Consider the following 61,140-nt stretch of genomic DNA (forward strand, 5'->3'; position numbering starts at 1 on the left):
ACAGTTCAAAATTCAAAATAAAATTTGACGGGCGATTGGCGCAGTGGGCAGTGACTGTGCTTTTTGAGTTCAAGGCCGTGGGTTCGATTCCAACGAATGGAAAATGACATCAACGACGAACATGTCTGGGTGTTTATCTGTATATTATAAGTAATAATGTACATTATTCAAAAAAATATTTATCAGTCATCTTAGAACTCATAACACAAGCTACGCTCACTTTGAGGATATTTATTTATTATTGTTCATTTATCATATTAGTAAAATTATGTATTTTTTTAATAAATAATAAATAATTAATGCAGTGGACTGCATTAATTATTTATTTATTAAATTTAAAATTTATTTATTAATTTAGTTGATGTCACGTCTTTGTCTATCCGATGACACTTATTTACAAAAACGTGAAAAGATAAAATTAAGTCACACTTTATATTTACAGCTCTGCAAAGTGTAACCAACACTTAATTTTCGCGCGCAACGGTCTCGTCGACCGAGAAAATAATTTGAGGATGTTTTTTCAAAAGTCCTTTATTACGCCGTGAGGGACGCCCCGGCCGCTCGTAAATCAGGACCCGCACAAAAAGTAACTAAAAGTTTTCCACACGAAAATGATGAAAAGACGCCGAGTTTTATTCAGTTAGACTTGGAGATGGCCGGGTAATTGGTAAACGGCGAGTTTGACGCTCCATTTTTAACCGGGGAAAAATGACAAACCATTTTTCACCCTGTGCACTTTTTGTGTTTTCGTAGCAAAGGAAATATGAATGTGCTACGTTTTCGTAGCAATTTCGTAGACGCCTAAGTACGCAGACGGAGAAATCCATAGAAAAGTGAGTAGTTACTCATTTAGACTTTAAATAAGTCTTTACAGTAAATGCTAAGAATCAGTCTAGTATCTTCCATTCAAACTATTTAAATGCGGCCTTTGGTGGAACCCAAACCGTGTTTCTGAATACGCTGCGTAATATAAATAAACTAAATATTATACACGTTTATCCAATTTTCTGGAGTAATACTTATATTATATGAGTACATAAGAAAGCAATTTGAGATTCATTCATTTAAACGAAACACAAGCCAGTGCGATAGTTTTAATGTTTTATTTTTTTATATTTACGACAAAATGTAAGGTGAAAAAGCTTAGCACAGGGGCTTATCAAACGTTTTATTGACCTCCTTGGCGCAGTTATGAGCTCTGTGGTCTTATAAGTGGAAGGTTCTAGGTTCGATCCCAGTAGAAGAAATTTATAATTACTGAATTTCTCCAAAGCCTAGCCACCCTTCCGACAGTGACTTGACACAAAGCGTTTAGTTCTCCGGTATGATACAGTGTAAAATAAAAATGATTCGTAACGGAAGTGACATACCCCTGACAGGTAAGCCATCTTACTATCAGGTCAGAATTGTAGTGAAGCAAGAAACAGCAACAAATTCTCGGTCATCTCTTGTTCTTACTTTAATATTACTCAAACGTTAACTCTGTCCTTTTTTGTCATTATGTTAATTAAATTCTTTATTTACTTAATATATTACCATAAAAATAAACATCTTGGCATGTATAGTCACTGGTGCATATTCAAAGCTGATAATAAAAATAAAGTTATTATGTAGTCTATGTGAGAAATGCCACGGAGATTCTGTTCATAAGCTTAACGGGATCATTATGCTTTGTGTAAACTGATCTATTCAAATGTAAGCCTAGATCATTTGTCTATGCTGATAGCATAAATAATAATATAAATAAAGTGCAAACACGTTGTTATAATTCTATAAACATGTTGTATATTAAAAATAGTCCATGCTTTAATTTATTATAAACTAGATGTATTGCGCAACTTCGTCTGCACTAGAGGTTTTAATATCTTAAAAAATCCTAGAAACGAATTGCAGCACTACCTACCAGGTCCAGTTTATATTCGAAAACTATGATATTCACGGCCGGGCGGTCCGCTGCATTTTACTTGCTTTTTGCGTTTCTATACCCGTCGCAACTTCTAAGCTAAAGGTTCAATTTAAATAATTTAAAAAGGAATCTGCAGGTATATAATCAATGTTAATATTAATAAAACTATTTATTTGGATAAGGATTAACATCATGATAGGAATGGAATTTATATCTTACGATTATACCCGTGTTTTTAAAGAAAAATTATAAACAAAGCAGTTTTTGTGACCTTATAGCCTCTGGATTATTTTGTAGATAAACACGATTACTCTAAACATGTAGAACATTATTTTTATGTATCATCAATCATTTTCGAGGCGTACGCCTGTAAAACTCTAAGTCGGTATGACAGCTTTAGAAAACATCGTTATTTTTCAGTCAATTTACAGAAAACCATAGTAAAATATACTCTAAAACCATCCACCCATACTAACATCCATCCATCTATACATTCACCCTCACAAACTTTCACATTTATAATATCAGGAGGATGGTACGCATGAATTCGATCGTTGTACTAAAGCCTTGCGACTTACTAATATCTGTGAAGAGTTATGTCCTTTATCTCCGACAATATTTATCAGATCTTTATTAAAATTAGACAATACACATTTATTATTTTAAATAAAAAAAGAATTATTAAAATCGGTTCAAATTTAACGAAGCTTTGAAATAAAATTGATAAATTTTTCATCCCGTTTCTCGGAGCAAACCTATTGTTTATCGGGATAAAAAGTATCTTATATGTTGACCCGAAATACCAGCTACCAATATACCAAATTTTATTTAAATCCGTTCAGTAGTCTTCATGTGATGCCCGGACAGATAGACAGACAGACAAAGATTAAATTAAAATCTTTTTTGGACTCAGTATCGATTATAAAGCATGCCCAGTTCAAAATTTTCAAAATATATTAAATCTACAGAAATCTTCCAGTTACAGTTTTATTATAAGTATAGATATAGATATAGATATTCAAACGTATCTTTTTTCCCATTTTCTCATATTTAATGAATGAAAAGCCCAAAGCTCTTTAAACATCTATATGTGCGAGTTAAAATGAAATCACGTGATTTATATTACACATTATATTGAAATTTCAAGTGCGCATACATTTCAATGGTGTCTGCGGGAATAAAAGCGCAGTAAAAATATATTTACATAAAATCCCTTTGAATGCACACAAGTGGTCGAGCCCGCGACTTTCCCTCACTATAACTGTCGTACAGTTGAGAGCTGAGAAATAGGGTGACGTTAAGTAGACTGAGGGTACACTTTTCTTATTGTTTTGGAGTTATCGAGTTTTATTAAGTTGATTATGATTTCGAGAGATATGGTTTTAATTCTATTAGAATTTATTGTATTTTATGCGTGTTCTGTCTAATATAGAATTTTAAATTGCTGAAGTATATCGTATATAGTGTTTAAATGTAAATATTTGTGATTTTGACAAGTGGTATCACCACTTTGAACAGAAAGATTAATTAAAAAATAGATAAAGTTATTTTAAATGCAGCATTAATATGGAGTTGGTGCAAAAGATGAGCCAAATATAGTTAACAAACAAACAAACATGTTAACATACAAACAATAATTAGCATCGTAATATTAGTATGGATGGATCATTGCATAAGAACATTGTGTATTATGAAAATTAAGCTTAATTTGTTATATTGCACGAAAAGCAGGAGAGTCGGTATGGTGTAATTTGTAATTTCTATAATCCTTATACTCCACACCAAACAGATCTTCGGCAATGTACCTTCTTTCACAGTGGCGTTCCTAGGGTTTTGAATTTGAGCAAGCCCAGTTACCTAAAGGACAAATTTAACTCGTCATGATCTCTAAGTAACCATCTTGTTGTGCTAAATGACAAACAATATCAAGAAATCTTTGAAAAACACTACGATTAAGGTCAGCACGCGAATCATGATAAAGAAGTTTCTATGCAATGTTTGCCAAAATTAAAAGACGCAGAGTAGCGTAGTAGTAACGCGTAGACACAGAGTATACATTATTGAGCAAAAGTTAAAACGTTGTATTTATATCCTCATTGCTATCGAGTTTTAATTATTTTGTTAATTTCATTTCGGAATAGTCGAGAAAAATTTAAAAGAGATATTTAATGTAACGCAAGCCCGGCTTTTCGGCTTGTATGGTAGTACCGCCACTGCTTCTTTGCACTCTGTTAAGTCACTTGACAATTATTCTTTGTAAAGTCAACATCTCCTGAGGATGTTCCGGTTTCGGAGTGAAACGTGCGTAGAGGGTACATTCTGAATACAAATCTGTTTGGTGCCAACATACAGATTCTCCTGCTTTTCGCAAAGTATAGCAAATTAAGCTTAATTTTCATAATATATCATTGATTTCCGCAAATTAACGCCTGATTCTATCCAATATTTAAGAACTGTATGATTTCTAACTGACGGTTTTAAATTTTGCCTGTAAAATAGTTTTACGTGAGCTTATATCTTGTTATTTGCGATTATATATTTGCGCTGTGTAACCCGACTGTTCGTCAGAATAATTAGGTTGGGCTGTGGATGCTTTAAATTATGGAGGCGGTTGCTCTTGGATTAAAATCTCCTTTTACTTAATACTTTAAGTAAGCGATTCTTGTAAATGTAATTAGGAGCGGCTTAAACGATATGAATGTAATGTTGTATTTAGATTATATTTTATTTTACAAGATTATGTATGTAAGATACCTGATGGTAACCGGAAAAAAATCGGCGGCATTTCATAGAAAGACCTGATTAGGGTTTGATTACCAGCGGGGTAATTTGGGATGTCACAATTGCCTGAATTTTCTCTTGTCTGGTCTGGTAAGAGGCTTTGGTCAAGACTAGCTACACTATCGACGCAGACGTGCCGCTAAGCGATTTAGCGTTCCGGTTCAACATCGCATAGAAACTGATTAGGGTTATGGGTTAGACGGCAGATTGGCGCAGTGGACAGCGACCCTGCTTTCTTAGTCAAGGCCGTGGGTTCGATTCCCACAACTGGATAATGTTTGTGTGATGAACATGAATGTTTTTCAGTGTCTGGGTGTTTATTGAAATATTCATCAGTCATCTCAGTGCCCATAACTCACGCTAGTTTGAAGCTAGATGGCGATGTGTGTTTATATTTATTTGAAAGAAATACAAACGTATAACTGCCATACTTCCTAACAGAGCCCGCTATCATTTCCTTCAGGTAAGATTGCAGTGAAAGGCGAACTTGTAGAGGAAAATAAGTAAAAAAGGATGTGCACCTTGCAATGAGTTGCTTAGTTAATCTTAGTATCGGCTGGGCTGTATGCTTGATCCGTTAATTATTACCTTAAAAAAACCTAGTAGGTATGTTTAATTGCAGAATTCAACCGTACCTATATATATTTTATATTTATACATTCTATCTGTCCACTACAAAAATATAAGCACATTGACAGGTAAAAACTAGAAATAAAACTTAAAAACTAGATTACAAAACGCAGCCTTATCGCCTGTTAGCAATCTTGATAGACCTACATCACTGTCTACTAGATCTAGCTTGGTTCAAGCAGGCGTTACTTTGTAGAAATCCATGATATATTATGACAATTAAGCTTAATTTGCTATACTCAGCTAAAAGTATGGTGTAATTTATAATTTAGCACACGTTTCGCTCCGAAACCGGAGCATCCTCAGTGGCTGTATACTTTACAATGATTTAAAAAGTGTTTAGAGGGTACATTGCCGAAGACCTGTATGGTGTGGAGTATGAAGATTGAAGAAATTATAAATTACACCGTACAGATACTCCTGCTTTTCGCGGAGTATAGCAAATTAAGCTAATTTTAATAATAGATCTAGTTTATTATATATGTTATGCAGCAAAAAATAAAAATGTTGCAACTGACTCGTTAGTGTAGTTGTTAGCATGATCCACTACAGATGACCAGGTCCTGAGTTCGGTCAGCAAAAGATGATATTGGGTTTTTGAAAATTCTAATATACCGGATTTAGTAAATTGGCATTGACACAACCATTCCACGGAGAGCATGTTGATCTATGAGTCCTGCGCTGGATCTCTTTCCGGTCGTGTTGGATCTGCAAGTCCATCGGACCGGGAATAGAATGTGTGTTTGCACACAAACTATAATATGTCCCGAGAAGTTGGAAAATCTCAATGAAGAGATCGGTCAGGGGAAACTTTATAATACATCCGTCTACAAAATGTCAGCTTTCTACAAAACATGATCACGATTTATTTTGTTGTTAAGGCATTTTTTAAACCCCACTTTTCATATTTTATTTTTATATGGCCGCCACAATAAAGTGGGGATCAGTTGAGTATCGGCAGCGGTAGAAGCAACACGTATTGTATAAATTAGCTTTGTGTGTTTAAGTATCTAATCACTGTTTACAATAAATAGCGTTCTACGTACTACTAAAGCAAAGACGCTTGCGCTGGATAGGACATGTAGAGCGGATGGAACCTTCTCGTTTGCCTCGCTTGGAGCTTGGATTGGTGTTCTTGCTCAAAAAAGGATACCACGGGATCTTCAGATTGTGTTGGAGGTTCAACTGCCATATTTGCGACCGTTAATGTCACTCGCGCATCGGCTTATTTAGCCATACAAAAAAGTGTCGCTCAGACAGTGTTTGAACCGTCTCTCAAGATGTACAGGCCATTTATTGGAGAGTGGGAACACTATATCAGGGAAACTGTTTTGTTTTAAAATAAATAAGATAAGAGTCTTATATGAACGGGGCCCAATACCAATCCAAGTAAAGCAAGTTTTAAGAAGTATCGGCTATCGACAAAAAACACACCCGTATATTATATTTCTGATCACGACTTAATCGTAAATATGAAGGGTTGGGTACCGCACCTTCTGGAGGCTATTGCAAAAAGAGTGCGCTCTCTCCATAAAATATGTCTAGGGGGTTACAAGCGAGGGCCTATTCTGGAATACTGAGGTGAAGTTTGTATATATTTTTAAAGTGAAACTTCTAAAGAACAGTTGTGATTTTGAACTGGATGAAACGACGATGCATCACATCACATCACATGATAAAGTAACAAACCAATAACTGTATGGTATTAAGTCGGCGAGGGAATACGATACAATATGGTACGCATTTCGTTTTAGTTACCATGGAAACTGAATATTAACATTTTACATTCAAAATGAAGCTAACCTGTTGGAAGCAATGGTAGTTATGTTAAACGTACACTTACTGATCCGTGTCTACGCGTCATTTTACGGGAATCCTTGGTACTAAACCAGGGCCAAAGCCAAAAAATTAACAAAAAAAAACCGACTTCAGTTAATAAATTTAATACCAAAACAAGAAATACATGTTTTGCACAACTTAAAAGCTTTTTTGTAATAAGTTAAGTTTATATAGCCGAATGGCATTTTTATCATCACACTAAAAAAATATTTATTTTCTAGATTTTAGGGACTTTTTTTTAACTGCTGGTGCTGTGCACAAGCTGCTGGAGTGAGTGGTTCACGTGACGTATAACGTATTTAGTAATTTTTTTATCGTCGAACATTGACAGTCCCTTTAATGAATCTGATCGTTTGATTTGCGGCTTATTGACGAGGTGGACAACGACCTTGTTTTCGGAGTCCAAGGCTGTGGGTTCGATTCCCAAAGCTGGAAAAAAAGGTATCCCTCATGTGCCTGTACTACTTTCAAACTAAATTATTTAAACGGCTTAATGTGTTCAATTTTTATGACATGAAAGAATTTGTTGAATTAATATTTAATAATTACGTAAAATTCGGTAATAATGACATTAAAATTGAATTATTAAATTATGACTATGTATATTCCTAGACTATAACATGTAATAAATTTGACAAAAAATCTTGTTTACTGTGGTAGAATTTAATGTAAACCATTGCATGCCATCATTGTGTGGCTGATTGTAAATTGCACAATCCAAATTGACTATACTATATTTAGTATACTTACAATCTGGCAATAAAGATATTATTATTCTACTGGCAACCACGCCCTTCAGACAGGGACACAGTATAGCATCAATGCTGTTTAGCAGCACAAATAACCATGGTGGCAGAAATTCCCCCGATGCCGGCGAAGTTTGTTGTGGGCTTCTTCTTAGACCAGGACGCGTTTGGAACCCTAGTAGCTTTAGTTTTACGTTCACGAATGTGGTTATTGCCATTACCTCACTACCGTGTAATTCTTATGTACGCATCAAAAGTGCCACCTATGGGCCTACTTGAATAAAGATATTTTTGACTTTGACTTTGACTTTGATGAATAGAGCTTTATATGACTCTTGTCTTATAAAGCTCTTCTACTGCCACAATGTTGACAGGAATCGCTTTTGACAAGTCCGTCAGATATGAGTACACATCCGCAATAAGGCCGCATGTATTATTTATTTATATATGTGAAAGCCTGTTCTACGCATATGGTTCTAGCTGTTTTATTCGCGTGAATAAAGTACGCTTGGGGGGATATTTTTTTCTGTTCTCCGCGACTTTTCGCGGGATAATTAGGGTGTGTACACACAATATGGCCACAATATATACCTTCGCGTACTATAGAACAAAACATTTATTAGATTTAAAGTTGGAAGACGGATAGGACTAGTGTGCGCATGCCTTTTTATGGAAAAACTGTAATCAGCTTTCCATCAAAAGGCCTGCGCAGTCTACAAATGGACTGTAACAATATTAATATTAGAAGCAAAAATAAACTTGTTGTGCAGTTTACTAGGCTACATAAAATTACTAATTCATTCAAGGACAATTGTATATTATCTTTTAATTACCGAATGAAATCTTTGAGATGTCTGATTTTGAATTTGAATTTGAAATTTATGTTATTTCCATGATGTTATTATTCTTAGTAATATGATAAATGCAATAGTTTGTTTGTTGGTTCGTCCTTAAATTATGGTAATCGGAAAACCCAGTTAATATTTTATTTATGTTTTATTTTTTTAACGGATGCATTTTAATTTTTTAGACTCCTATTATTTGCAATTCATAGCTTAGTTTTTTAAGTGAAATTACAGGTTATGCAATATTACGTTTACCAACAAATAATAGGTCAATAACGCTAAGCGATGCGGTGTGTTGAGGTATATTATGTAGAATAGCCGAAGAAAGTTTTTGTGGGAATTGTACGCGGCGAAGTCCCAGGTTACTGCTATTTCATAATAAACTTAAAAAACTTTTCAGTATCAAGGCTATTTGACATCACGAAGTGTATTGCAAATATTTTAAATAACTCTATTTTTAACCCCTGACAATAAAACGTCCGGGTCCTGTAGGTTTGCCGCGTCCGTTTCCCGTCTGGTACATCATATTTCTCGAATGGATGGACAGATTTTCATTTAGTTGTTTTTGTTTGAAAGATGAAATACCCAGGAGTGTTCTTCTGAAAATCGGTTCAAGGTCACCGCCGCCACAAAATGGCGGATTAAATAATTTTCCCAACTCTCTCAATATGGGTATCAAATGAAAGGGCTTGACTAGTAGAATAATATACACAATATTGAAAGACAAGGGTTTTTAAATTTTAAATTTATTTATTGTTATTACCATGAATTATATAAGGTACACTTTAATTATAGTGAGACTTTTATACAGTGATATTTCAATAAAAGTACACTGCCGCAAAAGCGCAAACGTCTGACAATCACCCTCCAATTAAGACGGCTTGTTGTAAGGAAATAATCACGGGGCTCGTCAACGCGCGATAAATCCCCGACCAGACACAATGGTGACTTTCCTTAACTTTTCGCCCGCGAATAACGAGTTTTTAACTTTGTGGCAAAGCGAAAAATGTCTCTATCTCAGTTACGCATCCGTACAAGTCATAAGCGGAAGCGATATAAAGAGGTTTTTTTCTGTTTGATAGCATGGTTATTGAGGGAAGATATAGTCTCCTTTTTGAATGAGAAGGGTTAAGGCAGTAGTCCACCATCCTGGCCATGTGCGGATTGGCAAACGCTACACGCCTTAGAAAAAGAAATGGAGAACCCTCGGGCACGCATGTTTCCTCACCATGTTTTCCTTCACCGTAAAATAATAATAATAAATAAATATACTACGACAATACACATGCACAATATTTTTATGAATAATATACAAAAATACTTAGAATATACATATAAACATTCATGCTCATCACATAAACGTTTTCAAGTAATCGAACTCACGGCCTTGGACTCAGAAAGCAGGGTCGCTGAAAACTGCGCCAATCGGCAGTCGTAAGAGTTCTAATATTTCACTGAGCGATTCGCGTAAATTTAGTGTATACAGTGATTGTACAGCTCTTTTTTGTAATAAATTTATATTTCGGTATCAGCATCTTTGCCCCATAACAAGATGGCGTCGGACATCACACTTTGAACAAAATAGTCAAGCTTAATACAGCTAGTTTCAACATACTTGAACTGTTTTTTTTTACTGCTTATTATAATAATTATATTCTGTAATCATTCTTGTAGAAAAGTTTCCCTGGTAAAGAGCCTGAAGACTTGAAATACAGGTTTTAAGGAGAATAACTGTGGAACAAAATAGCCGGCAAATAACATTTACACAGTAGTTATATAAATAAATATACTACGACAATACACACATCGCCACCTAGCCCCAAAGTAAGCGTAGCTTGTGTTATGGGTACTAAGATGACTGATGAATATTTTTATGAATTATATATACATAAATACTTAGAAAATACATATAAACACCCAGACACTGAAAAACACTTAATGCTCATCACACAAACATTTTCCAGTTGTGGGAATCGAACCCACGGCCTTGGACTCAGAAAGCAGGGTCGCTGCCCACTGCGCCAGTCGGCCGTCTATATATATATTATGTGGAGAAAATAAATATATCATTAATTAATTCATTCAATCATGTAAATTAAGCTCTCCACTTGGGCCACACCCGAAGGGTGGCCCGAGGAAATTACAGAAGGAAAACGGCCCTACTTTCAATAAAACTGTCGTCTTTATTTAACAGGGTAAAAGTTATCTTGCCCCATTCCTCCGCTAGTTCGACAATGCGCGTCGTCTCCTGCAAACACCGGTATTTAAACGTAGATTTTTTAAGTTAAAGTATTATCATCGTCACGTCACAGTAATGCATAAATATTTTTAAATCCGTTTCTATAGTTTAAACTAACTTAACTATAAGTTTTCTTAAGCTTAAGGTATAACTGCCTCGTTGATGTAGTGTTGAGCATGTTAATCGGTTCACGAGGTCGTTGGTTCGATGCCCGGGTCAGGCCAGAAAATAAAGGTTTTTCTATTAAGAAATCCTTAGCACCAACAAATTAAAAGTTTGGAAATTTGTGGTGATTCACCCACGTGCCTCGCAAAGCACGCTAGGCTTTCGGACCTAATCTCTTTCCGGTCATGTCCGAGCTGCCATCCGTAGGCTGTATGACAATAGTCATACAGCTTATACACCTTATAATTCTATCATAGTGTACATATGACAGTCTTATAATTACAATTTTTATTATTTTTAATATATTTGCAATGCGACTAAACATGTATAATATTTTGTCATGTTTTAAGCAAATAAATGAATTTGAATTTGAATTTGAACAGTCACCAAACACACAGTTATTAGACTATTGTTATAGTTTTAAATGACAATGTGAGATGGTGATAAAAAAAATACAACCAGCTAAGTTTGTTTTGGGCTTCTTCTTAGACCAGAGAGAGAATTTAGTTACCACCTGATGGCGGTAACTAAATTCACTTCTATGTCATATTTTATAATAAGCTACCAGCGTCATTGGCGGATAGAAACCGGAATGTTGTATCATTTAAGCGCAAAATTAAAGAGTTCTTACTTAAAAAGCGATATTATCATATTAAAGAATATTTATGTGACATTTTATACAACTTTGGCATATTACATTTATTAATAGATTATATAAATTTGTTGTATATTATATTTTTTATTATATTTGTTGTAGATTGTATAAATTTATTATTATTATTTGATTTAAATACTTGATAAGAATTTATTGAATGAATATTATAACGACATAGTTTTTAAGAAATATAATTTGCATGCCAATCGATGGCAATTGTAGCACTATTATAATATTGTACCTACCAACTACGTAACTCAATCCGCAAATAAAGAAATTGAATTTGAATTGAAAAATTTTATATGTAATGTACGAATCAAAAGTGCCATGTATGTGACTATACTTTGCCTTTGACTTTATTGACCTCTCCCAAGGGGAGGGTTTGACAATAGTAACCACCCTGGACAGACAGATTGGTGATCATAAATGATGGCAGTAGTCTAGAGGACACTGCTGATGCCATATATGTTCATGTGAAAATTATTTTTTTTGTCGTTCGGTTTGTCTGTTTGTTCGCATTTCAAGCTGAATGGGCACGTGCCTCCTCACTTGCTTACGAGAGAGCTGGCCTTTGCCCAGTAGTGGGCACTAATATGGCTAAAGAAGGTGATAATGATGGTAATAGGTACACATTTTTAATAAAGTAATACTTTTAGTAGCTGTTGAGCTAACAAACTTTGCAAATGAAGGAGGTGAAAAGTCTGGGAAGTTTTTAATGTTTAGAATTTATCTCCCCCAGATGCTTGGAACTTTTGAACCGTGTTTTTTTTTCATTAAGTCTATTTTTCATAAAATAATATTATTGTGGCTGTGTTTACATTGTTGTTTATTTGATTATGTACAGCCCTTGTTTCATGTCTTAAATATAGTTCAACCGGTACATACCACGATAACATTTTAGGATTTGTCGATATTTAAGAAATGTTGATTAACCACGAAATCTTAGTTTAAAATCCTTGTTTCATTGAATATTTTTTAGAACATTGAAATATATATTTCCAACTGTACTGTAATTAGATCACAAATTCAGCGTAAATAATACAGGTATTTTGAAAAAATGTTAATGTTGACATATTCCTTTTACTTAATATTATAAAATGTCACTTTTAGCAATGGGGTCGTCTGCTATCGCTAATTATTGATCAAATTAGCTACTCAGTCAATATACCAAATTAATAATTTACAATTTGCAATTAACTGTCTCATTTATTTGATTTTCTCCAATAAACCAATTATCAAGATAGGCTAAAAATGGTCATCCCTTTGTTTTTTATTTACCACAAGTTAGCCCTTGACTGAAATCTCACCTGGTGGTAAGTGATGATGCAGTCTAAGATGGTAGCGGGCTAACCTGTTAGGGAGTATGGTAGTCAAACCCCCAATCGGTTTCTACGCGACATCGCACCGGAACACTAAATTAGCTTAGCGGCACGTCTTTGTCGGTAGGGTGGTAACTAGCCACAGCCAAAACCTCGCGACCAGGCCAGAGAAAATTCAGAAATTATAAATTTCCAAACCAGGAATCGAACCAAATCATGAACCAAGTCTAAAGATGGAGGAAGAATGTTAGTTTATCAAAATTTCAAATGTAAATAGTTGATGGAGGAAAAGAGCAACTGCTGAGTCTCTTGCCGGCTTCTTCTCCATAGAATCTGCCTTCTGAACCGGTGGTAAAGTCACTACAAACTGACAGACTTGACGTTTCAAAGGTGCTTATATTAGGCCTACTTGAAATATATTTTTTTTTTGGACGTGCGAATATAAATGTATGTGAAAGGTAAATTAATTGCTTGATAAAATATTCAGTATGTGAATATATCGTGGTATAAGTCTTGAAGGGGCACTTATATTAATTACCCAATAAAACCTATGAGAATATTTATGCTCTGATCTGAACTTACCTTACTTCAAATATTAGTAAAATTTAAAAATTCGCGCATTAAATACCCATTTATATAAATTTTCGTTGGTTTTGTCTAAAAAAATATTTTTCGTCACCACCTAACGTAGTTTTAAACGTCTGACAAAGGAGCTTGAAGGAGGCCCTAGAAACTTCTGATCTTAACCAAATGACCTGGACGTGGTTGGGCTTTTCCGAGTTACCTTGAATTAAATATTCAAAGTCATCTCGGGTTCTATAAAAAGCTTTAAATTTAAAAAATAAAAAATATTAACGTTAAACTTTACAAGTGACCTATTTAAAAAATACCCCATTCAACTTAAAAAATAGTTAATCATTTTCACGTAATTTTAAACACTCGGTTCGGCATTAAGGTAAGTGGCAAAATTCTCACGAGTGTATGTGTGATAATTTTTAAAGCAAGGGTCGTGTTGACCTCGTTATTCGCTCTCAGCGCCCTCTAGTGTTCCCGGCGTTAGCCTTGTGAGCATAATACCGCACCGGTTATTACCGGTAACGTTGCGGAAATGAGTGATGAAAGTAACAAACTGGTAAAAACAGCATTCGCTGAAATATTTTGAAACTATTTCTTATGTATAGTTCAACGGGTACATACCACGATAATATTTTGGATTTGTCGATATTACGATCCAGTTCCATGGATCGTGGTGACGACGGGACTGCGTTGTAGGTACGAGATGTCAGGTTGGATGTCACGGGCAGAATCTGACTACCCGCTTTCGTGTTTTTTTTGTCGGTATTTCACGAACGGTTCGACACACTACACTGACAACGTCACTTTTAAATTGAGAAGCTGTACGATGTTTTCTTGGTTTGCATAGTTCTACCACTGGGTTCCACACAATTGCTAATTTAAACCCGTCCTCACGATTGAAATTTTTGTGCTTCCGAATTTCAATCGCTTCACGAACTAGTCTTGGAATATATCCTTAGCCACTCGGGTCACCGAACATATAAAAGCGGTTAGAGACAATGAAACACAGAAGTCAGCGATTGGGGAGCACATTCTACAAGGCACCCAGCACTGGATAGCGCTACATGACCCTAAAGTTCTCTCCACCGACCGTCATTATATTCCATTCCGATGAATATTTTTATGAATATAATATACATAAATACTAATAATATACAGATAAAGACCCAGACACTGAAAAACATTAATGATTATCACTCACATTTTGCAGCTGTGGGAATCGAACCCACGGCCATTAGGAAAGCAGGGTCATTGCCCAATGCGCCAATCCTATAGCTATCTATGTCCAGCAATAGACATCAATCATCATTTCGACATCGATGATGTTATGATTTGTTTTCGATTCTCATTTTAAATGAGCATAATATATGTCATAATATAAGCATGTGATGCGGAACACCAAAAAATATGAACTTCTTCAGCTTTTCATACAAGGCAGGCAGAAGAAGGCCTGGCTGGAGAAGAATATCATAGAGAGAGATAGCCCTAATGATTGCCAACCTTCGTAGGGAGACGACACCCTAAGAAGAAGATAATATATGGACACAGACTTGACTCAATGATTCAATACGGTACTATTTTAACAAGCTCACTGGTTTGACCATTTAAAAACTCTCAGGTAGTCTGTCATCGTTTTTATCAACCCATTACCGGCTAACTAGAGGGCACGACTCTCGCCTCAAAAAACAGAAGTGTTTAGGACGTAATCAGCCAAGCTGGCTTAGTGCGAATTGGTTAACAGGCCTTAGAGAACTTTGTGGAGATCTCTCAAGCATGTAGTGCGTAACACTATGTTTTCCTTCACAGATAAAGAAAGTTATATTTGAGTTGCTTGAATTAAAAACGCAAATAACTCCGATAGGTTAGAGGTTCGCCGAGAATTGAACTCGGTCCCACTAAAAGGGAGTCGAAGCCCACTCGGCTATCAGCGCTTTTTTATCTATCATGATACCTAAATATTGTAATAACACTGTTAAATGCAAGTTTTTTCTTGGCCGTAAATCTCCCACTCACGGGATTAAGCGTAACATTTAGTTCTGCTCGTATATTTTGAGAGCAAACGACCCATATAAATTCACTTCTGCGAGGTTCCATTGCAGGACTGTATTTTAGTTACACAAATACATAAACGAATTAGTGTCCTGTAGAGCGAGCTTTAAATATTAAATTAGCATAATTCGGTTTCTTTAAATTCTTACTGGAACTGTTTGTTTCCTGGGACAAAAATAATCCGGGACTTACTCTCTATATAAAATTTCACCAATATCTGTTTCGCTTTGAATTCGTTCATAGGTATGTAACAAAGGATTTTTTTAAGATTTTTGAAGTGAAACTTCTTTATCGGGGTTGGAAAAAAATTGAGTGTACCATTTATTCGTTATGCGTGACATTTTTCCGTTACGCGCCATCTTTTTTGTAAACAACTCAAGACTCCTCAAAGAGTTCCTACAAAATATCTTGACAGTTGACTGAAACAAGTTCTATGAATATATAAAAATATAAAAATAAAAATGTAAGGTAAGGCAACCCATTTGTATCAATCAAGGACATTTTATGTAGTTTTTGGTGCACAAAAGTCTCTTGATCCTTGGTAGTACATCCACTATAAACATCATTAGCAGTTGAAATTATTTTTTCTGAATAAGAGTTTAATATTCGATTATTATACTCAGTGACTGCGTAATTTGTATTAAATAATCGAATACCTTGAGGACGCTTAGTTGCAGCTTCTTCTACGTAATAAAAACGAGATTCAATGATAGATATTTCACTTTCATTAAGACGTTCACCGTTCCCGATTTTTGTAAGTATTGACGAGAACTGTTGATTTGCTTGACGTATAACTTGGTCTAGTTCATAAAATTTCAGATTTCGCCATAATATTGTTCCAACAAGTCTGCTTAGGTTGCTTGTAGATAGGAGTAGCGCGAACGGGAGGTAATTGACGTAAGTCTCCGATGAAAATAATATCTAATCCACCAAAGTTCGATTGAAAGTTATAGACAAAAAAAAAAATTATTAAAATGTAATAATTATATTACAATTAATGAAATTCAATAATAATCTTTGTAGTAATAAGCTAAAATGAAATAATTGTAGAATTTATATTTATGTCTATGATAATAAAAGCCTTTTATTAAACTTTATCTAATTTAACTTTATTTAACCAATTTCTGTAAAGTTGCAAATAGTAAATTATTTTTTGAAAAATAACGTCATAAAGAAGTTTCACTTCTTACGAGTGTACGCTAGTACACGCACACATTTTTTTTTAATCCTTACTCTATTACTGTTACCATCTACTGCGATCACCAACCCGTCTGTCCAGTGTAGTGATAAAACCTCCTGTTGGGAGAGGCTTTTAGTCCAGCAGTGGACTGTTATGGTCTTCTAATGAATCATCATTCATTAGGATCTCATAAGGATCGCAGTAGATGCTAGTAGTAGGACAGAGGACGCTGCTTCCTATTCTTCGTTATATTCCCTTGACCGCCTCGTACGACACCCGCTGGCAAAGAAGGGTTCGTGACAACTATATTCTGATCTGCCATCACCACACGGCAATACGATTTACCAATTATCAATACGCACAGTATACATGCCAAAGTTTGGTTGTTTGTTTGTTCTTCACCTATGTTCGGATCAACCGTTAGACCGACCTTGATGGAATTTTGTCATGTAACTTGCATCCAGGAGATGCACATAGGATAAATTTTATGCTGAGAATGATAGAAACCTCACCTTCATGATGAATTATCAATTTTATAAACTTAAAATGCATATAAAAAACTTCAGAACCAACAGGATTTGAACCTGCGACTTTCTGGCAATCGCGGCCTGAGCGCTTTAATCGATTAAGCAACCTACCGTCGATGCCGAAATTAGTAAATGCCTTAACATCAGCCATCTAGTAAGAAACATTGCAGTTTCTATCAACTATCTCGGTAAATTTTTTCATTATCTCATATTTGCACACTGGAAACAATCAAAGGATACATTTCATCATGGAAAAATAAAGGGTTAAATTTTATTTAATGTTCTATAGTTGAGCCAATTTACATTATATCTGTGTGCCTATGAATTATTATTTTGTTGTATCAGTTAACTACAAAGTTCTATAGAAAACCGCGTAGGAATTTGTTGTGAAGGACTAAAATTTAAACGTTTGCATATAATAAAGAAGAAGAAACCCTTTGACGGCCGATTGGCGCGATCGAGTTTGCAGCGACCCTGCTTTCTGAGTCCAAGGCCGTGGGTTCGATTCCCACAACTGGAAAAATTTTGTGTGATGAGCCTTGAATGTTTTTCAGTATCTGGGTGTTAATATGTATATTCTAAGTATTTATGTATATTATTCATAAAAATATTCATCAGTCATCTTAGTACCCATAACACAAGCTACGCTTACTTTGGGGCTAGATGGCGATGTGTGCGTTGTCGTAATATATTTATTTATTTTGTATAAGATTGCACGAATAACATACAGGAAAAGAAACAGTCATCGGTATACGGTACACAATGTAGACATGCAAAGGCGGCCTTATTGCTGCAAGCAATCTCTTACAGGCAACCTTTGTGGACAGGACTTATATATAATATTTTAATATGACTTTATGGATGTTAAAATGCCTGGATATTACAACGACGTCATCAGCACTGATTGCTGTGCGATCAGCTTAAATGGGGTTTTTCGCCAAAGGTTTATTACCAGGTGAAGTGCATCTCGGCAGGTCAGCCGTTCCTCAAGTGTACTACGTTTAATTTCAGAGAAAAATTGTTACATCCAGATTTTATACTGAAGTGTTTTAGGGCGAGGTGCACTAGTTAAGGCAAAGTTGATTTTAAAAATATTGAACTTATTAAAAAAAAAGGATTGTATGGTTTTATGAAACCACGGTAAAAGTAAAACTTGTTTTGCATGGACATTTAACTGAAAATTTTTGGAATAATATTCCATTAAGGGTATAAAAATCGCTTCATCAATTTTACTCTTATACTTGGAAAATGGGAATGATAACTAATATTTTTATTGAACTCTGTATTTTAGAGTACGACATATATAATACTTAACAATTATTTAGATGATATACACATATTAAAAAACTGGAAACAATATTTTATTATCGTTAAGTCATTTTGACCACCGCGGTGGTCATACATAGTTACAAATTGGTACCCACGAGACTCTAAGCGCAGAAGAGGCCGACCATTAAGAAGGTGGTCTGATGATATAACACAGATAGCAGGAAAAACATGGGCAAGAGCAGCTATGGACAGAAAGTCCTGGCTACTCATGGAGGAGGCTTTCACCGCCAAATGCGGTCCTTACAACAAATATTAAATCTGACATAGTTTTAAGAAAAATTACTAACCTAAACATTTGTTGTATTTAGAATTTAATTATGTAAATTTAGAATCCATTTAAAATAATATGTAAACCGTTGTAAGGAATAATAAAGCTATTACTATTATTATAAGTCATTTTGATCCGTTTTTCAATTATTTTCGATCATTCTATTATCAATTCCATCTTCATCATGATATTCACAGTTTATAAATGTTACCAATATATTATTGAGCACTGGCACAAATGAGTGTTAGTTTATACACTACACGGTCAGATGATGCGAACTATAGCCAACGCCATATTGGCCTCGGCTGTTCTGACGAGTGCCTGTAACTTTATTCTACACCGCGGCCGACCGTCACGCGACATGCAACACAGAGTCGAAAAAGTCGAAGACGATGTAATCAAAGTTTCACCGTAATAAAATTTTTAACTTAAGTCTCAGAGTTTTCCGAATAAGCGAAGAACCTTGAATTTCATCATCATTATGACGGCCGATCGGCGCAGTGGTCAGCGACCCTGCTTTCTGAGTCATGGCCGTGGGTTCAATTCCCACAACTGGAAAATGTTTGTGTGATGAAAATGAATGTTTTTCAGTGTCTTGTTGTTTATTAATATATAATAAATATTTATTATATTATTGTGGTTAAAGACGTTTATTTTTCTCAAAAGAAATTACAATTTCCCTCGATGAGAATATTTACAACTTATTTCATGTAGGTAATATTAAAATTACAAACAACGGCACGTACGAAACAATCAGAAATTATGTAAAAAAACTTGAGGGTAAAATTATAAATAAATACTCCATACTGTCATACATAGCCATGACCGCACTCAGATTTTGTCAATTACAAAAGTTTTAAGTTTTTTCTTAAAAATATTGAAATTTTGTTCTATTTTAATATTGTTAGGTAATTTATTATACATTTATTATTCATAAAAATATTCATTAGTCATCTTAGTACACAACATAACATAAGCTACGCTTACTTTGGTTAGATTGCGGAGTGTGTATTGTCTTTTTATTTATTATTATCAAGTCATCTACGGGTCTTGTTAAATGCTCATGGTGCTGCATATATTAGCTACGAATGATTGGCGACTGACAAAATGACGATCACTGTAGAACATAGGTTTTTATAGATATCTGAACTTCACGGTAAACTCAACTCGCGTGATGTTGCTTTTACCACTGTGTTTTCCAATTAGCTTATTAAGTGTAGTGCGAGGCGTCTGCTTTGGCTAGTTACCCTTTTACCTAACGACTGACAAAGACATAGTGCCAAAAGATTAACTTTTCCAGTACGATGTCGGGAAGTAACTGATCACGGGAGTGAGTGCAAATAACAGTTTATCCTTTAGGTTTCCAAAGTGCTTATGGAGTATACTTGAAATAAATGAATATTGTATTTCTATCGTTTCTTAAATTCTTTTTTCTTAGACCGCATTATCACTATCAGCAGGTTGAGGGCTAACTTGTTGAAGCAAAAAAATTGTCTGAGTTTATTACCATCCGATCAAAGCTTTTTTTTATCATCCGCAAAATGATGTTTTTATTAGAATTGTCACCCCGACCTTATACCACTGCGTCACTCTCCACTTATATAAACCATGCCGAAAAGGAAAAAATATAATTGCTGACAGGTTTATTTTAAAAATGAAGCATACTCGTTCCGCCGTAGGTAAACTGTGTCATCGGGCTAAGTGACGGCCGCAGGGCGCTTCTTAAGAAATAAGCCGGTTTTATTTTTAAAGTGTTCTCCATCTCCAACACATCTAATTTTAATGATACATATACAACGTGTAAATGAAAATGGAAATAATACTTCTCAGGCTTTAGTGGTTAATTAAGTACTTTTCTATTTTTGAATTGTTGAAGATGTATGATGCTTTCTTGTTTTGCATAATTCTACCACTGGATTCCACACACTTGCTAATTTAAAAGCGTCCTCAACATTGAAGTTTTTGTGCTTCCGAATTTCAATCGCTTCACGAACTAGTCTTGGAATATAATGACGGTCGGTGGAAAGAACTTTAGGGTCATATAGCTCTATCCAGTGCTGAGTGCCCCTTGTACCCATTGAAGAGTTCTCAATTTAAAAGTGACGTTGTCAGTGTAGTGTGTCGAACAGTTCGTGAAATACCGACAAAAAGAACACGAAAGCGGGTAGTCAGATTCTGCCCGTGACAACCAACTTGACATCTCGTTCCTACGCAGTCCCGTCGTGACCACGATCAATGCAACTGGGTCGAAATATCGACAAATCCAAAACATTATCGTGGTATGTACCCGTTGAACTATATTTAAGAAATGTTGACCACGAAAATCTTAGTTTAAAATCTTTAATGATATTCTGTCTCTGAGACTTATCTGTGGAAACGAAATCACTGCCATAGTTTTTCTATTTACCATTTCTAATAACCGAAATCGCCTGAAGACGAAAGTCTTCGAACAGTACGTGTTGCCAGTGATGACCTATGGCTCTGAAACATGGTCGTTAACTATGGGCCTCATAAGAAGGCTTAGAGTCACTCAGCGGGCGATGGAGAGAGCTATGCTCGGAGTATCTCTACGCGATCGAATCAGAAATGTGGAGATTCGTAGAAGAACCAAAGTTACCGACATAGCTCAACGAGTCGCGAAGCTTAAGTGGCAATGGGCCGGGCACATAGTTCGGAGAAAGGATGGACGTTGGGGTCCCAAGGTGCTGGAATGGCAGCCCCGCACTGGTAAGCGCGGCGTTGGTCGACCCCCAACGAGGTGGACGGACGACATTAAGCGCGTCGCAGGTAGCCGTTGGATCCAAGCGGCTCAGAATCGTGGAACTTGGAACTCCCTACAAAAGACCTATGTCCAGCAGTGGACGTCTATCGGTTGATCTGATGATGATGATGATGATTTCTAATAACACTTAAAAACTTAAAATACTTATTAGTGGGTTCTTGACTTTATAATTCAACTGAGCCACTAAAGAGACAGTTGCCTTACTACCAATGCCTAAAGCAGTATTATATATTATAAACAACGTAGACACTCTTGTTTCAGAATTGAAAACCTTATTTGAATAACGAACGTAGTAACTAGTTAATTTATATACTTATAACAAAACTCTGACTGGAAGATTTCTGTACATTTAATAAATCTTGAAAATTTTGGCCGGGGGATGCTTTATAATTGATACTGGGTCCAAAACAGATTTTTTATTTAATTTTTGTCTGTCTGTCCGGGTATCACGTGAAAACTACTGAACGGATTTAAATTAAATTTGGAATAGCTGATATTCCGAGTCAACATATAGGATACTTTTTATCGCGATAAACATTAAGTTACCTCCGGGAAATGGGATAATTTTTTATCAATTTTACTTCATAGCTTCGTCAAATTCGAACCGATTCTAATTATTATTTTTTATTTGAAAGTGTTTACTACCTAACATGTATTGTTTTATTTTAAAAAGGATCTGATAAATATTGTCGGAGGTAAAGGACATAACTCTTCACAAATAACAGCAATTCTAATATTATAAACGGGAAATAGTGACAATTTAGTAACTCAGTACACCACGTAAAATAATAGTAGGTACATAGCCACGATTATTATGATGTTAGCATCAGAACTATTCTAGTTTCTCGATTGACTTATACGCGGACGAAATCGCGAGGATCCGCTAGTGATATTATATATCTTTTTTATTACTATATAATTGTAATTTCAAATAATATTGCCTTTAAATGGCAAAAAGACCTTGTGTATAGGTGGATTCGAAACTGAAAAGAGAGGTATAAAAAATACATATTTTCCTGAGCATGCGAATGACGTCAGCAGCAAAAGTTATCCACCAAAAACTTGCGGATCAGCATGGCACTTTACATGCAGTCTTACTGTTACTACGAAAGATGTATTTCTAGGCGATGCTCGCAAATTCCCATTATCCTTTCAAGATGCGCTATAAAACATTGATAAGGCGAGTGCACAACAATTCTAAAGGTGAGCACTCAACGTTATCAGTAAACACGAAATATTATTCTTCATAAAGTTGTGTAATAAAAGTGGAGTAGATTTTTATAGGATTGCAATAAAAGATAACCCATCTTTTTGAGATCCGTTGAGAGTTAGCGCTTAAATATATCTACCATTTAAAACTAATGTTTATTTTATTCCATCTTTGAATGATGCAGTCTAATATGGATGCACACAAAGGGGTATGGCATGCCTGTATTCGGTCGCTAAGAGGCATTGGACCGGCTAAATAACATTTTCGGTAAGGCTTAGGCGGAATGCTGAGTCTCTATGCTAGAGTGTACCCTTCAACGTCAACGCAATGCAAATAAACACGTGGAAGCAAATAAAATTTCACGAAAGTATTGACATGCTTTTAATAGAATAAGCATATATAAAAAATATAGCTAATTACACGAAAACAATAGATAGTTCTAGCTTTATAAACTCATATAAAATCACGTTAAATCATGAATGTTAAATTCGTTAATTTAATAGGCGCAGTGGGCAGCTATCCTACTTTCCGAGTCCATGGTCGTGGGTTCGAACTGGAAAATGTTTGTGTGATGAACATAAGTATTTATGTGTACCTATTATATTGATAAAAACATATTCATCAGCTACCTTAGTACCCAAACCACAAGCTACGCTTACTTTGGGGCTAGATGGCGATGTGTGTATTGCCGTAGTATATTTATTTATTTATTATTATTTAAAAAAAAAAAATAACCATGTCCATTTTTTCACCCACACCCACACATACACACATACTGACACGTTTCACATATAACACCCCGTCGTTTTTGCTTATAGGTGTATAAAAGATCATACTCGTATATTAAACAAAAAAAAATCATAACTATATTGTGCTTAGTTTGAATGTAAGTGAACCTTCGACTAAATCTAATTTACACTCAATTTAACCCGGTTCCCTATATCGTGTTTGTATGTTCAATTGCCGCCTCACACTCATTCTCTTTCTCTCTCTCTCCTCGTCTACTTGTGCAGTCTTCTTTTCATTGCTTATATGTTTTCTATAATAATTATTCTTGTAACTCATTATTAAATGTCGTATAACATGAGAAAAATAAATACAGAAAAAAAATATGGTATCGAAATCGGATTAAAATGTGTAGATTACGACCAAAAACTTGTCGCCTGGCAAGAGTTGAGACCACCGTAACAATTTTTACGTCGGAAAAGATTGTATTCACACAGAATTTCAATGCCTCTTATCTGTAGGAAGAGGGATATAAACATCGGCGTAAATTGTTGTTATTGTGGGGGTATCGCTTCATACACCCCTATCCACCCCTGCATACCCCTTGCACCCTCCGCAGGTTTTATGAACGCTTGTTCACAAGCAGTTATTGCCTCGAACAAGTGTTGCTGTATTTTTAAATTTTATGTGAGAAATGAATACGTAATTTATGTATGCCTTTTTTTAAATATTCAGATGGCTTCATCGCACACCTGGCTCTGAAGATCTAATAGCTTCATGCACGGACTTGACTAATTAAAAACTGAAAAATATTATTCGGTTAACTACCTCGTTAATGCGAAGGCCATATTCAACTTCGGATAACGAAAACGTGGTTAAAATTTTATCGGATATCAAAAATTTTCAGGTAATTATTGTATGTATAATAAGAAAATACGATTAAATTAACAAAAAACGACGACTTTCAACATAGTGAATATTATTCAACTAGTTGCGAAATAAAATATTTCGACATTTTGTGGTGGCGGCCATCTTGGATTTGTAATTGTTCAGTGTTTTATAGAATTGTACTAGTTAAGCCCTTAGTTTTATACCTACATAAATTAAGAGAGTTGTGGAAAAATATGTAATCCGCCATTATGCGGCACAAGTCTGACCTAAAGAATTGTTTTGGTTTTTAATTTGAAATTTGAGCTTTCATAAACATACCATACTCAAAAATGATCTCTCGATTGCGAGCGAGCTAATCGAAATAATTTTGTACTAAGGCTATAGGTTAGCCAGAAACTATCTCAGAACTTTGAGTGCCTACTAGGGCTAACTTGAGTGATAGAAAATAAAACATTTACAAGTTTTCATAAAAGCTACCTTTGCCATTTTTGCTCATAAAATTTAAAATTCCATAATTAGGCAACATCATCCGTGTTTTTGCTTTAAAATTAAATGCAGTGCACTTGAAGAATATCTGGACTATTCCCCAAGAAGCGCAGCGAGGTCGTTACTTAACCCGATGACATAGTTTATAACCCCAGCTAGGAAATTCACTTCGTTTTTTAAAATCAGCACTTTTGCTTTTACGCGTACTAAGTTTCTTACCTATAAAGGCTGTTTTATTTTATAAAAATATTTTCTTTGGTTTTGTATAGATATATTATTATAGAGTTGTAATTAATTAAATATATATTTTTAATAGATATTTTTGTATAGTTGTAATTAATTACAACGAAATTATTAGTTTCTTTATATCTTTAATAAATTATCAATATTTTTTTTAGTTAAACAAAGCCTGGATGAAACATATCAGCCAGCCAGCTCTAATGCGCAGGCTCCTTCTCTTTAATCTAGCCATAAGATGTATACATTATATAAAAAAGTGAATTACTGATCGTTAGTCTACCTAATAAATAAAAATTAATAATAAGTAATGTATGTAATTCTTCACCTAACTTCTCCTAAACAGCTGGGCCGTTGTGATGAAATGTTTGTGTTTGTGTATTCTCGATACTGAGTCCAAAACAGATTTTTATTTAATTTTTGTCTGTTTGTCCGCGCATCACGTGAAAATGTCAGAACGGATTTAAATAAAATTTGGTATAGTGGTAGCTGATATTCCGAGTCAACATATAGGCTACTTTTTATACAGATAAACAATAAGTGTCCTCCGGGAAATGGGATGAAATTTTTTGTCAATTTTACTTCATAGCTCCGTAAAATTTGAACCGATTTCGATAAAACTTTTTTTATTTGAAATTGTATACTACTAAGCATGTATTGTCTAATTTTAATGAAGATCCAATAAATATTGTCGGAGATAAGGGACATAACCCTTCGCAGATAACAGCAAGTCGCAAGGCATATGCGTACCATCCTACTAATATTATAAATGCGAACGTTTGTGAGGATAGATGTTTGGATGGATTGATGGATGTATGTATGAAAGTTTGTTACGCTTTAACGCCACGACGAATGAACCGATTTGGCTGAAATTTGGCAGAGACATGCAACATAGTCTGGAATAGCTCAGAGGCTTCTATTTTCCCAGAAAAGCAAACAGCTCCTACAGGATAGCATCGCTATTTTTTCCGCATTTGTCTTTCAAAATCCGAGCTATGGAGTTTTAGACAGGCTGTTGAGGACCTGAAAAGTGACAAAGGTTACTTTTTATCCCGGAAAAACAAGCAGCAGCAAGCGCGCGCGTGTGTGTGTGCGTGAGTGTGTTTGCGTGTGTCTGTATGTGTGTCTGTGTGTCTGTTGTGTGGTTATTCAAGTTGGACCTTTCGTTAGAGATGTTACAACGGGTATAGAATTGCTAAAAACCAAGAAAAATGCCGAGGGTCGTCGGGCCGCGTATTATTTAGCAAAATAACTTTTTTAGAAATTAAAACGAATGACCGATTTGATGCAAACAAAGTTGCGCGGGTGTCAGCTAGTTTATAAATATATAGCTGCGTGCCGGAGGGCATAAGATATTTTTTATCCAGAGAAAAAATGGTTCCCTTGATTTTAAAGGAACAGTTACACATGCGGACGAAGTCACGGGCAATAGTAACTAAAGTAGTTAGTAAAGCTTTGTGACGATGCGATGCTTCAACCGTCAAATCTTGCAGCAATAGACAATTACTCAAAAATTTTAACAGAGAAAAAATATTATAACAGAGAAATAAAGTGAAGTGGAATTCCATGCAAATCACCGAATTTCAGTTGAAATCTTCCGACACACGCCGACGAGGCATGAATAATTAAACCGAGTCGGGGGAAAAATTGATAGCAATACGCGCCCAATCCCAATATTGAAGACGTGACTTGTTGCCCCAAACCGTTATTTTATACCGGTTTTTACTGAGTTATTTAAGAGCATGAATCCCAGGGCGGTTGAGCTGGGCGGTAACTGTAAATTTGATCTGGCGTTTAATTTTGTACACTTAATTATCGGATACCAGCTTTTTCCTGCGACTTGCGTTGCCTCGCGTTGCGTTTTTGGTTAGTCTAGTATTTAGCATATTTCACTGCAGGATATCACTAGCCGAAAACATTTTTTCCTTTGCTCAAGACGACGAATACCAGAGAGTATTCTTCTTCTTATCTATAAATATCATCTGTTCGGATCTGTTGGAAGGCTTCAGGCTATAGTTGATTAATATGGTCATAAACTGTAATTTTATAACGGCTTTTAATTGAGTTATTTAAGAGTATAAATCCTGGGATTTCACATGCCGTTAAATATACGTTACATTATGGAGAACTGGCATACACGTTTCGTCACCATATAAGCAAATTATACTTCAATTACTTAAAACGCACATAACTTAGAAAAGTTAGATAGAGATGCGTTCTGGGATTTGAACTCGACCTCCGAAAGTGAAGCCGAAGCCCTAACCACTGGGCTATTACGCTATAATTAATATCAATGTTAAGCTGGAAAGGGTAAGACTGGGAAAGACTACAATTCAGCAAAGGTACATCAAAGTTTTGAAGTGTTTATACGAAAATGCAAAATCAGTCCGTGAATAGGACCATACTACGACGCCGATCTAATTCAGGAAATGATATCTCCCCGGAGCTGTTTACCACCGCATTGAAGGACGTCTTTAAGCTTCTGGATTGGAACGGACTCTGCATCAACAACAACGGAGAGTACATCACTCGATTTCGGTTTGCCGACGATGTAGTTATAAAGGCAGACACTCTGGCAAACCTTAATACGATGCTCAATGCTCGGCAGAGTTGGGCCTACGTATGAACATGAGCAAGACGAAAATTATGCATACGCTTATTTTCCGCTCCATCCAGTAATAGTTGGGAGATCTTCACCCGAAATTGTAGACGAGTACATTCCGATACCTAGGACATATGATTCACTTATGTAGGTTCAATTTTGAGAAAGATGTGTACCTCCGAATCACAAAAAAAAAAAAAAAATTTTTTTCATGTAGGCCTATCACAGGCACTGATGAAGCGTTCATTCATATATGTTTCCATAATTGTAAAATTGTAAGGGGATGGTGATAACTTCGTACGCCAACTTAAACCTAAAGCTACGGGGGTTCCAGACGCGCCCTGGTCTAAGAAGAGCCCACAACAAACTTAGCCGGGTAATTTTTTTTTCTTTTGTTATCACCATCTCACAGTTTATTTATATTAAGCTATGAAGCTGGAGCAATTCACACCCAAGCTTTTTTATCGTTCAAGTAATCCTTAATATTATAATAAGATTTTTCTGTAAGCTTACGTTTTATATAAACTTTGAACTTATTGAGACACATCTTAAAGATTTCATTTGATAATTTGTTATAAAATAATATACAATTGCCCTTGAATGAATTTGCAATTTTGTGTAGACTAGTAAACTGCACAACGAGTTTATTTTGCTTCTAATATCGAACAACACGGTTGGGCAAATCGAGCGTAGAGAATGGAAGACAGTGTCATAGATTGAACAAATTATGAAGCTTAATACTTTTTTCAAATGGTTTCTTTATTATTGCACTACCCCATCTGCTTATAGGACCCCTTTTCTATAAACCATGTTTGGATGATCTCAGTTATAATTAGGTACCACTTTATAGCTCTTCTTCTTCTTCTTCTTCTTCTTCTTCTGGGCAGTTTCCGCACGTAAGCGCTTCGCTTGTTGTACGTGAAATTTCCCTATGTTGCTCGCTACTCCAGCCATCCAAGCTCCTTCCAGAATCCCAGCATGCCGCCCAGGTTGCTGAGGATTTCTGGGATAGTGGCTGGTGATCCCAGGTAGATCTCGCGTTGCTCTGTCACGCCCGTGCACTCCAGCATCACGTGCGTAGGTGTTTCATTCTTCTCCATGCATGCTCTGCAAAGAGGACTGTCGGTGACACCTATAATGGAAAGATGTCTGTTTAAGGAGCTATGTCCTGTTATGAGTCCCACCACCTTCCTGAGTTTGCTTCTATCCAGGCGGAGTAGTTTGTTAGTTAGGTGTTGGTTTAGGTTAGGGAAAGCTATTTTGCACACTTTATAGCTCGTTTACTTTGTTAATTCTCGAACCTTCGCTTCAAAACACGTTGAACCCGCCGATCCCTGCAAGCTTTTTATTATTCATGGAGCCAGTTGAGCGCGTGTATTATTCACACGCGCAGTCAGTCAAACATAAATCACAAAAGAACGTGCGGAGGGTTCCGTGAGCGAATAAAACTTGTATATTAGCTGACTGTACCCCTACGTGGTCTAGTGTTGGCGTGACTGCATGTTTATAAATAATCTTATTTTTATATATTGTGAGTCACCGGAACTTCCCTTACGTAATCCTTAAATTTCCGGTTATAAGAAGTATCTTATACCCGTAGGTGCACTGCCGAACATAGGCTTTACAAAATAAACAAACATACTTTCGCATTTAAGTTTTAAATTTTATTTGCTGTTCTATTTTGTTGCTTTATGTGGTGTTTTATCATGAACTTTTTGTATTATAATTTTAGATATGTTTTACACGTAGGTCCCTCCTAGACAAAAGTCTTAAAGTGACAGTTCATATTTCATATCTTACGGTTTTTTTCTGGATTCTTATTGGAATCTTTGCTCTATTATTTCATTAGAACCCTAACTTATTCTGCTAAGACAGAATCATTATTTTTATGATTCGTTTGAAAACTAAACAATGCGAAATAAAAAATAAACATTATTTTGATAAAATACTGGTTTCACTTTGATTATAGCTCCACCTCTACTTAAATCGAGTAACTAGCAGATCCAGTGAAAATTCTAGCAACCTTACCTGAATTTCAGGAACAAGAACAACTTCGTAGTTCAGGGAATGCAGTAGCATTCCCTGAACTACGAAGTTGTTCTTTCACCTAGTAAGGTGGCGCTAGAAGTTTTTGCCTTTTTTTTTAAAGTATCCGCAAGATGGCATTGCGATGCCGTTTTTAAAAGAGGAAAGGGAAGGAAAATAAAATCCAAAAATGTACTCTTAGCTTATTTAATGCTATTAAAATTTTAACACTTCTTAATTGTATTGTTATTATGTTAAGTATAAATAATCGTCAACAAATAATCTATTCGCTCTTTTGAAGTAAGTTTAACTACTAAAAGATACACTGAGAACAGATAGATTTTTGAACTCCTCCTGCATGTTTGAGCAGTTATTTTTCGTCTAAAAACATCCACGTCCAACCTTAATAGAGTTGTAAACCTAAAAAGTAGCTATGTGGTCTGTATTTCTGACCATATTCATAATATTTTTATGCATTTGCTTGATTGTGATTAAGGTGATATTTTGCATGCCTTTTTCTATATAAATAATAAACAATTTAACAAGTAAATACTTGCCTAACAGCCTAAATAAGAAATTCCATTGTACACAAAGCTCTAAATGGAAGCGAAAACTCTAACAGCGATGCTGTCCTTTTAACAATGTTTTCTGAAGCATAGGATACACTCTTTTAAATTTCCTATTTAATTTAGAATTTGTGTAAAATATTATAGTATACGCCCCAGTGTATTATATTGTTTACGTAGAAGTAAAACAAGCTAGCAATGTTGTTTTCAAACACACTATTATGGTGAACTTGCTCTAGTGAACATTTTAATGGAAAAACAGAACCGAACATGCTTCCTTTTCTTAGCATTCGTAATTACTTTCGCATTGTTCTTTTCTGTTTTACAAATGAGTTGGATGCGCCAGACTCATACCAGATAGGGATATTTTTTCACTTAAAAATGTTTACTTAAAATTTTCTATGTTTATTACCGTTTATTCGAATTTTCTTTATTCGTGTAGGCATATCACATACACTTATGGAGCGTTTATATTATTTTGATATTTTGTTATAAAGTTTAAAGTTGTACACGAATTGTAAAATCTATTTCGATTAATTCGTTATTTCACATAGAATTCCAAAAACTAGAACGTATATATGTGTCACTCCGCTCAACTTATTGACCGTATTTGTACCAGACCAATATTTTCAATGGTAATTCCGAGATTTTGTTCCTAAAGAAGATGCAAACGCAAGGGCAATTTTTTTTTTAAAGTAATTTTATGTTTTGCAAATTTAGTATGTATTCTTTATTGATCATTTAGTTCTTTTGATAATCCTTGTTGGGGTACTCAAGTAATTTTGTAATTTTTCAATAAGTAAATTCTTGTAATGTTGGCCAATTAGTCTACCATAAGATCACCTAGATAAGTTAGGTTTTTTTGTTGACCAGTAGAAAAATCCTAAAATATATTTGTTATCAAATTATTTTAACATCTCATTAATAAACATAAAATCATTTTAAATAGCATTTGTTATAATTGAGTTTATCCATGAAGGTTCAAATTGAAAATAATATTGTCGTACTCGACGCAACGCGTTGTTAATTACAATAGCGATCGAACGGCTAGTAATAACAAGCCGCAGTAAACGCAATTGTAGTCTATGTTTTTAGTATTTTTCTAAATATAGCCAATCAAAAAAGATAGTGGCGATATTCTTAATATTTACACTTATGCTGCAAGTGGTTAACAACCGGTACCTGTATATTTAAAGTCTTTCTTACTTTTATTGAATTAAAATAATGCCTTTGTCTCTGTGAAAATGTAGTTTTCCATATTATATAGGTGAAAGAATAGTTTAAACCGGTTATCTATTATAATATACCTGCAAAAAAATAGTCCAATAGTAGTCCTAGGACTATATTGGGGCAGATTCTCATCCTAAATCCATTAATCCTCATTATGTTATGTCACGGTGGTTTTAATTTTATTACGTAGAAAAACAATTATCTTTCAAAATTCTGCAAACTATTTTTATTTACCACACAGGTTTAAGAGAAGCCTTTTTATTTAAGTTGTTCAAATTGAGGTTATATCTTATTAATATCTATGATATAACACAAAAACAACATAACCGCAATGGTAGGGTAAAAGAAATGTTGATAAAAAACATATAAACATAAAGAAAACAGACATTTTTTTGTATTAAATATTATATATATTGACACGACACCAAATCCAGGGCTTGTCCATGGGCAATGTTTTTTTAACTAGTGAGTATTTTAATTTAAATACGGCAACCGACCATTTTTCCACTTCTTAGTTTTCATAATTCCCCTCAGATTATTTCTTTTTCTTTGAATTTTTTCAGACAAAGCTATGTTTTTGGTTAGCGTAAAAACCATTTTGTTCTTATCTTGATCTACTTCGTGGTCCACTCTGCTTTGATCTCTGACGAAGATGCCAAACAATAACTCAATAATGAACCACAGGAGTTCAATTATGCTTATAATGGACCCGCCTAGACATAAACCGAAGATTCCTCCCAGATTTGCTGAAAAAAGAAAAGTAAATTTAATTGTAGTAAACTTTTAGGTGGCTTTATAACCTTCAACCAAAAATATCCCGGCCAAGTAATTCAAACCAATAAAGTCCGTATAAACATCTGAGAAAATACCTGTCTAGTCTTCATATGATACATAATCTTTCTAATAAAATAAATTGTTCACTAGACGATACAACCGAGCAATAATTTATGAAACGCCTTTGAGCCAGGGAATTTTCGTAAATTATCCTAGTCTATCGTCTCCTGGGCCACCGTGTGACACTGTAGAACATGATATAGGTGTACACTATGGTCGTTGTTTTATAATAATAAATTATTTATTTATTTATTTAGCAACGCACCCCGTGAAGACATTACAGTTGCCCAATTCGTTTCCCCGGGGCTATTTAAAGAATGTATGAACGAGTAATAATTACAACAAATTAAATTAAATTAAAACATTAAAATAAGCTATATAACATTAAGAATTAAAAATAAAATAAAATAAAATTATAATAACAATAACCAAAAATATTAATCTTTTTATTATATTTATGATATGTTATGCATGTAAAAATTACAAAATTAGAGAAAGAAAAAGAAATAATTAGCAATATACAAAAACAAAAATAACAACCAAAAATAAAATGTCAAATGTATTGTGATGGCATGTCATTAATATTAACAATAAAAGAATGACTATTAATAATAATAATAATTAAAAAAATAAAATATAATTAAACCCAAACCTACCATTAATCGATTTCTAAACGACATCGACAAGATTACCGCTGGATAAGTTAAAAAAAGCAAAGTTGATTTAAGGCACTGCAACTTCTATAGCCACTATGAGCGATTATTACCTTTTTTTATGGAGTGAGAACCCATCGGTCCATTTCATTCGCAGCAGATTTCTAATAAATTTTTCCTTTACCGAAACGGAATCTACATAAGAGCAGCTCGCAATATACTTAATTAATAACTCTCTCAAAGGCGAACTTTTATGAATAGAGCTGATAGCTTGAAAAACTATTTCAGGAGTAAATGAATTGGATCCTAGAATTGAAAACGAATGGCAAATATTTTTGCATATTTTCAATGTCACTGTGGATAGACTCAAAAGTATTTTCACTATTCAGAGGAAATTTCACGAGATATGCAAGTTCAATAGATATAGGTATATTGTGTTGTGTAAATATTATTATAGGAAATGGATTTAAACTGATTGAATGATGAGCACTGATGATAAAATTAAACTGATTGCTGGTTACCAAAAACCTTAATTTGTTATTGCCACAATTAATGCGATATTATTGAATTATTATGTTGATATATTGTGATAGCGCAATGGGTAGGAGCTGCGTTTTAAGTAATTAAAAATATCACTTGCTTCGAAGGTGAAGGAAAACATCGCGAGGAAACCTTTATGCCGGAGAGTTCTACATAATGTTGTCAAAGGTATGTGAAGTCCACGAATCCGCACTGGGTCAACGTGGTGGACTACAGCCTTAACCCCTTCCCTTTTTGAGTGGAGACCTGTGCCCTGTAGTGGGCGGCCGGTAATGGGTCGATATGATGATGTAATCACTGAGATCGCCGATGCGTCGCTGTGCCGGGCTACCGGTCCACTTCTGTCCAGATGGACAGAAATTTCGGTGGGCAGAAGTGTACAAAGAACATTTTTAACAAAGAAAACTTGTAGAAATTTAGGAAAAAACCGAAAACTTCTCGGTGAATTCTCAAAAATAACAGCTAGTTAATTAATTTAAAATTAAGTTCTCAATTATTTATTGGCTTCAAGCTTTCTTCATAAGTCTGCTTCTAAAGAAAGTTTGAACGTTAATATTAAACCTAGCATCTTTTAATTTGTTATTTATTTTTAGGTTTCCATTTTCCTTATAATTTTTATCAAATTAAGTTTACATGATGCTTTGTTAATGCTATTAAGTCGAGTTGGGTAGGCCCAATGCACTATCACCGCTTCACGTTGTAATGCTATATGCACTTGTAATTGACATGCATATCAGTCAGTGTACTGTGTGTGTGTGTGTGTGTTTCATTTAAAATAATTAAATGTATGTTGTTAGTTCTCTTATTAAATAAATAGAATAATCTCTTTTTTTATTGCACTGAAATTAGCCCTAGATTGCAATCTCACCTGGTGGTAAGTTATGATGAAGTCTAAGATAGCAGTAGCGGGCTAATCTGTTTGGGAATATGACAGTTATATTTAACCCATAATCGGTTTCTGCGCAACATTATACCGGAACGATAAATCGCTTAGCGGCAATACAGTAGTTACCATCCCTCCTCTTTCTACCAAACCGATCGAACCGAAGCCTTAGAAAATGATTATTAAAGTGCAGAGGATTGATTTAATTTATAATTTATAGCTAAAGTAGGCTATAATAATAATAATTCTTTATTAGGTAACTATGACCCATCTACACTATTATAATAATTAAAATACAGTAATAATCACAAAATAAAATTATAAAATGTAATTATTTCCTAACAGTATTTATATATAGTTTACTAAGTGACCTGATTTTCATTTTATTTAGTTAAGTTTAATTTTATTTTTATTTCCGATTTATTTATTTTCTGATTATTTTTTTGATTTGTTCCCTAATAATTGATTAAATTAAATTATTCATTTAAATTCAAAAGCAAAAAGCTTTAAATAATTTTATGTTTATACTTTGAAGTTTTATATTAACAGACTAATAATTAAATCGAAATAGTTGAAGTTGTATGTGACTCATAACAAAAAAAAAATGAGCAATTCATAATAAGTATATTATCTGTTGGTTGTCGATTATAAATAAATAATAAATAAATATATAAAATAGTTACAAACTAGAATTTCTGCCTCCAGGCAGACACTACATGTAAGAAAGAAAGAAAGAAAGAAAAAACATTTATTCATGTTAAGTGTTACAAACAGTACATCTTATAATAATAAAGTAACAACATAGTATACAACATACAATGTCTGTGTGTAAGACCAGACAGAAAGGGTATACAGCTCAGCATTTGCCATGCATTGTACCTAAGTACACGCATGCCGCTGATTTTCAGCTGAGACCCGAGTGACGATACGGCAAACTGAATATATAAATAAAAATAATGAAATAAATAAATAAAGTGAAGTACAGGTTATTCCCATTAAAGTAGGTAATAAAAGTGATAAAAGCAGCAAAATTATAATAATACTAAAAAATAATAAAATGTAGTTAAGTATATAGCTTGTAAATTAGAGAATCGTATATATTAGTACTTTCAGAATGACGTAACTGCTTAACCACGTTCTTTTCATTCACCATGCTATTCGTTTTCTTCTGATGGCAGAAAAGGCATCAGTATGAGCTCAAGTCAATAAGGTGGTAACTACAGACTGGACCAGAGAAAATTCAGAAATTATAAATTCCAAATTTAGCCTTGCTGGCGATCGAACGTGGAACGTCTCACGTACTAAACGGCAGCGCTCAGTTCTCCGTCAGGGAGATAAACGAACTCCAGACATAACTTGAGTAACTTCAGTTTTGTATCTCTCAAATAAATGTAAGCATATAATCGCGAATGAAATTAATAACATACTAACCCAGCATTTGATCCCAAGTATAAAGTACTTCGCGACGATACTTTATACAAGTGTTGTCGGCGAAATGGATAGCCACGCGACAGTTGCCTCTATCATCAGCGCTGAAATAACATTTGTTTTTATATTTTACTAGTTATTTAAAATATATTTTATCGTATTTTATTTTATTTAGGCTAGGCTTCATGAGTGATGCTTTTGTACCCACGTTCCAAGCCTTGCAGATAACGACCGTCAATTAAAAAACATAATGTATATCATAATTTCATTATTACAGATCAATGGCGTGAATACAGGGTAGCAGGCATTTGATATAAAATGAAAAAAAAACTCCAGTGCGAGTTATAAAAAACTTAAGGACTGAACTGATTGACTGACTGAACGCGGGCGTAGAGTGTATCGCGGAGTATAGTAAATTAAGCTTAATTTTCATAATTTACTGTTAACTAAGATAATATTTCAAGATTTGCCAATTAAAATAAGTCTTTTACGTGCAGTATTTTGCGACGCTCGCACTCGAGATGATTCAAAGTCAAACTGAAAACTGAAAAATTACTTTGTATCACTCATGCGGGGAAACACAACAATAATTGCGACAAGAATAATTTGATTGCGACAAGTAAACTTGACAAATTTTAAAATGGGCAAACGGTTCTTTTTCAACCGCAACAGCGAGCGTCAAGATACTTTCCCCGCATGAGTAATACAAAATAGTATGTGCAACAAGTGCGACATCGATTACCGTGCAATCGACAACTTGTCGCACTAGTTGCACAATATACTATTATTGAACCAGTATGAAATAGAACAAATAATAAACAACAAAAAAGTTATCGGATATAATTCATAAAGTAAATAGCAGTAGCGTGGATAGTGGGTATGCACAGGGCTTGCAGATGATATAAAATGAAGAAAATCTCCAGTACGAGTTATAATAAACTTAAGTTATTAAAAACCTAGCCTTAAGTATTTTTAGTAGTACTGAAGATTTTCTTCATTTTATATCATATGCATACCCTGTGCATACCCTCTATGCACGCCACTGGCAAATAGCCCAAATATTACATACAGAATCAGCCATTATTGCATGCAGTGCATTCTGACCAAAAACAGTGAAAACGCCCCGCGCACGCCTTCCTTCACACCCGCGGAAAGTTGCTAGATTTTAAACTTTTGCCGTTTTACCCATTTTATGGTAAACGTGTAGAAAATTGCTGTCAACTGCTGAATGGGTGACGTGACCAACTGCCTGTTCGAGAAAAACTACTGAAAAACCACTTCGGTGTTTGATACTTCAATATTAGGCGTGTACACGGCTTCTGTAGGTTCTTAATTCTGTGATATTACATTCATCAATCTTACCCGGACTCCATATCAATTCCACATGTCGATAGACGGAGAACATTTTTTAAGGGAGTGAAGTGAAGTAATTCTGTTAATATCATCAGTGACGAGTGTCCAGGCATTGATCGATTCTTATATAACTTAGATATATTGTCAAAAGAATACACTTTTATAATCGTGTGTGTATGAGTTCGAATCCCAGCACGTACCTCTAAGTTTTCGAAGTTATGTGCGTTTTCATCAAGTAAAATATCACTTGCTTCAACGGACTATCAAAACATCGTGACGAAACCTGCATACGTGTGAGTTCGCCATAATGTTCTCAAAGGTGTGTCAAGTCCACCAATCCGCACTGGGCCAGCGTGGTGGACCCGTGGCCTGTATTGGGCTACTAACGAGTTGATATGATAATATGGGAATGGCTAAAATGAAAGCTGACGTTATTTGTTATCTGCATTAATTTTAAAGTCATTAGTTCGAGGTGTTACTCTTCCTATCTCCTTATTAAATATATTCCAACTGGTTTTTATAACATTACTGCTATTTTTTATTTTATTCTGTATGAATATGTATTTAGCCAAAAATTCTTGGCAAATAATTGCACGATTTTTTTAACTCATCACTGGCATTATATTCTCGTTTCGCGTACAGATCGTTTAACCTCGTAAACTGTTTATGCAATTCACCAGCCCACTCACTGAAAACTAGTGTATCAGCAATGATGACAGACTTCCTAGTGAAAATGGAATTAAATATTGTAACAAATTTACTACGGAAAATAGTGTACATTTCGTTAGGGCCAATTGTAGATGATAAAAAAGTAAGGTCCTTAACAAGGCTTATTCTCATTGTCAGGTTCAAAAGTTATTTTATGTTTGGTCAATGTTGTTTCCCAATTTTTGATCTGAATGAATGGATGGCATACTGCATATGCATGCACTAGCATACTGCTAAAGGTAATAGCGATTAGCGTTTTATCGCGTGTAATCTTATTCTATGCTATTATTAGCATGGTTTAAATTATTATGTTCATGCCTATTTTTATGGAAAGCGGCGTTGTTGTAAGATAGAAAATATTTCACATATGAGTTTGGGTTACATATTGGGTTTTTAATACGGCCAATAGCAAGCTATGAAAGAAAATGTAATCAGGGATTATTGTCCAAGCTATTCCCCATTATGTCAGTTAAATTGCATTACGGTGCATGACAAAAGTACACGGACAGTGTTCATAACCAAGTTGTACGACAAAATTTATGGAAGAAAAATGCGAGAAAAGATTTTTATTGACCTTAACGCAAACGATAACTTTTTCATGAATTTGATTTCTTACGCTATTTTCCCATATTCGATCCCAGTTATTCCGGCAAATTCTACAAAAACCTACGCGATAACCGGGAATCATCGATCTTGGTAACGACACCTAAATTGTAGTGTATAAGAGCCTTTGCATAAGAAGAAATTTACGCGCGGTTTACAAGACATGCGACATCAGGGCTGACTTAAGGGATTAGTGATATATTTTAAACTAGCCGTTGTCAGCGTTCTTTGTTCGCGTTTAATATGGTTTTTTTATAAATCCCATAGGAATTTTGTTACTCTCCTCTTTTCAACTCTATGCCACACATAAAGTTGATTGTTTGCCAGTTTAAGGCGTTAAGGAAGGACAAACAAACATACTATTTCGCATCTATAGTAAGGAAAGTAAGAAAGTTAAATCTTCTTCTTCTACTTCTTGTCTTTATCCCACGCTATGTGGAGGCGGCACAATATGTATTTTTCTTCCATTCACTTGTATCAGCTTTCATCTCACTATCGACTCCTTTTACACGTATATCCTCTTTCACACAATCCATCCATCTCCTTTTTGGTCTTCCTCTACTTCGTTGCCCTTCCACGTACATATTTAGCATTATTCTGGTAACATAATTTTCTTATCTTCGCACTACATGACCATAACATGCTAGTCTATTATGCATCATATTTTCTTCCACATTTCTTATATTATCCATTCTTGTGACGCCACACATCCATCTCAACATTCGTATTTCGGTCACATGTAATTTGTTTACATCGATCCCTTTTACAATCAAAAATTCTGATCCACACCTACTTTGTTACCTATCGAGTGAAATAAGAAATAAACGTTACATGAAAGTCCACGATCATTACTTCAAGGGCCCGCATGAGGACACAGTCAAAAGTACAATTAAAATAAAGAAGGATTGCACCTCGTTTCTGAAAACTGGCTGATTATTTTAGATGTGTAATTTAATCGGATTTTGCCCGTCTAGAGAGGTCAAACCCATTCGAACTCTCAATTTATGAGCTCGTTCGCAGGACCGCGGCTCGACACTCACTGAACTGATTATTCTATCTAATTTTTTAAAATTAAATTTAAAAAACGTTGATGGTGTTACACATGATAATATTAAAATAGGCTGTACGTAAATAAAACGCATCTCTAGGACCAAAAGTATTTTTTTGTTTTACTAAATATGTATGTTGGATTAAGTTGCTATCAAAACTACGGTACAAATTTTTTTTTACATACCCACGTTGTTATACAAATTAAAAGCAACAAATAAATATATTTTACTTAACTTAGTTTTAGCTGATTATTTTTATTGTTTTAATATTTAAAAGTTAATATTTAAATAATTGCATTTATTAGTTAGAAGGAGCAAAGAGCATCTCATGCGTATTTTCTATTATAATTGGTTTAGTTCAATCGCGCGTGAAAATATAACTGTATGAAAAGGCTCCAGAATGAATCAAAACCGTTTTTTACCGTGGACTTTGATAGATCATCACAGGATCCTTTTAGCAGCAAAAGGTTAAAAAGTTTTGACGACTTCCCTGGCGCAACGGTGAAAGCTGTGAATTTAAGCAGGCGGTCTCGGGTTCGATTCCCGGCCGGGGCAATTTGGGAATATATAATTTCAAAATTTATAATTTCTGAGGCTTCGGCTATGGCTAGTAACCCTACCGACAAAGACGTGCCGCTGAGCGATCTAGTGTTCCGGTGCGACGTCGCCTACAAACCGATTAGGGGTATCACTACCATACTCCCTAACAGGTTAGCCCGCTACCATCTTAGACTGCATCATGACTTACCACCAGGTGAGATTACAGTCAAGACCTTACTTTATAGAGAAATAAAACCGTCGCACCAGATCTTTTTTCACAAATCACACATCGGAAAGCTATATATGAAAATATATTGAAATTGTTTGTAGTAAATTGTGGTAAAAGGCAACGTTCAAAATTTCATTAGTCTGTTTTATAATAATTGAGCACTTCAATTAATTAGCTTATGACATTCCAAGTTAATAAGTCAAAGGCAATTAATTGATCCTTTGATAAAAGAGATGCGCTAATTGACACTGATTTACAATGCAGTTACGGGAGTGGTGATAGCCAACCGTCGAATTATTCCTATCTCCGTATCAGAAGACCAAGTCCAATCACCGGGACGTGTTTCTCACTTTTGCGGAGCTATTAACGTGCTAAGCAATTAAACTATATTGAAATTTTCACTCAACAATTATTCATCGTAAAGTCAACATCCCCTGAGGATGCTCCGGTTTCGGAGCGAAACGTGCGTAGAGGGTACATTACCGAAGATCTGTTTGGTGTGGAGTATAAGGATTGAAGATATTATAAATTACACCCCACAGATTCTCCTGCTTTTCGTGGAGTATAGCAAGTTTAGCGAGAGCTTAATTTTCATAAATTAATGACGTTTCGCATATCGCCTCATTGAATACTGTGGTGGTAAAGTCATTGTGTGTAAGTGACAAGCTGGATTCGCGAAGGGATACCGTGAGTTGATTCCTCTTAATCCAGATATGTCCTTCAAGTGTTTTCCTAATCTTTAAACATCTTTCTTTTTCGCCTATCAATACAATCCACTTTCTTTAAAATATGACTGCTCTCAAAACGCTTTATTTCCACCAGCTGGGCTAGCACAGACAGGAGACAAAAATTATATCACCCGATGATATCCCCTGTAAAGGGATATAATTACTGTGTCCACCGGCTAAAGCACGGGAACAGAGTATAGGAGAAGTTTACCCCGATTATTATATTATTATTTGGATATTATTTCCACTTTATCGCCAATGCTCTGAGAGTTGATAAAAATGTGGGAACAGATTAATTATTATACTTTTCCCAATATAATTGTCTTATGCCCATGCTAGCCGTGTAGTTAAATATATTTTTTAAATTTCTCGGATTTTATGTTTAATTTTTATTGTCTTCAGGATGTAACCTATCGTAATAAATTACGATCAGCGGTTGAACCAAAAGTATGTAACATACACCACATAAAAAATGTCTCATGAATCCCATAGAGGAATCCCTTTATTTACCCGGGCTCCGCTTTCCGGTATATTCTTACCCACTTTGTCCGGTCTTGAACATCCCATTTGTTGAGTTGTTTGGGTCTCAAAGTTAATTATCCCCGTAAACCTATAACTCCACTTTGTCCTCCGTTGCGTCGAACTGTTCTTGGTGCCAATTCCCCTGTTCCAAGATTATGTAAGACCCTAAACCACATTAGCACTGTAGTTGATATTTACTCTAACTCTTTGTATAAATTCAGAGATAATGGAGCCTTACTTGCTGGTTCATTGATTTGTTTTATAGTGTGTGAGATATTTTGTTATTATATTCTCAGTGACAATACCTTTTCTTTTCATTACATGGTGTTATTATATATATGTATAACTGTAACTTATAATATATTTTCATATGCTGTGTTTACTTTCAAGAAAAAATTACACTAAAACAGAATGGTTACAATTTTAAAAACGGTTGTATTAGTGTAAGTGTTTGTAAGTAAACCTAATAAATAAAATAAAAATAAAGTCCGCATTTGGCTAGCGTGGTAGGCTACGGCCTAAGCCCTTATCATTCTTAGAAAAAAACCCGAACCTTGTAGTGGGCGGGTCACCAGTGTACAATGATGATGATAACGATGATATAAACAAAAAGTCTATATAAACAATCGACTTACTAGAAACGGACATAAATTAGTGATATCTTCATATCGTCTGAGAAAAGTACAGAAATCCTTTGTGGGGATGGGTATATGCTTTTACAACATGATACCGAAGGTAATATTAGATCTACCTTTACCTAAGTTTAAACAATATTTAAAACACATTTAACCAATTGTGGTTACTACACGATTGATGAATTGCTTCAAGACAAGGCGCTTGGAAGCAGGCCATTCCGCTCTCATCTCTCACAAAACAGAAAAATTTTAAAGATGGTTAAACTATAAAATGCTATTGGAAAAGAGCAATCTGCTGAGATCAATCAAATCAAGCAATCTTAAAGCGACAACAACATTGCAACACGATTACATTTGGTGACATTACACGGCAGTTTATAACCATAACTTCAATACCCTAAATTTCAAAATCCATTTAACCTTATAAACAGTTTTTTAAAAAATTAACATAGAACATAAATGAACAAAATATTATAAAGAGTACCACATTCAGTAATAGAAATGCAGTTCGTAATCTATACTTATAATAAATCTGTAACTGGAAGATTTCTGTACATTTAATATATTTTGAAAATTTTGACCGGGATATTTTGCTTTATAATCGATACTGAGTCCAATACTGATTTTTATTTAATTTTTGTCTGTCTGTCTGGGCATCACGTGAAAACTACAGAACGGATTTAAAATAAAATTTGGAATAGTGGTAGCTGATATTCCGAGTCAACATATAGGATACTTTTCATCCCGATAAACAATAAGTTTCCTTCGGGAAATGGGATGACAAATTTTATCAATTTTACTTCATATCTCCGTAAAATTCGAACCAATTTTAATAACTCTTTTTTTATTTGAATGTGTATACTATCAAGCATGTATTGTTTTATTTTAAAAAGGATCTGATAAATATTGACGGAGATAAAGGATATAACTCTTCACAAATAACAGTAACTCGCAAGGCATATAGAACAACGATCGAATGCATGTGTATTATCCTACTAATATTATAAATGCGATAGTTTTTGAGGATGGATGTATGTATGTTTGTATCAACAAAAATAATGACAACTTACTAACTCCGTATACCACGTAAAATAATAGTATGTACATAGCTAGCCACGATGATTATGATGTTAGCATCAGAGCTATTCTAGCTTATCGATAGACTCATAAGCGGACGAAGTCGCGAGGGTCCGCTAGTATATTCATAAACTTCTGCTAGTAATATTTCTTGCTATCAATTCTTACTACATTCCTTTTTTTTAATTGGCAACGGTAGCTTAATTTATAAATAAGAAAAAATAACCAAATAATAATAAGATAGAAAATATTGGATCACTAACACTTGGAAACGGTTCTTCACAAAAAGTAGGTTCGGTTTGGAAGCACCTTGAAAGTATCAATACTTCAAGCACGTAATAATATACCAACCTTTTGACATAAGGAAAAAAGTCCACTAATACTTACTTATTATATCGATCAACTTTGACATATTCCGCTTCGGTTTCATACTGCACGAAGTCGCATTTCTGGTAGCACTGCGATATTATGTCACGTATGTCGCTTTGTACTATATCTGCGATACCGTAAAAATCCATATTGTAAAGAAAATTCATTCGATATATTTTGTTTTATTTAGATAAAATCCTTGATATTTTTTAACTTGTAGTGAGATCATGCGTAAAAATTCAATCCGGGAAGTTATCTAAACCATTCTGATTTAAAAAAAAAAGCGTTCAACAACGTTGGCTGGATTTTTGCTGCTAGCAATATTATAGGAAACAACTTGTTGAGTGTTTATACAACTTGCGTAGAAACCAAAATCGTTACCAATTTGACGTCCTATATCAAGGAAGTCCACTGACCGACTAGCTTGTTTTTAGGACCATTAATTCCCAGTATCAATAAAAGGATTTCTCAAGCATAAATGGAGCTTCATGCTATCACAATTTAGTGATACTAACCCAGAACGAGTCGCAAACCTGAAGTGGCAATAGGCGGGCACATAGTTCGGGGAACTTGGGGTCCAAAGGTGCTGGAATGGCAGCCCCGCACTGGTAAGCGCAGCGTTGGTCAACCCCAACAAGTTGGACAGACGGCATTAAGCGCGTCGCAGGTAGCCGCTGGATCCAAGTAACAAAAAACCGTAGAATTTGGAACTCCCTACAAAAAATCGATGTCCAGCAGGGGACGTCGTCTATCGATTGATATGATGATGATGATGATAAACCCAAAACGTCGGCTTACTCTTCGAGTCACAATGTTGAATTGATGGTAAGTTCCTGAATCAAGACTGACACTGGAAATATCTCTTAAGAAAAATACAGAAACGTGTGATTTTCAGTAGGACATGCTACCACTACAACGTGACATTTACCGAACAGCTCACAACGCACTTAGTAAGCTGAATAATAAACTGTTAAGAGCTGGCCCTTATGAAATGCTGCTTGCACCATTTAACGATATGATGTCGTGATTACTAACCAAAGCCACTTAACTTCATTAGCAACAGAATTAAGTCTAAAACTGAGTTTTACTCAAGTTACTGAGGGCTTAAGCCATTTAAACATTAATAATGCAATACTTACTAAGTGTTTGATAGATACACTGTAGTCTTTCCCAAGTGCATATAGGATAGTCTTTAACGTCGAACTCTTCAACTGAAATAAAAATTTCAGTTTCCATGCTTGATCACCCTAATTAAATCTACTTTCTAAAGAGTCTACTTTCTAGAACTTTATTTGGATTTTTTTTTCTACAGACCAAAAATTTACTTATATTGTAAAAAATTTCAATCAGGTAATTAAATGAAAAATATAAATTTTTGATAAACTCTGTTGCAATTAATCTCAATTTTCAAGAAATGTATATCGCCCAAAGTAATAATGGATGCTAAAGCTTGTTCTTAACAAAGTTAAGTGATACTTCCGCGACAACTTCTCACTCTGAACCAGGTTCAGTTTAGGTTGTAATGGACACAAAGTACTGCAATTATATGTTGGATGAAGCTACAATGTCTCGCTTTAAAACTTTGAACTCGGTAGCAATCGCTAACACAATGTTACCTGTTTATCGATTTTTATAGGATATTGTTCGATGAGTTAAAAGAAAGTTATAAGGACTACTTATGCTATTTTCCCTCACTATTCTACGTCATAGCAGCGAGACACATTCTCATTTCTGATATGAAATAACGCAACGCCCTTCCGGCATCTCGATTTTCTGCTGCCACGTGTAACTTGAGTACCTTCAAGGCCAGACTGAATAGACATTTTTCTAGGCCAGTGCACCTTAATTTATGTCACATTATTCCATCAGACACGATTGTCGTCAAACTGATTTCAAAAAATTCCCTCACTGTTAATGCTGAATTTAAATTAAAAGGCACTTTAAACAAACAGCTTAGCGAAGCTTAATTATTATTGTGCGCTTACATTTGTAATTGAAAGGTAGACATCTGCACTGTACAACCACTTTTCTCATCATAGATATTGTCATACATACTTGGTACGAATTCGAGGCTACCTTTGTGTCCTGAAAATCAAATTATTCGAATGCGTTTGTACAAAATAACCAATGTTTATTTCCTTTATGCTTCAGTACTTTTAGATAAATATTATAGGTTCATTCAATTTTATGATACTTCATAGTAGCACAAATCAGAAGTTCTTTAGATTTTTCATAGATTTTGGTTTGTCAATGTTTATGGTTTAATCCTGGTATTATTTATTGTTTATGGTTTTTTTTTATTTAAGCAATTTAAATATCATTTGCTTTAAACGGCGGATGAATACATAGTGAGGAAACATGCACGCCAAATAGTTTTTCATAACGTTCTCGAGGTCGTGTGAAGTCTATCAACCCGCACTTGGCCAGCGTGGTAGATTACGGCCATTTTCGACCATTCTGAGAGGAGACCCGTGCCCTGTAGTGGGACCGTAATAGGTTGATGATGATGATTCAAAATTCAAAATTCATTTATTTCAAGTAGGCCTAATACAAGTACTTTTGAAACGTCAAGTCTGTCCGTGTGTAGTGACTCTACCACCGGTTCGGAAGGCAGATTCTACCGAGAAGAAGCCGGCAAGAAACTCAGCAGTTGCTCTTTTCCAACATTAACAATTTACATTTTACATTTCAAAATTCATTTTTCTATCTTGTGAGAGATGAAAGCGGAGCCGGATGCTTCCAAGCAACCTTGTCATTAAGAAACTCATCAATTGTATAATAACCTCGCTGTAATAAATGTGTTTTAACACATTCTTTAAACTTATGCATTGGTAGGTCCAAAATTACCTTAGGAATCATATTATAAAAGCGTATACTCAATCCCACAAATGACTTCTGCACCTTTTGCAGACGATATGCAGATGTCACTAATTTATGACCATTTCTTGTAATTTGACTATTTATATCCACTTTTTGTTTATAAAGACTAATATGTTGTCTTACAAATACTATATTGTTATAAATATATTGTGAGGCTACCGTGAGTATACCTATTTCTTATGATGAAAGTATAATATTATTATTTCAATATCACTTACAGTTGGCAGGAAGCATTTTCGACTTTTTAAAGATAAGGATTTGACCTCATCCGAGGAGTCGATGGCCCACACTGACACTGTGACGTCAAAGTGAGTGGACGGAGTCAGAGTAATAGAGCTATCCAGCAATGTCAAATTATTCTGCTTGTCGAAAACGTACAACTGAAACAAAGGATTTACATATCTTGGTGCTGAGTCACTGACTTCTTTAAACTACGCTATAGTATAATAAAGGTGTGCTAAGTGCTGTAAAACAAGGTTGAAAAACTAAAAGCGCCACCTGTGAGCCAATTTAAATAAAGAAGAAATACATAAATATTTGAATTTGACTTTAAGCTATCTATGTAAGATAGTAAAAAAACAACGGTTTACACACACGCACATATTATTAGATTTTTGGATTAAATATGTTTGAAAGAATATGCAATAAAATCATTGATATGGTCAGTGCCTTGGCAAAATCTGTGATTATAGAAGTAGGATGGTCTTTGAAAGCTATTAGTGAAATCGGGTCTTAATTTGTTTTAATCAAGAGAAAAACCAAACCGTACTCACAAATACGTAACCGTCAGCTGCGCTTCCATTAGCTAATACTCTCTGACTGTTCACAACAACCTCCATAGCTTCTGATATTTCTATTCCGGTGCCAAAATTCGTGATTAAATGTCCTGATTGATTTCTAAAATAATTATTTTTTAGAAATATCCCTTATATCATACCTTATTAGCTGTTGATATTAGTTCAGCGGAAAATGCAGGAATTTAAATATATTTTTAATGTTATGTGTTTGAATAGGGACTCAAAACGTACGTACGTCACGTACAATCAAGAACACAAGAAGTGTACAATGTACACCGCCAATTATTATTATTAACTCTAGTTAGGTGCTATGATATTTTATCAAAGTATTATTTCAGTTCTTATCTACACGTATAAAAAAAAATTATTGTTCTTCTTTTTATATATATATATATATATATATATATATATATAAATAATTTAAGAATAATTTTAGAAGCCTAAATATATATATATATAAATATATATATAAAAAGAAGAACTTTTTTTTATGTTCATATATATATGTACAGGTGGGCCTGTCTATGTCTAACGCTCATGTTCCGCTCCAACCAATAATTGTTGGGAGCTCTGCACTCGAAATTGTAGACGAGTATGTATACCTAGGACACACGATTCAGTTAGGTAGGTCCAATTTCGAAAAAGAGGTAAACTGCCGAATCCAACTCGGATGGGCAGCGTTCGGGAAACTTCGTGACATCTTCTCGACCAAAATCCCCCAGTGCCTGAAGACTAAAGTCTTCGAACAGTGCGTGTTGCCAGTGATGACTTACGGATCAGAGACATTGTCGCTAACTATGGGCCTCATAAGAAGGCTCAGTCACTCAGCGGGCAATGGAGAGAGCTATGTTAGAAGTATCTCTACGTGATCAAATCAGAAATGAGGAGATCCGTAGAAGAACTAGAGTTACCGACATAGCTCAGCGAGTCGCGAAGCTGACGTGGCAATGGGCGGGGCACATAGCTCGGAGAACCGATGGACGTTGGGGTCTTAAGGTGCTAGAATGGCGACCCCGCACCGGTAAACGCAGCGTAGGTCGTCCGCCAACGAGGCGGACAGATGACATCAGGCGAGTAGCTGGGAGCCGCTGGAGGCAAGCGGCCCAGGACCGTGCATTGTGGAACTCCCTACAAAAGACCTATGTCCAGCAGTGGACGTCGATTGGATGAGATGATGATGATAATGATATATATATATATATATATATAGAAGAACTATACTTTCTACTATACTATACTTTCACTATTGGATGTATATATATTTATACGTGTAGATGAAAACCGAAATAATAATTCGGAGGCACATTATTTACTGTTTCTGAGACTTATCTGTAAAACCGAAACGCTAATAGTTTTTGAGTAAACCATTGCTATCGTTTTTACTTAAAGAAATCAGATACAGTCCTTACATGACATGCAAAAGTAAAATCCAGTTACGCCGGTCACTTTATTAGGTACGCGTCGCGTAGCATAGGTACTATGCGTCCGTATTTTATCTTCATTAGGAATGTCATAAGTAAACACTTAAAACGTTTTGAATTCCTTTGTATGGAAAAATAAATATGCTTCTTTTGATTTAATACTTTTCTATGATTTATCAAATAATTGCATCCTTCTACATTATTTCATAATTCGTTACACGTTGTTAAGTATAACTTTTACGATATAAATATAAAAAAAATATTGTATTTTCTAGACGCGTCTTTCTGCTTCGTCCGCGTTTTGGGTTTTGTACAAATCCCCCCTCCCTCCCTATGTTACTTTACGTCCTTTCAACAAACTTTATTCCGAAAATCATGGTTAAGGAAGGACAAAAATGTTTTTTTGTCAAACAACCAAATAAACACAATTTCGCATTTATAATATTAGTAAGGACTAAAAAAGTTTAATGTTATAAAAGTTGTTCTTTGCTCAAGGGATTACGGTGGAGTTACCTGAAATATGAAATGTCAAATTGGCAGCAATGACCCATAATAGTGAATACTTCTCGGAACATTTTCCAACAATCTACGACTTTCGATCTCCACACGCACTCCTTTATTAGAATGCTGCAAGGCTTTTTCAGCTGCAAAACACAAAAGGCAGATGACTTTTCTGTTCGTATTATATATACGCATTTTCAGTTGACATCATAAAACGTGTCAGTTAGAATAAAGGATTCAGGGAGCACTAAAATATTAGAAAAAGGACAAAAATATATGACATAACAAAAAGAGTTAGGCTTCTAAAATGGAAATCGGCTGGTCACGTTTGTTGGCGCGCTACCATTACATGACTCAACGTGGGCTAAATGACAAACTGAATGGACACCGAGAGATAAGAAAAGGTAAAAAGGTCGTCGAAAGAAATGGTTGAGAGATGTGTTTACGCAGAAAATTAGCACAGATTAGATGAAAGTAAAAAACATCACAAAATCAACTCTATATAATTTTTACCAAATAAATTCACAATTAGTATTATGATTTATAAAAATATTAAACCAGGAAACTGTAATAGGCTTTTTTTTATTTTATACATAATAAATGTGTTAGTATTATTAAAACGGTTTTTAGATTTTGATCAAATAAGGTTTTTCTTTGTTTTGCCTAAGTCTTGTGCGTGCATAACAAACACATCTTGATAGGCATATTTCAAATCATTTATATTCCATTCATACTAATACTATAATTCCAAAGTGGACCTGTTTGATGTTTTTTTGTTTGTTACCAATATTCGGCTTAACCGTTGCACAAATTTTTATGAAATCAGCACAGAGATTCGGATGGATACAGTAAACTTTTTATCTCGGGATATAAGAGAATTCCTACGAGGTATATAATTACATTTGTTTTGTAGTATATAATGTTGACCCTGTGTTTATCTTTGAACCAATCTTAAAACTTTAAGGTTCAAGAAATTAAAAAAGTATTCTAATACAGTAGGTACGGCTGCATACGAAGATAAACGCGGGTGCAGCGCAAGCACAGCTAGTAATATATATATATATATGTATAAGTTATACTATGCGAGAAACCGACTAATTGGGTTTTAGTCTTGGATCCCTGTCTTCATTCAACTCATTTCCCCGCTCAAAACCTCATTATCAAGCACTGTAAGGGACTTTTTATTATTACTTTTTATGACTCGTAAAAATGCTATAAATCAGAAAGGTACTCAGAAAGGTACTGGCAATCGAACCTGTATTGCCCCAAGTATTTCTGTGATGGTCACTGTTTATTTTAACTCTTTGTGAGTTGTTTAAAACAACCACAAGAATAATTAACTTTTTACTTTACATAGGGCTACCCGTGTAAATACAAGGTAAATAAGATTTTAAAAGGTAAAGGTTTGTCGTTGTATTCTGGTATGCACATTACAACTGTTTACAATGTCTCTCAATAAGTTCAAAGTTTATATAAAACGTAAGCTTACAGGAAAATCCAATCAAGGATTTCTTAGACGATAAAAAAGATTGGGTGTGAATTGCTCTAGCTTCATAGCTTAATATAAATTAACTGTGAGATGGTGATAATAAAAACAAAAATTACCCGGCTAAGTTTGTTGTGGGCTCTTCTTAGACCAGGGCGCATTTGGAACCCTCGTAGCTTTAGGTATAAGTTGGCGAACGAAGTTAACAACATTCCCGTACAATTATGTAAACATATATGTATGAACGCTTAATAAGTGCATGTGATAGGCCTACATGAATAAATAAATTTTGAATGTATTACTGGCCCACTACAGGGCATAGGTCTCCTCCCACAATGAGAAGGGGTGAAAGCCGTAGTCCACCACGCTGGCCCAGTGCGGATTGGTGGACTTCCCAAGTCATTGCGAACATTATGGAGAACTCTCAGGCATGCAGATTGCCTCACGTTTTCCTGCACCGATTAAAGCAAGTGATATTTAAATTGCTTATATTAAAAACGCACATAACTCTGAAAAGTCAGTGGTGCTTGCCGTGGCTCGAACTCGGTCTCCACGAAAGGAAATCCGAAGCCTTAACCACTAGACTATCACTGCTTTAATATATAGTAATCATTAATCTCAGAATCGCAGCTAATATAAGCTGACTATTATTCAGAAGGCTAGAACTTTAACAACTATTTTCTATTAAGTGCAGCGCCATCGGCCACATGAATGTGGCAAGTTTTCATGTATTAAGTAACGTTCAGTCTTAACTGAGAGGGTTTCTCCTGTTCTCTGAGGAGTTCTGTCCTCTAACTCCAAAAAAGCTGAAGTGATAGTACAATATTATCCAATCAAACAATATTTCTAATAAAACGGTATGATTAAAATCCTCCTTTGACTCAAGTTTCTAATATTTCGTATGAATGATTACTGGGTACGTTATGTCCACTGTCTAAAAGATGTTTTGCACATGATGTTTTTACATTTGGCAAATTTTTCACTTAACAATTATTCATTGTAAAGTCAACATCTCCTGAGGATGATCCGGTTTCGGAGCGAAACGTGCATAGAGTACATTGCCGAAGATCTGTTTGGTGTGGAGTATAAGGATTGAAGAAATTATAAATTACACCATACAGATTCTCCTGCTTTTCGCGGACTATATTAAATTAAGCTTACTTTTCATAATATATCATGGATTTCCGCAAAGTAACGCCTGCTTCTATCCAATACTCCTCAGGTTGGTGAACATATGGCGGCACGTTGTAGGACGTGTTCCTTGCATACCCTGCAAACTGTTGCTCAGTTTCTAGGCGACAGTTTTCCACTGACCATTAGGTGGGCCATCAGCATGGTCCGGCAATTATTGTTATAAAAAATATTTGATAATACGCTATGCTTATGACCCTGTTAGTTTTTATTTTAGCAATTTTTTAATACGGTAACTATAAATCTCTATCAATTGAATTTACGTAATACAGCAGTGATCGCCATCAAACTTTAGAATAGTTTTGTCTGATTAACTTAATATCATAACTTTATCATGAGATCAATACTTTGAGATAAATTCTTACCATTTACTTTCAAGTACGTACCATATTAATAACAATATCGTGCGTATACCCCAAGTCCTCGAGGGTGGAGTGTATTTTCTTTACATTCTCTTCAACAACGAAATCGTTTCTTTTAATGTTGGTAAAACTTTCGTAATATTTATTTATCTCGCTGTCGTTGTAGCCGCGGAGTTCTCTAAAACGTTATCAATACCTGTATTTAAAACTCAAAAAGAGACATTTTACGAGCACGTACATTCGTCTTACTCTCTCAGGTGAGACTTGATGACTAATTTTTCCTTCATACTTGAAGGAAAAATTTGATTTTATAGGACTGCCTGCTGATTTAAGATCATTTCGTATGTTGACACTTCACATGCCTTTTCACAAGACGAAGTTCTATAAACTCTCGTTTACAGTGCAAGCTATTGAATTGTGGAATGCGCTCTAACTAAATATACGTGAGGCAAAATCGCTTGAAACATTTAAAAACGCAGTGAAAGCATATTATCTTGCACAATAATGACGACATTTATCATAACTTGATTATGTTTATTTTTATCTATATGTTCAAAAGTATTTATGTATGATTGAGTATATATTAGTTTATTATTTTATATTTATTTATTATATTTTTCTTATCTGTGCAATTTTGTTTATGTATTTGTATTTAGCTATTTGAATGTAGGTTTGTAATAATTTTACACCACCTGTCCGCTCTCGCTCATCTTGTCCTAATCCAAAGGTTGCCTGGCAGAGATCGCTACTAAGCGATAAGGCCGGCTTTTGTATTCTACTTCTGTCTTTGTATTTCTATTGGTTTTTTTTTTTCCTAACTTCATTGTGGTGTACAAATAAAGAGTTAAATAAATAATAAATAATTTTTCACTAAAGTCTAAACTTAATTGCTTTATGTATTGCGACATTATAAAACCGCGTTTGTAATAAATATTGGTAACTGACAATTGGTGTCAATTACCAATATTTTAAACTAGATCATTTGTGCTGGAGAGTTGTGATTTGTGTTGTCTTTTAATTTTGGCGATTTAAAAACAAACATATTATTATAACTTACGTTCAAAAATACACATATTGTTGTTATTAAAACCATTTAACACAATGATTTATTATATTATTGTCGTTACATAAATGGGATTCAATGGTTTTATAATTTAAGATTTACTTTGGCGCCAAGTCAAAAGCATGTATTTTAATACATTAAACGCCTTTTTCGCAACTTCCTTAAGCTCTGTTTTGAGGCGGTAAATAAATATTTGAAAGTGAAGGAGACACTTACAATATTTGCGTAATATTTTTCGTGTTGGGTCCATAAATTATTTCAGGGTCGCATACAGTAACGGCCGGGAACGAAATCCGGTCTATAGGGTAGTGAGTTGACTCCACCTGCAAATATAACGTTGTAGTTAGTTTGAATTTGCATGGAGAAACAAGATTGTTATTCAAGATTTCCTCCTGACGCCGGAGGCTTTTAATGTTAATTAGACTGGACTCACGAGATAACATGTAAAATATGCTCTTGAGAGAAATTGAGCGACGAAATACTTGTCTATTTGGGACAAATACACCAACCGACCTTTATTTATTACCAAAGAATAAACGTGAAAAAGGAAAGAACGTGCACATTGTCTTATATTTATTTATTTATTTACATAAAAGTTTACAAAAAAATATTTATAGCTAGCATCAGAAAACCACCCAGTTTTGTAATATATGCTAACAGAGAATTAAGTCTATGTACGTAAACTACAGAACATTAGTGCCAGTTTACCATGTTGTGTATAAAAATTATCATAAGTGACTCAAGACGAAGGATTTCAGTTGTTTCTTATTATTACGAGGATTAATAACGTCTCGTTCATCAGTGGGTAATTCATTAATTAGGCGAGGAACTAGGTAAACGTTCGTGCGCTCGCCATGCCTAAAGAACGCGCCCGAAGTTCATAACCGGCATAATGTCTTGAGAGCTTTCTTTCAGAAGCCCCCAATCTTTGCTTGATGTATATTATATATTATAACGTGCAGTGCCCTGTTGCTTCGCCCACTTCGAATTTCTGATGACTAAATTTTTCCCCCGTTATTACATCGGGTTCGCTTAGCATTTTCTCTAACTTATAACGTTACAAAGTGCTTTTGCTATTGCTTTGCTCCCAGTAGCGTAGCGTACTTAAATTAAGATTAAAAATTAAGCTATCATCATCATATCAACCCATTACCGGCCCACGGAGTTAAGGCCGTAGTCCAACACGCTATTTCAGTGCGGGTTGGTGGACTCCACACACCTTTGAAAACATTATGGAGAATTCTCAGGCATGCCGGTTTCCTCACGATGTTTTCGTTCACCATTGAAGCAAGTGATATTTTAAACGCACATAACTTAGAAAAGTTAGAGGTGAGTGCTGGGATATGAACTTGCATCCTCGAAAGTGAAGTCGGAGTCCAACCCAATGGGCTATCACCGCTTATGCACAAGTAGGCCTAATAAAAGCACTTTTGAAAAGTCTGTCTGTGTGTAGTGCTCTACCACCAGTTCGGAAGACAGATCCTTCCGAGAAGAAGCCGGCAAGAAACTCAACAGTTGCTCTTTTCCAATATCAACAATTTACATTTTAAATTTCATTTTCTATCTTGTGAGAGATGAAATCGGAGCCGCCTGCTTCCAAGTAACCTTGTCATTAAGAAATTTATCAATTGTATATTTACCTCGCTGTAATAAATGTGTTTTAACACATTTTTTAAACTTATACATTGGTAGGTCAAAAATTACTTTAGGAATCATGTTATAAAAGCGTATACTCAATCCCACAAATGACTTCTGCACCTTTCGCAGATGATATGCAGATGTCACTAATTTATGACCATTTCTTGTAAGTCGACTGTTTATATCCACATTTTGTTTATATAGACTAATATGCTGTCTTACAAATACTATATTGTTATAAATATATTGTGAGGCTACCGTAAGTATACCTATTTTTTAAATTTTTCACGTGATTTAAGTTTATATATTGACCGTACAGCTCTTTACTGCAATATAAATAAAGATAATACTTACAACAGTAAAGGTGGGGTTATCCACAAACTTTCCCCATATCATAAGGCTGAGATGAACACACAGAGTGCCGCTGCAACCGATGATGATACTCCAGATGACGTGGATCCACCATGAACAACTGCTGTAGTAGTAGTAGAAGCCATGGAGAGTACTCCGCTTGCAGAACCGTTTGAAGGTTTTGGACAGAATGCGGTACAACATACTGATAGCAGTGAGGTTTTGTGAACCAATGACTGTAATAAAAACTAAGCAAAACTTTGTGATTGGATGATAACGGTAGATGTAGATAGGTAGATTTAGATGGTAATGGGCCAGCCTGTTAGGAGTAAGGAAGACGTAGAAGTTAATAAGAAGTATAGATTTAATTTAATATTTATATTAAATCTATACTTCTAATCGACTTCTACGCGACATCGTTCCAAAACACTAAACAAGTGAGCGGCACGTCTTTGTCGATAGGGTGATAACTAGCCACGGTCGAAGCCTGGAATAAGACCAGAGGAGATTAAAAAATTTAAAATTCCTAAATTTACCCAAACCTGTGTCCACCCACTTAAAACCACAAAGCTAAACGCGCCAGGGAGGCGTCAAACAAACTGATTACAGTCAGATGTTGTGAACGTTACTTCGTTGACAACGTTAGTTCACTAAAAACTAAACAAAACTTTGTGGAAGGTTATTACTTATTCATTTTAATGGAACTTAGTAATTACCTTTTAGTAAGTTTAGGTATGAAGCGGCGATAGCGCATTGAGTAGGAGTTCGACTTCACTTTCGGGGGGCCGAGTTCGAACCCCAGCACGAACCTCGAACTTTTCTCAGCTAAGTGGATTTTAAATAATTAAGATATCCTAGAACTCTCAGGCATGGATGAAAACTGCTTGCCTGAGAGTTCTAAATAATGTTTTTAAAAGTGTATGGAAGCCACTAATCAGTGGGCCAGCGTGGTGGACTAAGGCCTTAACCCTTTTTCATTGTGGGAGGAGACCCGTGCTCTGTTGTGAGCCGATAACACGCTGATGTGATGATGATGCTAATGATGATGAAGTATAGGTCTTGTGAGGTAAAAAGGTGCTCTCGCCCTACCCTGTTCTAACTAAGTCAGTCACTTCCGCTGTTAATACGCTTAGATCTTACTATACTAAAATATACACTAAAACCGCCCGCATGAGTCTTAACAAAGTGACACAGTAACACATTAGTGAAAACCGTATGAAAATTTCGCGCAAAGGCAGACCGACAAACGGTTCAAATTTAACGTAGCTATAAAGTAAAATTGAACAAAATATCCATCCCGTTTCCCGGAGGAAACTTATTGTTTATCGAGATAAAAAGTATCCTAAATATTGACCAGGAATATCAGCTACTAATATACCAAATTTTATTTTAAATCCGTTCAGTAGTTTTTACGTGATGCTCGGATAGACAGACAGACAGACAAAAATTAAATAAAAAGATGTTTTGGACTCAGTATCGAATAAAGCATCCCCCGGTCAACATTTTCAGAATATATGAAATGTACAGAAATCTTCCAGTTACAGTTTTATTATAAGTAAGTATATATAGATAATAACGGAGACTGACGGCTTTAGGTGCTACGAAGCAAGGGTTGGATATTTTTAAGGTTTCCTTTTTCCTAACAAGAAAAGTACCTAGTAATTTTCTACACTTTAGTTGGCACTAACTTAAAAATGTTGTAGAAAATATTTATTTGTTGTTTTTAGTCGTTTTTTTTTGTCCATTTTTTTTTACACTTTTTATAGGTAGGTAGTAGTTTTGCAATTACCTAAGTTGTGATAGACAAATGGCAACCGCTTATAAACCTTAACAAGATAAAGGTTTTCCCGAGGGCAGGTTCTCCCAGCACTTAAACATTAGCTTTTTTATTGTGAAGAGCTTTAACTGCTCAGCAGACACATACTTATAGTGTATGGCTGCTAAGCAATATATTATATTAATATAATCCTTATCCCTATCCCTACTTAATATTATAAATTTCAATGTAAGTTTGTTTGTTACGCTTTCACGCAAAAACTACTTAACCGATCCTCATGAAACTTTGTACACATATTTTTGGAAGTGTTAGAAGTAATATAAAATACTTTTTATCCCGACATCAGTTCCTTTGGGAGAGGGGATGAGTGTTTGACGATTTTATACCATAGCTCCGACAAATTATAACCCATTTAAATAATTATTTTTGTACTATAGAGGTTATAATGTGTGTTTAATTTTGCCCAAACTGTGGTTGGAGATAGAGGACAGAACTCCTCAGCGGACAGCAGAAAACCCCTCATTTAAGGCTTAGCGATACTGAATACTTTTTTTTTTTAGATCTACAACTAAATTTAATGCCACATCAAAAACAAAATCAAGCGCAGACGATGTCGCGGGCAACAGCTAGTTTATTATTAAAAAAAATCACGCTTTTTTGTGGGTAGTACTGTCAACTGCTCGTAACCTTACAAGACCTTTATAAGATATTGCTTTCTTCGCGAGACAGCCGACTGAACCAGTGCGCAGCGATCCTGCTTTCTGATGTTCTGTTCGATTGCCACAACTGGAACTGGAACTTTGTGTGATGAACACGAATGATTTTAATGACTGGGTATTTATCTGTATATTACAAGTATTTGTGTATATTATTCATAAAAATATACATCAGTCATCTTAACACCCATAACACAAGCTACGCTTACTTTGGGGCTAGATGGCAATGTGTATTGTCGTAGTATATTTATTGGCTTTTTCCGAGGCCGGGCTGTTAATGGTTGAGGAGTTGTCTCACTCTTAACCACTCTACAGCTTCTTCATTGTGAAAAAAAGATAATACGATAAAGAAGTTTCACTTCAAAAATCTGTTGAATTAACTTAATTCTGTGATTTGGTGTTTGATTGTTTCTAACGAATGTTGAATTGATCCTAACGATATATGCAATAAAAGTTATTTTTTACAGATTTTAGTCGATTCGTGGTCAGCGAATTTTCAAAAATCTTTGAATTCAGTTTTCTTTCCGTTCAAAAAGAAAGGAATGTGTTCGTCGTGTAAAATTTTCAATCTACAGTATTGAGAGCTTTTCCTTCAGAGCGTAAATTTTGAAAGGTTTGGGTATTGCTTTTCATTTGCTAACCACCACTTGTAAGGATCAGCTTTCCTACCGAGGCCAGTAGTTTTCAAATAAAAATCTATCTCATATGCCACAGTATTCTTTTTCATGTTCTCGTCATCGTTACTATTTCGCATATTATAAGTAGAAGTTCCAGAAACTGTCGTGTATTTCAAATGTCTTCATTCTAGTTTATTTTCTTACGAAGTGGAGAAGAATCTTCATCAGTACTACTAGATTCATCATTACATCTTAGTTTCAGAGCTTCTAGAAGAATTTTTTCGTCTTGCTCTTTCTGCTTGAACCAATCCGAGGAAACTTGTTTTGAAACGTGGATCAAACGTAGCGACCAGATATTTGTTATTTTCATCAAAGTTAAATCGCTTTTCAAGCTCAGCTTGCAGTGAAGATCTCATTGTCACTAAATTTGGTAGTCTCTCAGCTGTCTCTGCCTTTCCCATTTTATTAAATTGCCTGTGTTTGGTTCTTAGTGCCGAATGGTGGCCGAATATTCGGCGCTTCGGCCGATAGCGTTGTAGAACATTCAGTATTCGGTATTCGGCTAAAACACTATTCGTGGCAACTCTAGTTTAGACTTCAAATTTTTAGACGGTTTTATGTTATTTACTTATAAATAAATTTCAGTATTATCTACAGAAATTTGCACCTATTTATATGTTAATTATTTTGTCGGTGAAGCCGTCAACACCCATATTATTAATATCGAACTTGGCTTTTTACAAAACTTATCTTTTTATGAGTAAATAAAGTGACTAAATATATATATGATAATTACTCATATATATATACATATATACATATATATATTACGTTAAATAATGTAAGTAAATAATGTCAATAAATAAAGTAAGTAAGTAAATGAAACGTGATAGTAAATGGAATAAGTAAATAACGTGAGTTTGTAAATAATGTCAATAAATAAATTAAGTAAATAAAGTAAGTAAATAATGGAAGAAAATAAAGCATAGAAGTAAATAATGGAAGTAATTTTAACTTAAGTAAATAAAGCAAGTAAGTAAATAATTTTCAAACGTAAATAATGAACGTAATTAAAATATTTAAGTGAATAATGTTATACCGTATTAACGTAGTAAATAAAAAGCGTAAGTAACAAGAATAAGTAAATAACGTTTAAATAATGTCACTAAATATAGTATATATAAAATAATTAAGTGATTAAGTAAATGAAGCAATTAATTAATATCGTAATGATATAAATGAAACAAAGTAAATAAAGTTATTAGGTAAATAAAGCGATGAAGTTAATAATTAACACACATACTCACACACTACACACACTCATACATCACACACATCACATTCATATACACACACACTTACGCACAACGTTAATTTACCTAAATTTCAGTGTACCTAAATTTATTTTAAAATGCAACTTACTTCTTTTACACGTATAATGGATATTGTTATGGAAGAGCGGAGTCTTCTGAAATATAATATATCATCTGAATAATATACGTATGCAAATAAAACACGTACGTAAATAGAATAAGTAAACAATATAAGTAATTAATTAACGTATGTATATAATTCAAGTAAATAATACAACTAAAGTAAATGATGGAAGTAAGTAAGTTATATACAAATAAATAAAGTGCGAAAGTAAATAATATACTTTATTAAATAAAGTAATAAAGTTAATTATATAAGTAAGTAAATAATTTAACTTAAGTTAATACAGCGAGTTTATATTTATTGATAATACGTGAATAATCTTAGTACGTAAATAATGTACGTGAGTAAATAACCTGATTAAATAATGTTAATAAATAAAGTAGGTAAATGAATATTTTAAGTAAATAAATTATATAATAAGTAAATAATGTATATACATTAAGTGAGTAAGTAAATAATGTAAATAAGTAAATAAAGCAAGTAAGTAAATTGTATAGATAAACTATTTAAACACTACTTATTATAACAGTTATTTACGCAAATTCTAGATATACTTCGGTGAGTGTGCAGCACAGCTTTATCAACTGTCCGACCATTGGCGAACGCGGGGAAATAATATCTAAACCAAAATATGAATAAAAAACCTATATTTTTGTTCCCTCTACCTGATAAATGTTAGACTATCCAATATCTTTAGGCAATCGCTTTAACAATATTGCAAGATCATCATACCAATTTCTAGGAGACAAGAAATAGCAAAATAATGTGAATAAATTTCTCTTTACTGTTCATCCCACAACACAAGGAACAATGCGTCATTGTATACCTAGATGATAAGATATTCTATTTATCATAATGTTACCGTTTATGTATGACAGGTATGTGCTACATCGGGATTCACCTGAGAGTCCAGTAGCCTTAGTACGTAGTACGAGAATAGTTC

The 61,140-nt window shown here is 34.7% G+C and overlaps 1 pseudogene; it reads right to left on the reverse strand.

Annotated features, from left to right (window-relative positions):
* Positions 1-36,145: 36,145 nt before the first annotated feature.
* Positions 36,146-55,695, reverse strand: LOC120625956 (annotated as a pseudogene).
* Positions 55,696-61,140: the final 5,445 nt, after the last annotated feature.

Source organism: Pararge aegeria, chromosome 8, assembly GCF_905163445.1.
Source record: "Pararge aegeria chromosome 8, ilParAegt1.1, whole genome shotgun sequence".
Classification (NCBI taxonomy): Eukaryota; Metazoa; Arthropoda; class Insecta; order Lepidoptera; family Nymphalidae; genus Pararge; species Pararge aegeria.